Here is a 55,074-nt window from a genome sequence, read left to right on the forward strand (position 1 = left end):
ATGTCTTTGTCAGTGGGCAAACTTACAAAATCAGCAAGGGATCAAATACTTATTTCCCCCACTGTATTTATTTGGTTCACTTGTATCCCACATTTTCCCAGCTTGTGCAGGCTCAAAGTGGCTAACAAAGTTACAAGAAAATTACATAGTACAGCAGGATATAATAGTTTTAAAAGGTAACAAATACAATAACAAAGCAGCTAAATAGGAGAATACTAAGGGAAATACAGAAGCAACAAAAGAGAAGCAGACATATGGAAAAAGCGGGTAATCTAACAAAACGGAAATAGAGGATTAAAGAGTATTGTGGACTTTGGGATAGGCTTTACTAAACAAAAACGTTTTTAGTAATTTTTTTAATGTTAGGTGATCCGTTGTTTCTTTCACTGAAGAAACTAATCCCCCTGTTTAATAAGCTGCACTAGCGGCTGCCGTGCGGTAATGCCGACATAACCCATTTAAGTGGACTGTGTTGGCATTAGCGCAGGGCAGCCGCTAGCACGGCTTAGTAAACAGAGGGGTAAGTAAATCTGTTAGTTCGGAATACCATTCTTGGAGTGGTCTGCCTTTCTGACTTTGTGGAGAGAACAATGTGTTTGGAACAACTGTTTATGGTCTCCTGGCATTGTCGGTCCCGGCCCTGGTCCCAAACCATTAAATCTGTTATGTAAGCATATAGTATCTGAGCATATACAAAGGACTCCCTTACAGTAGCATAAAGAAATGTTATAATCTGAATATTCACTTTTATTGATTTTCATACAAACATAACAATTATTTAATTTTTATTTATTAATTTACCTATTGACAAATCTTGTGCGCTACACCTCCAATATAATTTATCAAAGTAGCAAAACACTTAATGCACATACAAAAACTATTTGTGTCTCAGAAATTAAGATCATACCATAACAAAAATCAAATGGTTAATTTTGTTTGGTCTAAGTCAGGGGTGTAGAACCTCAGCCCTTGAAAGGTCTAGTTTTCAGTATTTCTCTGAAGAATACGCACAGTGACGATCCTAGCCTGGCTGACACCCGGGGCAGATCGCCGATGCGCCCGCCCCCTGGTGCAGCGCGACCCCCCCCCCCCAGGTGTATTTTTACCTGCTGGGGGGTTCCGCGCGCCTGTCGGCTCCGAGTCCGCTTGTTCCCTGCTGCTTCCTCTGCCCTGGAACAGAAAGTAACCTGTTCTGCACAGAGGGAGCAGCAGGGAGGGAACGAGCGGACTCGGCCAACAGGCGCGCGGAACCCCCCCAGCAGCATGCACCTGGGGTGGACCGCCCCCACCGCCCACCCCCTTGGTACGCCACTGAATACGCATGAGATCTAATTGAATACAATGGAGGCAGTGCATGCAAATAGAAGTCTTGCATACTCACTGGGGAAATCCTGAAAACCTGACTGGACTGCAGCCCTCAAGGACGGAGGTTAGACAACCCTGCTCTAAGTGATGATTACAGTACAAAAAAATGAAAACATTGCTGCAAGAAACTAATAGCACATTCACCCTCTATAACATTGGTTTGTGAGGGGAATTGCACAGCACCTCTTCCATAGAAATTTCTGCCATACCTCCCATGTGGCAGAAAGTGGCTGTGACAGAGACAGACATGTAATTCAACTTTTTGAAATGATCAGGAATGCTACAGTCAACAAAACATTACCCCTGCCAGAACGTAGTGAAGGCTTTTTCTCAATGCTGGGATTGATAAGCATCAACCACACCCACAATGGAGTGCGGAGATACCTGGAAATGATTTATACAAATCCCCTTAGGTGCTGCATTCAGTAATTTATCGGGTGCAGCTGCCAATCTTGTTTCATATCATAGCTAAAAGATTTTTGCCCTTCTCAATTGTTTGAGTAAAAACAACAATACAGAAAGAAAGCTGAGAGTTGGGTATTTCTTCTGATGTTATCAAGGTATAACAAATAGTCTTTCTCATGCAGAGCATTTGGAGAAATTGATGTGTTCAACACTACAGGCTAGTTTGTTCAGATATTATCACTCAGGGGTTCATTAAACCAAAAGCTTCAAACTCAAATCAATCCAAGGTTATTTATCATCTGCCTTTCCATTTAAAATGTTTAAAGAGAGATCCACTCTACACCTTCTACACCTTTCTCTCACACCTCGATATAATACATTGTGTCTGTATTCAGAGAGCTTGTGATCCAGGGTACAGGGAAGCAAAGGGAGAGACTGGCATATTATTAATCCATAGCTCAGAAGTTGACGTGGTCACTGAGGTCAAAAGTAGTTGATGTATGAGTTGGTGCTGTTTTTAGCATTGGAAAAAAAATTACTTTGGCGAGGTCCAAAAGATAGGTCAAGAGACCAAGAGATGAAGTGAAAGAGATGTGGGAACCCCAGTATGGAAGATCGATAGCCTCTTCTAAGATATCTGGTTGATGCTGCAGAACTGATTTTTGTAAAGGGCGATCAAATTGTTTCATTGTTCTTATATATAGATGTTATCTTCTATTTGATTTCTAACTTGCAACGCAGATATATCTCCAGATTCTCTCCTTGAGCTGAACAGGAAACTGTGGAGAGATTAATGGTTAGTATTAAAAAATAGCATGCTTGTTAAGCGCCAACAGTTGAGTATAACTTTGAAGAAAACCATCTTAAGTATATCCAACATGCAAAATCCAGCACTACTTATGATTTTTATAGCAATGTAACAATAGTGCATTTCTGTGGCATAATTAAAATTTCAAATGTGACATAAGCCAAAATGTCAGAGACAAGTGACAGCCTGAGAGAAGTATGTGGTACTGATCTCAAAAACATGTGGACATTAAAGCCCAGACATAAGGACTGGGCCACATAAGAACAAAGACTAACGCCAGCATTAAAAGCAGTTGGCGCCTGATTTGCGTGCACGTTATTATGCGCAGAATGCTCAAAGGGCTTGAGCGCGGGCATTAACGTGTGCTAAACATTGCCACAAATTGTATTGAAATGCATTTAAATGGATGTTAATTAGGTCAGTAAGTATTCCTTCCCAATGCACAAACGAAAGTGCTGTAATGCACAGAAGGAATGGCCCAAAGCGTCAAAACTTTACTAGCCAGCTCAGGGGCAGCATAGAAAGTTTTCAGGAGATTTCTCAACAGGTTTTCACATTGCACCATGGTTTTTGTCTTCTTTTGCAAGCGGAAATCTGTGCAAATTTGAGCGCTGCTAATGAGAACCATGCAATGTGCAGAAGTCCGAGGAAAACCGAAAATAAAAGCAAACATCAGCATCTGTTTTTCTGCACTTAAACACAACTATTGCCAAAAAATGTAAGTACAAACAATTTTTGAAAGACTCAGATTTAAAAGTGCAGAAGAACAGCATCAGGGTGTGCTTGCACTTCCGAGTTTGTCCGGCCATGCGCACGAGAACTGTGCTTACCGCAAACCCTTTCTGCACATGTGCCAGGCACGGTCCTTCCCTTGCTTTCAGTTTGCTAGCATCAATTAAAAATGCACATCATTTGCATATGATATTTTGAGCATGACTTCACTATTTCTTTGCCTTCCTTTCTGCGTTATGGGCTTTGCGTTATGTTCTTCTGCACCTGGCTTTGAGCATCGGGAAATTCTAGAAAGGGGCACCTTTATTGAGACACCTAGAGGGTACCTATGGGGAGTTAATTCTATAACATTTTAACTTGCTACAGCTTTCCTTTTTTTCTGATCTGAAGAAGAAGGGTTACCTTCGAAAGCTAATTAAAAAATGTATTTAGTCCAATAAAAAAGGTATCATCTTATTTTCTTTTCTATGTTTTGACTTATTTCTATTTATTACCTTCAAAAGTGGACTAACACGGCTACCAAACCACTTTATTTTAAGCAATCTCAGATCAAAAGAAAAGAAAATCCCTTGAAACGACTATTCTCTGAGACCTTTGGATAATCTGCTTTTACCACTGTAACTGCCTATTGCTCATGTTTGATTTATTCTTACTGCCTTGAGTGAATTCCTTCAAAAAGGCGGTAAATAAATCCTAATACATAAACAAATAAATTCTGTTGTCATCCCTCCCTCTTGTCTCCTCCACATTTCTTTTGTATTAGTACATGCTGGACCTCATGCAGTATATCAAGCCTCTGGAAATAAATAAATTAAGGGGTCCTTTTACAAAGGCACACTAGAGTTTTTAGTGCGCGCTAAACTCTAGACACAGCCATAGGAATATATGGGCGTCTCTAGCATTTAGCACACACTTATTTTTAGTTAAGCTAGCATGCCTCTGTAAAAGGACCCCTACATAAATAAATAAATGCAAAACCCAAGGGAATGATCAATGTCTATTACCTGCCCGCAAACACTTAGGCAGAAAGGGACCAAGTTATTGCATAGCACTAAATAAGGAAGTAGAAACACAGAATGTGGTGCGAGCAGTTGGAAATAGGTCTAGAGTGGTCTCTACAAGATACAAGATAGAAGATGCAGACATACAAGGAACAGAAACCCAGCATCTTTTAACTTTTAAACCACAAGAAGTGAACAAAGTGGCTTGTTGGAAGCTAAGCTGCTTATGCAAAAGTTATGTGAACGCTTGCTGAGCTCATAAGATGCAAGAAAGTATTTGTAAGCACCACTCAAAATGATAGAAAAGGGTGAATCATCTATTTCAACATGTTTAAAGACAACACAAGTTGTAAAATGGAGCATGACTCTTCCAAAATCATTTTGGGGTCCTTTTACAAAGGCGTGCTGAAAAATGGCCTGCGGTAGTGCAGGTGCGGGTTTTGGGCGCGTACAGAATCACTTTTCAGCGCACCTGTAAAAAAGGCCCTTTTCTTTGCCAAAAATGGACGTGCTGTAGGCAAAATCAAAATTGCCGCACATCCATTTTGGGTCTGAGAACTTAGTGCCAGACATAGACCTAGCGGTAAAGAATTTGGACGGTAATGACCTATGCGCGCCAGATGCCACATGGTGCGCATCTGATACGCGTGTCTGAAAATAAAAAATATTTTGCGGACACGTGCCAAAATTGAAATTACCATAAGAGCCACGTGGTAACCAGGCGGTAACTCCAATTTGGCGTGCGTAGGGCCCTTTGTTATTTTGTTCAGTATTAGCTCTGCTTTTTAGCACACAAAACAAACACACAGCTTTGACATTTCAGTATAAACAATAATAAATGGGTTAAAAACTGGTTGAGTGGGAAGGAGGCATGACTTCTGGGTACTGCAGTTTGGGTGCCTGTGACTTTTGAGTGCCACAAAGTGTAATCATTTGGGAGCTGCAGAAGCTGAAATGTTATATAGTGATGACCCAGTTAGTTTTATGTTGTTTGTTCTGTTTACTTTTATTGTGTATATTGTTTTGTACCCTGCCTAGAATTTTATATAGTGCAGGATTATAAATGTTAAAATTAAATTAAATGTCAACACAGTATATAATAAAACAGGAGGTGTGTGCTGTTGCTTTTTTTGCACAGAAATGTGCACAAAACTAGCTGCCCTTAACACACAACCTTGTGCACGTATGTCTGTTGGCGCACAAGTTCAGCACACGTCAAATTTGCATATAATTAGCTTATTGCATTGGTGAGCAAAAACTCAGAATTAAGGGCTCCTTTTACAAAGCTGTGGTAAAAAGTGTCTTACAAAGCTGCGGTAGTGTGGGCATGTCGTTTTGGCGCACGCTGGGCCACTTTTTACCGCAGCTGGGACAAGGCCATTTTTTAATGGGCCAGGAAATAGGCGTGCTCAAAAATTAAACTAGCGTGTGCCTATTTATGGCCTGAGCCCTTACCATCAGCCATTGACCTAGCAGTAAGGCCTCACGCATACCCACACGGTAACCATGCAGAACGTGCCAACGTGACCGCGCTGCCCATTACCATCAGGAACGCCCCCGCGTAGAAAATAGAAAAATATTTCCTACCATGGGATTCAGCGTGCACAAAACTCGGAATTACCACTGGGGACATGCGCTACCCCAGCAGCTGTGCTGATTTGGCGCATACTACCTGCGCATTAGCCCTCCTGCAGCTTTGTAAAATGGACCCTAAATTTGTGTTCAAAGCCATGCATTCAGCATCAGCACCAGCTCTAACACACGCTTTCTGCACCAGCCCTGCTCACTCTGAAGAAAATGCTATATCGGCTGACCTGGTGCCGTCAACAGCCCATTGCATGAACCCCAGCTCACATACCTGCTTTTCCCTTGGGTCTTCACTCTCTTTTTGTAACATCCTGAGGATTATGCAAACAGAAAGTACATTTGTCAAATCATGGAAAACAGAACTGTTATAAAAACCATCAACAATGGGGAAATGATAGACTGCTCAAGATAGGATTAGTATAAAACCTTACCCTTGTTTGATTACTCAGTCTTTAATCCCATCCCCTTTGAGTTATCTGGTCTCTGATCTTGCTCTGTTACTCAGAGGTTAACCCCATAGGCCATCTTCTGTGAGCAATTCAAAGATTCAGCTGTGATCCTGTGTGCTCTAAATTAATCTTTAACCACTCATTTCTTTAGGCAAGCTCTGTCTTCTCTGTTATTCATTGCTAGACTTCAATGGTCATTTCTGGGACCAACATTCAGGAGAAGGTGCTGACCTGGTTAATTGATCATCACAGTTTTCCCCTTGCTGCTCAGTCTAGACAGAAACAGCACCTGAATCTCATCAGACTATTGTAAATTATGTTTAAAATTGTGCTGTAAAACCATTGATGTTGGCTTTAAGTAATGTTTTTATGATCCTGTTTTAATATTATGATGCTCTTTCATTTTCCTGCTGCGCGGTCAGCTCTAAGCCACTGTTCTTCCTATGAAGAGAGGCTGAGAAGGCTAGGGCTTTTCAGCTTGGAGAAGAGACGGCTGAGGGGAGATATGATAGAAGTGTATAAAATAATGAGTGGAATGGATCGGGTGGATGTGAAGCGACTGTTCACGCTATCCAAAAATACTAGGACTAGAGGGCATGAGTTGAAGCTACAGTGTGGTAAATTTAAAACGAATCGGAGAAAATTTTTCTTCACCCAACGTGTAATTAGACTCTGGAATTCGTTGCCGGAGAACGTGGTACGGGCGGTTAGCTTGACGGAGTTTAAAAAGGGGTTAGATAGATTCCTAAAGGACAAGTCCATAGACCGCTATTAAATGGACTTGGAAAAATTCCGCATTTTTAGGTATAACTTGTCTGGAATGTTTTTACGTTTGGGGAGCGTGCCAGGTGCCCTTGACCTGGATTGGCCACTGTCGGTGACAAGATGCTGGGCTAGATGGACCTTTGGTCTTTCCCAGTATGGCACTACTTATGTATTTATGTACTTATGTACTTATGATTAAAATAGAAAATAATTCTATTTTTATAAAATAATGTTCTTAGTACTAGTAAGGTAAAGAATTGTTAGTATAATTATTGTAATCACCCTGGCAGTTGATGAGGGTCTTCACAGTAAATATTGCCAAGATTCTGTCCAGATATTATAGACCGAACTCTATTTGAGTGGGGAAGAATAAAGCGCTACAAAAAAAAATCTTCTCCAGCCCCCCCCCCCCCAAAAAAAAAAACCTTTTTCACAGGCCTGCTGGAAAATGGACCTGTGCGCATCCAAAACAAGCGCCTACACCAGTGCAGGCCATTTTTCAGAGCACCTTAGTAAAAGGACCCCAGAGTAGGGAAGAATAAAGCACTACAGAAAAAAAACAAAATCTCCTTTCTACTGGATATAACTAATCAAAGTCTCCTTAGTTTATAGAGAAAATTGGAGAAAAGGGACCTCAGCGTAACAAAGACCCCACTCAACTCGAAGCCTCCAATCAAAGCACCATCATAGGTCCAAAAAAACTCCATTCATCCCTATAGCTTTATATTTAATTGCTGTAGAACATTATCACTGATTTTCACTTATTTTTAATTATTTTCTATTTTTATACACTTTAATTTTTCATCAATCACAAAATAATAAAAATTTTATTTTTCTTCTAAGGAGTCTGTAGTATCCAAACGGTAATATCCATCTCTGCAATACTGTTATATAAGCCGATGAATTGTAAGTCTTATAAAGCCGCTTCAGCAATCTGCTATCTACCGCTGTATTTCAATACATCATAATAACATTCTACTGCAATTAAATATAAAGCTATGTAGATGAATGGAATTTTCTAAGGACCTATCATGGTGCTTTGATTAGAGGCCTCAAGTTTATTTATTTAAAAACTGTATACACCGCTCTATCCTACAATTTTAGGCGGTTTCCAAAGCAGCATACATAATAAAAACATTCAAACATAAAAATATTTTAACAAAAACTAATAAAATGTATCATATACCTGCAGCAGTTAAGTAAAACAATTCTCCGTCATAGCAGCTGTCTTAAATATCAGCAAATGCTTGAGCGAATATATATGCCTTTAGTTGTTTTCTAAACTGCATAATAGAACAAATCTTATGCAGTACTTCAGGTAGTGCATTCCACAAAAAAGGCCCCTCGTTACACTGAGGTCCTTTTTCTCCAGTTTTCTCTACAAACTAAGGAGACATTAATTAGTTATACACAGTGCAAAGGAGGAGATTTTGTTTTTAGGTTTTTTTGTTTGATTTTTTTTTTTTTTTGCAGATATTATAGAGCTGATAAACACTGTGTGGTTCCTCGGTCTTAGTTTAAAAGGTATTTGAGGATTTTTTTCCTGATAGTCCAACTTATCTGTCCAGACTGGGGCTCATTGGAGTTTAGCCAGCACACTCTGGCATGTTCTGTCATCGGGGCAAATTTGGTGGTTGCCAAGAGCATGACAATTTGAGGGGACAGCAGCCACAGGACTTCCACTAGTCTTGCTTCAGCCTGTGCTGCAACCTTTCTCGCTCTTGGTCGGACTTTAACTGACAGACTTGCATAGTTCATATTGCAAAGACTGGTCCTGTGCTGGAAGGAAGCAGGTATTCTATTACACACTGTTTCTTCTATCTGTCAGAGAAAAACTGCAAACAACAATGAGAAAAGTGGTATCAGGGTTGCTAGGGAGGAGAGAAGCTGCAGTGCAGGGTGATATCAGGAAAGAGGGCCTACGAGCTGGAAAGCACAAGCCAATAAAACTAATATGGGCGTGGGTGGGAGCACTGTGAAAGCTGGGGAGGGAGTGTTGAGAACAATGAGAGCGGGGTGGGGGGGAAGGCTGCATGACTGAAGGTTTACTTCGAGCACCTAATACCTTTACATCTGCCCTGTCTTTCACTGCAAACTGGCTCAAAGTTGCTTGGATCTTGGTGTGGGATGGAGGAGGTCAGAAGATATTTTTGCAGTCTTGGCACCTTCCCCTGGGTTACCATATGGCTCCAGAAAAAGGAGGACGGATTGAGCCAGCCGGGTTTTATTTCCATTGCTTTCAATGGAAGTAATTGAGCCAGCCGGGTTTTACTTCCATTGCTTTCAATGGAAAGCAATGGAAGTAAAACCCGGCTGGCTCAATCCGTCCTCCTTTTTCTGGAGCCATATCCTTCCCACCTTGCAGTACAAGTGATCTCATGCAGCAATCTCAAACAGTTGGTATCCAGTTCATCAGCTGCCCTTTGGTTAATGGGGAGACCAGGCCTAGATTTACCCATGAACCTGCTAGGTTTATTCTAAAGCAGCAAAAATTATTGAAGGGGAGGATAGGAATCATAGCCAAGAACAACTGTGAGTCATGGCTGGGAGCTGCTGTCATGAGTCACTATCCTGAGACATATAGACTGGTGCTGGGTTTCCTGATACCCAAAGAAGCCTTGTTATGCTGCATCTCCCCATCCTTGAACCTCCCCATTTCTTTCCACTTTTACTCTTCTGAAATCCTTTGGACTCCTGGAAAAAGCACCTTTTTCTCCTCTCTTTTTTTACATGGTAGATGGTGCCCAACACATACTTCTCACTACTCCTGCAAAGATCTTTGTTCATATTTAGAGACCAGATCATGGTCCTTTTTTCCCATGAAAGACAGCCCGAGACTGAGAGGTTTGTGGCCCCAATGATCAAATTTCCCGCGCTATTCCAAACAGCGCTGGAAAATTAGCACCGGAACAGTGCGGAGGATTAAAGCCCTCATAATCAAAACTAATAGCATACAAATTTATACCAGCTATTAGTTTTGATCATCGGCAGACGTCTGTGGGAGGACTAAGCCTGGGCATGCACCCAAGGCACAATATTTCTGCAGAAGTTTTTTGGCAGGTCTGGCCCCCCGACCCCACCCCTGACACAAGTGCAAAGGGGTGCTGGAGGTCCAGTGGACCTCTAGCCCCCTAACACCCCAAAACCAAAAGACTGACCTTGGTGGCCCAGTTGGCAACCCTACCCACACCCCCACCCCCATTCAGGAAGTTATATCAGAGTGGCAGGCCACAGTAAAGAGAAGAGGCTGGTTCCAGCAGCAGGGCAGAATATAGGAATTGTTGCTGCCTTTTGAAAAATGGACAAAGAAGGTAAACTTGGAGAAAAGGGTGGAGGAAGGATGGGGGAAATGCTGCTACAGGAAGAGTGCCGCCTGAAGCCCCCGCCTCAGGTGGCCTAATGGTAGGGCCACCACTGATTAGCAGCTGCACACATAACTGCTCTTAATCGGGATTCTGCAAATTGCTCAGGCAAAATCCATAGCCCACAACTGCAAGGGGGCAGGACCTGGAAGGGACATGTCTAACACTTACATGCCTGGGTTAGAGAATACTAGTAGTTACAAGCCTCACTGCCTACATTTAGGCACAAGCATTTACACGGTCCTTTGAGCTAGAATAAAGTTAGCCATGTAACTGCAGACTTATCCCAGTATTCTGTAATGCCAATTGTGCTCACAAGTGCCTTTATAGAAGTTGCACTTACCATGCAGCATCCCAGTCAGGGGTGTAGCTAGGTGGGGCCATGGGGGCATGGGCCCCTGCAGATTTAGCCCTGGCCCCCCTGCTTTCACCCCCTGCAGCCGACCCTCCCCCACCACATTTGACCTCCTCCCCCCTCCCGCCGCCGTCAGGTACCTTCGCCAAAGTCTTCTTCAGTGCCGGTCTCCGGCACATTGCTGATCTGGATTCTGTTTCTGTGAGTCCTGACATCCTGCACGTAGCAACGTGCAGGACGTCAGGACTCACAGAAACAGAATCCAGATCAGCGAACGCGCCGGACTCGGATACCGGCACTGAAGGGGACTTCGGCTGATGGGGGTTGGGGACCCCCACCAGCAAAGGTACCTGGTGGTAGCGGGGGAGGATTGGTGGCAGTGGGAGTGGGGGGTCGAAAGGGACGGGGGAGGGGCGGTGGCACCGGGTGGGGGTCAAAAGTGGCAGAGGGGGTCGGCGGTGCCAGGGGGCTAACATGTGCCCTTTCACCTCAGGCTCTGGCTCCCCCCCCCCACCAAAATCTGGCTACGCCCCATTCCCAGTGCCTAACTTTAAGAACCTTCAGGAAATTAGTCCCAATATTCTCTCACTGGGAGGAGTATAGACCCAGTGCAACTGTCTGTAGGCCTGTTTCAGGGGTGGACTGACAATGCTCTGGGCCCCCGGACAGTAAGAGTCATTGGGCCCTGCCTATCCCCCCATCCGCACACTGCCACCCCCCCCCCCCCCACACACACACACACACTAATGTGCCCTCCTTGATCCTACCTTGAAAGACCCTTGTGGTCTCTTCGGGAGCAGGAAAGATCCCCACTCTTTCCTGCCCACTGCCCTGACCGACGATGCCGTGTTTTCACAATGGCTGCCAAGACTTCCTGCAGTAGCCTTGTGGGTCTTGGCAGTCTCAGCAGCCATTTTCAAAATGCAGCAGCGCCGGGCAGAGTAGCAGGAAAGTGTGGCTACTAGACCACCAGGGCTCTTTAAGGTGGGACCAAGGAGAGATGTAGTTTGCAGAGGTGTGGGGAAGAGAGTCTCTGGGCCTTCAGGCACTTGCCCAGTTGCCCATATGATCAGTCCGCCCCTGGCCTGTTTGCATGTTCAGGATTATTTTTTATAGTAGTGGGCTCAATATTCTAAAAACGAAATTAATCAGACAAATTTGCTGGTTTTGAAAAATTCTCTTTCTTCCCTGTTTTATCATGTTCTGACTATCAGTTGCCTTCTCGTAGGATAGAGAGCTTTGGTTATGGGTATTCAGAGAAATTACAGAAGTTGAGGCAATGGGCCAACCTGGAGTTTCTTTCCCAGGCAGCCAGTGAAGCTGCAGACAGTATTCACCAAGGAGGTTTGATTGACAGGAGATTACATCACATGACAAGGCTGAAGCCGTCTACACCCAAGGAGGTTTAATTGTTTTCCTATGCAGCAGTTGCCATCTTGATGCACTCAAAATACATTACTTTATATGGTGGCAAGCTCCGCCTACTGGCTTCAGGCCAGATAATGGGTCAAGCACACTCCCACCATCTCTTGTCAATTAAACCTCCTTAGTGTTCACAGGCCTTGGGGATAAGAGGGTCACTGTGCAATGGTGACACCTAGTGGCTGGATTTAGAGTATGTGATTGCAAGAATCCAGAAGAAGCCCTGCTGCATAACCCTCATCTAGGGTTACCATATTTTGTCCCCCCAAAAGGAGGACACATGTCCCGCCCCCTTTCACACCCCACTAAGCCCCTTTCATACCCCACCCCTGTCACACTCTCGCCCCGCCCCGTGACACCCTCACTCCGCCCCCTGTCACATTTTCCCCTCCCCCCCTGTCACATACCCCCGTCACCCCCCTCCCCTTACCTTTCTACTGCCCTGGTGGTATAGTGACCTCTTCGGGGCAGGAAAGAGCCCCCTCTTTCCTGCCCGGAGCGCTGCCCTGCATGCATCCTTCCTGTTGCTGATCCTCGGCGCCAAGTCAAAATGGCTACCGACAGTTGAAGTCTCGCGAGGTCACTTCAACTCTCGGCGGCCATTTTGAATCAGCTCCAAGGATCAGCAACAGAAAGGATGCATGCAGGGCAGCCCTCCGGGCAGGAAAGAGGGGGCTCTTTCCTGTCCCGGAGGCGGAAGAGGTCACTAGACCACCAGGGCACTAGTAACTAAGGGGAGGGGAGGCTAGCAATCTGCCCATTTGTCCGGACTTCTGGACGGCCCGCCCACCAGCCTGCCCATTTGTCCAGAAATCCGGACAAACGGACAGATTGGCAAAACCTGTCCGGTTGCCCAGACATGCCCTCAAAAAGAGGACATGTCCGGGTAAATCCGGACATATGGTAACCTTACCCTCAACCAAGGTCTGTGGCTGCAATAACTGGACTAAGTTAGCTGGACAGGATATAAAATAAGAGAAAATCCACAGGTAGTTGCAAATGAAGGCTCATGGCACCAAATCCCAACCCTAGTTCTGAATGAGCTGGAAGTACAAAGGAGCAGCTGGAAACTGTTGGGCCCTTTTCAAATTAAAAATAAAAACAATAACAACAATGAAATGAAAGAAAGAGAGAGAGAGATCAATGAACATTTAGAGCATCCCAAAATCCCTGGAGATGTTGTTCAGTGAGCAATATACAAAGCAAACGGAGCAATATACAAAGCAAAGGGAGAGGAATTGCCCCACTCTGTTATTGCTTCTACAGGATACTCACTTCGGAAGAAAAGCACAATCAGAAGAAGGAGAACAACAAATCCAGCCAGGGGAATACATATGCTTACAGCCAAACTCGTGGTCTGGGGAACTGCTGAAGAGGACACCAAGGTATCAGAGCTCTTGCTGGTCACATGCTACAACAACACAAAGAGGAATGTGATTAGAATCAGACAGAAACGAGACCTAACTGCTTAACTTGACAGTGCTCACTCTGAAAAGGTTTCCAAGTGACAGAAAGAACATCACACTAGTAACATAGTAGATGACGGCAGAAAAAGACCTGCACCGTCCATCCAGTCTGCCCAACAAGATAACTCATATGTGCTAATTTTTGTGTATACCCTACTTTGATTTGTACCTGTGTTCTTCAGGGCACAGACCGTATAAGTCTGCCCAGCACTTTCCCCGCCTCCCAACCACCAGCCCCGCCTCCCAACCACCGGCTCTGGCACAGACCGTATAAGTCTGCCCAGCACTATCCCCACCTCCCAACCACCAGCCCCGCCTCTCACCACCAGCTCTGGCACAGACTGTATAAGTCTGCCCAGCACTATCCCTGCCTCCTACCACTGGCTCTGGCACAGACCGTATAAGTCTGCCCAGCACTTTCCCCACCTCCCAACCACCAGCCCCGCCTCCCAACCACCGACTCTGGCACAGACCGTATGTCTGCCCAGCACTATCCCCACCTCCCAACCACCAGCCCCGCCTCTCACCACCGGCTCTGGTACAGACCGTATAAGTCTGCCCAGCACTATCCCTGCCTCCCACCACCGGCTCTGGCACAGACCGTATAAGTCTGCCCAGCACTATCCCTGCCTCCCAACCACCAGTCCCGCTTCCCACCACCGGCTCTGGCATAGACCGTATAAGTCTGCCCAGCACTATCAGGGCAGAGCTCACACCATGCACTCCCGGATGTATCTGGGGCTTTTTCAAAGGCGGCCGGGGGGGGGGGGGGTGACATTTTTTTTTAACTTTATGCATGTGGATTGTAGGAAAATATCAAGCTGGGGAGATTTTTTTTTTTCATACCAGCTCATGAGGGATCAAATTACACAGAAATCAAAGCAAAATGTACACTAACCCCCTTTTTAAGGAACCAGCATTTAATACAGAAATACAGAAAAACAGATCCTGATATTCAATTTCTGTCGTTAGCGCATGCTAATTTTTAGCGCACACCAGCATTGTAGCCAGACCTCATGGTGGGAGGTGCCAGAGCCCGAGGTTGGGGGCACATTTTGAGTGTTGCCTCACCTTACGGCCTCGCCTCACAAACAAATACCTTTGCTGACAGGGGTCCCCAACCCCCGCCAGCCGAAGCCTTCTTCAGCACCGGTCTCCGGCACAGCCACATTCGCTCCTTGCCCCCTGCTCTTCTTTCTTCTTGCTCCTCCTGTGCACACTGACGGAGCATCAGAGTGCACAGGAGGAGCAAGAAGAAAGAAGAGCAGGGGGCAGGCAGCGAATGGCAGACCCATACATGTAAGTTGCCAAGGTCCCTCCGCTCAACATCTATGGAGAACATATTTAAGGAAGAAGAATGTTTATAGTGACTTTCTAAAGGTCTTATAATTATGTAAAGATTTTAAACTAGCTGGTCATTCATTCCAAGCTTTAGCTGCTTGAAAAGCAAAGGAAGGGTACAAAAAGGCTTCTTGGATTTCCTTCCCCTAGAGTTTGGAAAATATGGACGGCACCAGATCCTTTTCTAAAATGCAGTACTATTGGAATCTGGATGTATCAATTTTGATTTCTACATTCTGCCTAAAATGTGGCTGCAACATGTAACAAATGGAATCCACTAAAATAGCTAGAAAATGGGCGTGGAATAGTATCTTCGTAAGAATAATATAACAACATAATAATATACCAGGCACTGGGAGTTAGACGTGCTGTTAATGCGCAGTAGCCCTGATTACCAGGACCCTGAAGCAGCAAAGCATAAAGCTGGCTATCATCGGCCTGGGGGGCGAGTGGAGAACGAGCAGCACAAGTTCTCTAAGTGCCTAAAAAGATAAGTGTTCAGTAGAATAAGTGTATATATTTTTGCTTTCATGATAAGCTGAAAAATATTTTTAAAGTACTAAAAAAATATTTAAAAAGTGTTAAGCTAAAAGGGATAATTTTAAAGGTGAAGGTTTTTTGCCAATGATGAAGAGACCATCATTTGATCCTGTCAGCTCTGTAAATCTATAAGATTTTGAGCTCTCTGAGGCATTTTCCTTCACTTTAATAATATTTATAAGTAAAACAAATTTCACCAGCAGTTCTCTACTATTATCATTTTCAAGCTATGGAGCCTTTTTCTTATATTATTCTTGCAACATGTAACAAAGCCATTCTTGACACAAACAAGCATAGAAGCCAGCTCTGTGGGTGTTATGGCTGCTTGAGCACCCCTAATATGTAGCAAACTCCTTGACTGTATCCAGGGATGGGATACTTTCCATTGGGTTTAGCACCCCCAATCAATAAAAAAGTGCAATAAATTCTACATATTATTACCCCTATTATTATACTCCATGGGCTTCAATTTTATTACTTGAATTTTACTGTGATACAGGAGTCTCTGTTACATGGCTGGTCACTAATTGTTAAATTATTTCATTAGCCCAGGATAAACTACAGAGAACAGGAAAAAAATGTTATTTTATATTACAGGCCAACAAATCCTCAAACAATTAGGTTTTAACATTATTTAAGGCTGTGGTAACAATGACATTCTCACCTTTCCTTAACATTAGCATCAATTAACTTTACAGAAAGTGGAATATTTTCACAGTGCTACAGCCTCTGTGATAGCACTGATATCCATGACTCTAGAAAAGAAACACCGAGGAACAGTTCCATGAAGGTAGAGAGAAAGAGATACTCACGGTGTTATGCGATTCTTGGCCAGAAACTGAAATCTTCCATGAAGAAACAGGGGCAGAGGTCAAGCTGAAATCCCCACCACCTGTTTAAAGAGAATATTGTAACATAAGGGATTTAGAGCAGTAAAACAGGAATGCAGGATTAGTGTTTAGTCTCTGGTACGTATACAGCAATCTGAAAATGGATATCCATATTGCGCAAGCCATTTCTCACTTAACAAAAAGTATAGAGTTTGAAGACAATTTATTTATTGGATGGACTTATGACTCGCCTAGTCACCACAGTTCACGGCAAGGTACAATGAACACACATAGTATAGACAAACAATATGGACATAATTAGGACACAAAAATGCACATAACAGAATTATCGGCATCCAAAGTGCATCCAGACAGTTAAACAAATGCCTATCTAAACAGATAGGTCTTCAGTCCTTTCCTAAAAGCACAAACATTCACCATAGCTCAAAGTTCATTAGGTAACATATCTTATAATCTGGATGCATAGATTGAAAATGCCCTACCTCCAGTGCTGCTCCCAACTACATTTAATGGCAGATTAATAAATGTGTTTTGTGAATTCAATCTAGTCAAGGAATCAAAATGAGGACACACCGTGGGAGAAGAGATTATGTGCAATTGTAAATATCATAAGTATACCCTTGTAATTTACTCTAAACGCCATTGGAAACCAGTGAACCTTTGCAGCTGCTCCTTTCAGCTTTTTTTTTAAACCATTTTCCTCATTTTATACTTCCCTTTCGAAAGTTAAATGCTGTTGCAGTAGATTTCTTGAGTGTCTTCACTCAAGTTATTTTCTGAAATGTGATCATGTTATAATCACTATTGCCAAGCAGCCCCAAAACTGTTACGTTTCTCAGCAAGTTCTGCGTTCCACTAAAGACTAGATCCTGTGAGCCTGAAGAACATCAGCTGCAGGGGCTGGACAACAGACATGTTGGGCCAGGTTTGCCCTTGAAACCAGTGCCCCCCACACACACCAAGGCAGCCATAGTGATGACCATGAGGCTCCTGAGCCATGGTGATTGCATAATGTCCAGCAGCAGTTTGATTCTCTAAGTCCATAGACCATTATTAAATGGACTTGGGGAAAAGACACTATTTCTGGGATAAGTGGTATAAAATGTTTTGTATATTTTTGGGATCTTGCCAGGTATCTGTGACCTGGATTGGCCACTGTTGGAAACAGGATGCTGGGCTCGATGGACCTTTGGTCTTTCCCAGTATGGCAATACTTATGTACTTATATACTTATATACTTAGGACCTGCTGCCAGCCTTCATACATATGCACCCAGGGGCGTAGCCAGACCTCGGCGGGAGGGGGGTCCAGAGCCCAAGGTGGGGGGCACATTTTAGCATGCCTCCCCAGCCGCCGACCTCCCCCCCGCCGCCGATCCTCCCCCACCACTTTCGACCCCCCTCCCCCCCACCACCGATGACCCTGCCCCGCAGCCGACACCAACACCTACGCAGGGGTCCCCAACCCCCTCAGCCTTAGTCTTCTTCAGCACCGGTCTCCGGTGCATTCACTGATCTGTGCTGTGAGTCCTGACTGACGTCCTGCATGCACATCCTGCACATTCCCATGCAGGAAGTGCATGCAGGACATCAGTCAGAATTCACAGCACAAATCAGCAAATGCGCCAGAGACCGGCGCTGAAGAAGACTAAGGCTGGCGGGGGTTGGGGACCCCCGCCAGGAAAGGTACCTGGCGGTCGCGGCTGGAAAGGGAGTTGAAAGCGGCATGGGGGTCGAAAGTAGAGGGAGCCAGGGCTAAATCTGTGAGGGCCCATGCCCCCGTGGCCCCACCTAGCTACACCCCTGTATGCACCGCATCATGGGTCTCGTCACCACCATGGAGGGAATGTGGGCTGAGAACAAACCCCACAGAGGCCATGAGGCAGCTTGGGGCATTGTATCTCTGGGCCCCTCATCCCAGCCCCCACATCCACAGTTTTAAGGGCACCATTACAGTTGGCTGTCAAGTCCACAAGGTTCCCCCTCCCCAAAGAAAGAATCAGGTATGCAGCCACCACCTTTTGATCTCCAATTATCAATGTATTTATTTATTTATTTATTTATTTACTTTATTACATTTGTATCCCACATTTTCCCACCCATTGATAGGTTCAATGTGGCTTACATGTTACAAGGGGAGAAGTTACAGAGTTTCAAATTTATTGACCTTTAGTGCTAATACAAATGGTTAGTCAAAACGTAGACTGTGTTTACAGGTACTGTGGAGGAATGGGTAGAAGTCTGTGAAAGTGAGGCATGCTTCGTTGTTTCCAATTCTGAGGTTCACGTTGGCAAGTTTCGGTAGTTTGAAATTAGTCAGAGGTAGTGGGGAAGAACTTCTTAAACAGATGTGTTTTTAAGTGTTTTCTGAAGTTTAGGTAGTTGTTCTTGAGTTTACATGTACATGTTTAGAGGCCCTATCTGTAATCTGTTAGAGGCAAGTAAACAAATAACGTGGACTCCAGTATGTCAGGCATGACATGTACAGTTTTTATGGTGTAAATTTTGTTTTGGAATGGGACCAATACAAGTTCATTGTCACTACCAATACACTAACCCCACACCTATGTGCCACACCATGTACTCCATATCTGCCCCTCCATCCATCCCTAAAGACACATGCAGCAGTTGTCCTATCAGCAGACAGCAAAACTATGTACAAGGTGATGTAAACATCCCCTCCCCTTATATACATATCCTACCTGCATTGATAACCCCCTCGCCCAATCAGACTAAAACGATTTACATGGTGATAAAATGTCCTCTCTCCCTTTATACATAGCCACACCTGTATTCCTTAAAACCACATATATAGACAGATAAAAAACATTTACAAAGGCAAAAACACTAGCCTCCCCCCAACTCTTCCCATGCCCCTCCCCTCCCCAACCAAGAAGCAAACAGGATGCTGACACTGGCAAGCTTTCTGTTGCTTCAATCAGATGTGTTTCCAGAGACCCTCTGCTGCACTCCCTCTGACTGATATTTAGCCAACGGTAGTCAGCATTTTTATGTCCACTGCCGTTGTAGTCCCAGGTATTCAATGCCAAGCCATGTCCAGACTTCAATATCTAGTTGCATGTTGGCTGCTAAAACTTATGCAGTTGAATGCAATCAGTGGTGTTCCTTGGTTGACTGCCACCCGGGACGGATCACCACTGCGCACCCCACCCCCTGGGTGCAGCATCGTCTCCCCCCCCCCCCCCCAAGGTGCAGCACGACACACCCCGGGTGCAGCGTCGTTGTCATCCCCTGGTGCATCACCCATAGCCGCCGAGAGAGGGGGGCAAGGGGGACAAAATTTTCCGGGCCCGGCGCCACAGTCCCACCCGCCCTCCATTGTCAACCATCTGCCACCGGGCCGGGCCCCCTGCATTGAAATCACAGCACCTCACACCTCCGTGTGAAAGCGCTGCAGGCAGCAGGGCAACAGATCGCCTCCCTTTGGGCCTCATTCCCTCCCTGTGTCCCGCCCTCATCTAACGTAACATCCGCGAGGGCGGGACACAAGTAGGGAAGGAGTGCTGAAGGGAGGTGATCTGCTGCCCTGCTGCCTGCAGCGCTTTCACATGGAGGTGAGAGGCGCTGTGATTTCAATGCAGGGGGCCCAGCCCGGTGGCGGACAGAGGGGGGCAGGTGGAGGGGGGGAGCGGCAGCGACCTCGGGGGGGGGGGGGCAGCGGGGACAGGGGCAGCGGTGGTGGGGCCCCGGGCCTGGCCCAGTCTCTCGACGGCCCTGGCATCACCTCCAAGCCCCCCCCCCCCCCTGCTGGGGTGCTGGGAGCAACCACATGGCTGTCAGCTCCACGGGTTCCCTGCTCCCTCTGTCCTGAAACAGGAAGTAATGGCAGAGGGAGCAGAGAACTGGCAAAGCCGACAGCCACGTGGCTGCTCCCTGGCCTGCACCCCTCCTGCAGCATGCAGACGGGGTGGACTGCCCCTACCACTCCGCCCTTGGTACACCGCTGAAGGCAATATTCAGCACTTAACTGCATAAGATGAAGCACATAAAATAGAACTGCTTTTTATCCAGCCCAATTTTTGCGGTTATCCTATACGGTTAATGGCTGAATATCAGTACTTAACTGCATAAGTGCCAGCTCCGTAAGTTAGCCGGTTTCGGCTCAGGTGCTAAGGTGCTGAATATTCATGGTTAGCCAAATACAAGTGATTTAAATAGTCAGGAGTTTCTCTGGGCGCTTTGAATATCGGATGGCCTGTTGTTAAGTCTGGGGAACATAGAAATTATGATCATGAAAAGTACAGCCCCATCTCTGGACAATGCCTGGATTAGAAAAAATCATTCCCCCTAGGCTGCCTTCGAAAGTAAATTCCTGCTATTAGGGTGCACAGCCTACATATGTACTGAATGTTGTTGACAGTGCTAACTTGTCCAGCCAATTGCTGGTGTGAGTCTATTGGTGGAGCTAAGAAAGCCAGGGCTCAAAACATCCAAATAAAATAGCAAAATTAATGCTAAACATGTACATTTCATCTAGCATTTATACACCATTTGTAAAATAGCATCCACGTTTTGGGGCTTCAAACATTCACAGTTGCCGGCAATTTCAGAAACATCCACATGTTGATTATCAATGTTTTCAACCCTTCCACCTTGACGTTTTTTTTTTTATAAACATGCAGCTCGCCATTTTACAATCTCTGAAATTTGTGCCCAAGGGAACATTATAACGACCCCTAAGCAACAGGTTTTGACCTGAAAGGGTAACTTTACCTGAGAGGAGGTGGAGATGCTGGTCAGGGAGGTTCTCAAACACCAAAGCAATCTCTTTGGTGTGGCAAGACAATACCTCGGCACCTATACAAAACAAAAAGCATGAATTGGGATCTGTCACTGGCTGAATGCTGTATTTCCCAATAACAGGAATGCGCAGGACCTAAAATGTAAGGGCAGGGAACTTCGTAGGAATGCCACAGAGAAGGTTAATGGCAGCTTCCAACCTGGCAATGAAATGCTGATTGCCGTAGAGCAGCAGGTCCTTCAGACACTAGATGAGGAGGAAGTGTGGGGGAATGGTGATCTGGACACATCTCGTCAGCTAGGAGCAAGAGGTTAAGTGTTACCTGTCATACCTTGCTGAAAGGCATCCACGCTCCTGTCCTCTCTGCTCTGTCCATCATAACCTTGAGGCTACAGGTGTAGGAAATCATGAAAATGAGACCTGTTCCATGCATCTTGGTTATTGTGTAGGAGGGGGCTAACGGTGTGGGTTGCCAGTGTCATCTAACAGGGAGAGATGCCACCCTCACCTAAGTGAATTTCAGTCACTGCCCTCACACCAAAACCCACTGTGAAAGGGAAGCCACCCATTGGCCGTCCAGGGGTAGTGCAACTTCCTACAAGCCTAATTCTTTGAGGCCCCAATGCACAGAAGCAAATGCAGGTGCTAAAGAACATAAGCGCCAGACTAGCGTCCGCATTTGCCTGTGCCACATACTCAGAAGCAGCGAGTGCATGAAACGAGCTTAATGGTTCTGAGTGTAATGAGCATGCAAATATATGCTAAAAAGGTCATTCAATATCCCCCCCCCCCCCCAATGTTCAGTGGGCAGCGCATCAGACAAGGGCACTCCTCCTGCGGCAAACCATGCACCAGCTTGAAGCTGGCATTAGGGTTGTGCTGAGTTGTGGGGAGGAATAGGAAGACCAGAGGAAACACTTTACCGCTGGAGTCTACAAACCTTTGGTACTCTGCCTTGCAGTTTGGTGGAGGAAACTTACCAGACTGAGGGAAGCAGCTGGGATCAGGGGGATAGGAACAGTAACTCTTCGGCTATCAATGAAACCTGTGTCCTAAACAAGGTCAAAATAGAAAAACCCTGATATAACTCAAGACATATGGAAATAAATGATATTGCTTCTAACCGGGGGGAAATGCCTCGTAAATGGAAATCAGATGACGTTTCTCTCTTCTAGGCATGCCCAGGCTCAATATTCCTGCAGAAGTCCTAATGCTCAACACTAACAAACGCACCTAAATTTGCATGTTATTAGCGTCGAGCATTAGGGAGTTCTTTCCCCATGCTGTTGTGGCGGTATTTTTCTGGCGCTGTTCAGTACAGTGCTGAAGTTTTGAGAATCTCCTCCTTAATGCCTGCACTAATGCCAGCCCATGGCTCTTGTTACCACTCATCAGCTAATATGCCCTGGCATGCCATACTCATTGCACTAGTGATACTTAAGGAGGGGAAGGAAAGGGATGTGCACAGGTGGCGATGATGCTGTGTGTGTCATAAAGGATAGGTAGGTTCCAGGGAAGACCCACAAGCAAAATATGTCCCTGAAAGATCGAAAAATGGTGCGCATAATGTCCATTGGTGGGTAAAGCCCATTGGACACTAATGTAATATTTTTTTCTCTTATCAATAGCTGAAAACCTGTACATGGATCCTAAGAAAGTAGGGAGCTCATGTATCCATGCAGTAAACCTTGCAGGCAGATGTGCTAGAAATTGTCTCCGTATCCTGTGTCTCCAGGTTCACTATGACAATGAAGCCACCCATGGCCAGTTTGAAGGAACTTGAGGACATTCAGTTGCCCATGCCATCATCCTTCATGGATCAGGAACTGGATATAGAGGCAGCAGCTGTGGCTGGTGGTCGGGCCCAAAAATGCCCATCAAGAAACCAGCAGGAACTGGTGACTTGTGCCCATGATCGTCTTGCTCAAAATCGAGACATCATGGCACACAGAGAGCACAAGTTGACCCTACAGGAGCGCATGTTGGTGATGATGGAGCAACAGTTGGCAAAGGTTGATGAGTAGATGCAGCTGAACCAGGCGATGGTACTGGCAATGCATGCACTGACCTACAGAATGGATATGCTTTGTGAAAGGATGGAGCATATTACACCGGCCTGGGAGAGACAGCCCTATAGCTATCCCACTGCGAACACCAGTGAGGCCCCACTGCCAGTCAGACCCATAGGTGCAAGGGAAGCAACAGGTGACAAGAACTGTGCCCAAGAGGTCGGTAAGGGCCAACTGCTCAGGGCCTGTGCAAAGGGTTCCAGAAGATAGGCATGCCACATTGTCCAATACACAGCAGTAAATGACACAGTGTTAGGCCCCACTATCAGCCTTGGTGTTCCCAGCATTTGCTGCAGCAGCCAGAGAGGCAGGAATGGACACCGGGGACTCATCCTCAAGCTCTGAGAGCAGTGACAGCTCCTCCCAGAATCTAGAACATGCTGAGGACCAGTAAGTGTCCAAGAGGGAGGAAGGTGCACCCCAGAAGAGAAGGGAGAGGGAGGAGGAAAGTAATTGGGAGTCAGGAAAGTGGGGAAGGGAAGGAATGGTTGGGTGGCATGGGAAGGGAGAGGGAGAGGGAGGAGGAAAGTAATTAGGAGTCAGGAAAGTGGTGGAGGGAAGGAATGGTTGGGTGGCGTGGGAAGGGAGAGGGAGGAGGAAAGTAGCTGGGAGTCAGGAAAATGGGGGAGGGAAGGAATGGTTGGGTGGTGTGGGAAGGGAGAGGGAGGAGGAAAGTAATTGGGAGTCAGGAAAGTGGGGGAGGGAAGGAATGGTTGGGTGGCATGGGAAGGGAGAGGGAGGAGGAAAGTAGCTGGGAGTCAGGAAAGTGGGGGAGGGAAGGAATGGTTGGGTGGCGTGGGAAGGGAGAGGGAGGAGGAAAGTAGCTGGGAGTCAGGAAAGTGGGAGAGGGAAGGAATGGTTGGATGGCATGGGAAGGGAAAGGTGGAGTTAGGGGAGTGGGGAGGATGAGAGGGAGAGGTTGGGCTTTGGGGGCGAGACGGGATACTTTTGTGCAGGTGAGGGTGGAGGAGCACTTGTGGGGGTACCGGGGGAGGCAGAAGGGGAGGTGATTGTGAAGTGGTCATGGTTAGCATGAACGGGTAGTGGTAGGACTAGCACTGAAGCGATGGGAAATGGGATAGGCTTATGTGATGTGGGATATTGTTTGTACACATGCCTGGCTTGCTGAGAGATGGCAAATATACCTGCACAGAAATGATCAGTACATGAGTTCATTTGTTGCTGCAATGCCTTGCCAGTATGGATCAGCTTGCTGCTGAGCTGGCGGTACCTTTTCCTCCTCCTCCTCTGTGTCCCCATCCTGTGGCTGCAGTCCTTCAGGGAATGGTATTCTGTGCTGTAGTGCCAGGTTGTACAGGATACACCAGGCCACTAGATTCTGGGAGCTTGAAGGACATTAGTTGCAGGGGCTGGACAACAGACATGTTGGGCCAGGCTTGCCCTTACAACCAGTGCCCCCTCCCCACACACACACACCCAGACAGCCGTAGTGATGACCATGAGGCTCCTGAGCCATGGCGACTGCATAATGTCCAGCAGCAGTTTGATTCTCTAAGAGAGGACCTGCTGCCAGCCTTCATACATATGCAGCGCATCATGGGCCTCGTAGTCACCACCATGGTGGGGATGTGGGCTGAGAAACAACCGTTGCAGATATGGTTTGTAAAGCAGGGCCAATCTAGGCACCTGAAGCATGTCTTGAGCAGTATAAAGGTACGTTCGATGAAGGCTCTGGTTTGCTGGTGTGCACTGTCTATTGCTGGGTCTGATGAAGGGACTCTTTAGCCACCTCCTCTGTTGGTAGCCCTGATCGCCCTTGTGAGTTGGGGAGAGTGAAAGCATGGAGCTGGGGTGAGTGGGAGAACTGGGTATGTGGTGGGGAACTGCCCCCATTGCCTGCATATTGGCGATGTGAGCTAAGCTCTGGCACAGAACATTTGGGGTTGTGGTGGTAGTGTGTGCTGCCAGTGATCTTTCCACTCTCAAAGTACTCATGTATCCCCAAGTGTCAGTGATCTCTACCTGTTTGTTGCACACCTCTTGAAAATTGAGAGAATGGAATGCTGCTCCATTGTGGTAGGTGGGCTCCCTCCCTTTGAGGGGCCTGAGGGCCACAGGGGTGCAGTCAATGACACCGAGGACAGAGGGGAAATGGGCAACCTCATATAATTGGGTCATTGTGTGTTGTCTCTACTGCTTTGTCTGGGGGAATGCAATGTAGTCAGCGGTATGTATGAAAAGAGCTATGAGGAACTGTACGATGAACTAGGACATGGCTGACTGGCTGAGGCCTTCAGTGGCTGCCTGAACAGTCTGAAAACTGCCAGTTTCAAGAAAGGCTAATGCAGATATGACTTTTAGGTAGATGGGCATGGGTTGTCCTCTGGGAGTGATAGTGCGGAGGAAGGGGCTCCAACTGTTACAGACATGATAAATAGTTGCCTTATCGAAGTGGAAACACTCTACACTGCTCATCAGTGAGGTTAAGGAACTGTGCCTTCGGCTTATATAACCTGTGTTGAGGAAGTGGCCTGTTGGCCCTCCTTTCCTCCTTCTGTGCCTTGTGTAGCATGCACTAAAGAGTAATATGATTATGTGGTGTGGATAAAGATCAAAATTTGTGCGTGGATTTTTTTTATTTGGTTTGAACCTTGTGTAGCATGGCCACAACAGCTCAGATGTTCTGGCAGCTCATGGCCAGCAGCTCCCACCCCTGACAACCAGAATACTCCCAACCCACCAACACCCAGACTGAGACATAGTGCAGCAGCACAGACATTCACAGACAACAGGACACTATTCATAGACATCATCTCATTTGCATGCACACACTGGCACAGACAGACATGGTGATAGTGAATGAGAGGTAGCTGGGCAGATGCAGACAGAAAGGGATTCAGTTGGGGCAGGGGCAGGGGCAGGGATGGATGTGGAGGGGGCATATAGGTGGGTATGAGAATAGGTAGATGAGGAGAGGTTTGTGGGAACAGGCAGGGCAGAGGGAGTGAAAGCCGGACTCTCTAGAGTTAGTGGTACATGTGGGATTGTGAGGTGTTGCAGACACAGGCCTGAATGGAGAGAAATGGCAATTAGGCTCACAGTCTCTCGTATCAGCTCTTCTCCAGTCAGCATCAACACAAGCAGTCATAAATACATGCTGCAGTGCCACTTATTTGCCTTTTATAGCATTTTCTTGTCGACATAAGAATAACCATACTGGGTCAAGCCAATGGTCCATCTAGCCCAGTATCCCGTTTCCAACAATGGCCAAGCCAGGTCACAAGTACCTGGCAGAAACCCAATTAGTAGCAACATTCTATGCTAACAATCCCGGGGCAAGCAGTGGCTTCCCCCATGTCCATCTCAATAACAGACTATGGACGTTTCCTCCAGGAACTTGTCCAAACATTTTTTAAGCCCAAATAACCTAACAGCTGTTACCACATCCTCCGGCAGTGAGTTCCAGAGCTTGACTATTCTTTGAGTGAAAACATATTTCCTCCTATTTGTTTTTAAAGTATTTCCATGTAATTTCATTTGAGTGTTCCCTAGTCTTTGTACTTTTTGCAAGAGTGAACAATCGATTCACTTCTACCCCATTCTACACCATTCAGGATTTTATAGAACTCAATCATATCCCCCCTCAGCCATCTCTTTTTCAAGCTGAGGAGCCCTAACCTCTTTAGCCTTTCCTCATACGAGAGGAGTTCCATCCCCTTTATCATTTTGGTCGCTCTTCTTTGAACCTTTTCTAATTCCGCTACATCTTTTTTGAGATACAGTGACCAAAACTGAACACAATACTCAAGGTGAGGTCGCACCATGGAGCGATACAGAGGCATCCTTTTCCTAATAATTCCTAGCATCCTGTTTGCTTTATTGGCTGCCACCACACACTGGGCAGAAGATTTCAGCATACTGTCTACAATGACACCTGGATCTTTTTCTTGAGTGCTGACTCCTAAGGTGGACCCTAGCATCAGGTAACTATGATTCAGATTATTCTTCCCAATGTACATCACTTTGCATTTGTCCACATTAAATTTCATCTGCCATTTGGATGTCAAGTCTTCCAGTTTCTTAAGGCCTTCCTGCAATTTTTCACAATCCTCATGTGTTTTGACAACTCTGAATAGTTTTGTGACATCTGCAAAAAATCACCTCTCTTGACGTTCTGTTTTCCAGATCATTTATTAATATGTTAACTAGCACCAGTTCCAGTACAGATCCCTGTGGCACTCCACTATTCACCCTCCTCCACTGACAAAATGGCCATTTAACCCTACCCTCTGTTTTCTGTCCAATAACCAATTCCTAATCCACAGAAGGACATTGCCTCCTAGCTCATGACTTTTTAATTTTCTCAGGAGTCTCTCATGAGGAACTTTGTCAAAGGCTTTCTGAAAATCCAGATACACTACATCAATCGGCATACCTTTATCCGCATGTTTATTTATTTACTCCAAAGAAACTAAACAAATTGATGAGGCAAGACTTTCCCTTGGCTGAACCTATGCTGACTCTGTCCCATTAACCCATGTTTGTCTCTGAGTTCTGTAATTTTATTCTTTATAATAGTTTCCACTATTTTCCCCAGCACTGAGTTCAGGCTTACTACTCTGTAATTTCCCAGATCACCCCTGGAACCCTTTTTAAAAATTAGCACTACATTGGCCACCCTCCATTCTTCAGGTAATATGTATGATTTTAACGACAGGCTACAGATCATTAACAATATCAGCAATTTCATGTCTGAGTTCTTTCAGGACGTGTATAATAGCACTGCCACTAGACTATCTGAGCAGACCAAAGGTAGCCTTTTAGATCTTCCCAAGAACCACAGTCAGTTTTAAACAGACCAGTAAAAAAATGGGGGCCCCTATTACTAAACTGCTTTAAGCACAACACAATTTGAAAACACAAAATTTTGTGATTGTGTTTTTTAAACCCTTGTGGACTGGACTTTTTTTTTATTGCTAAGTGATGTTGTTATGTATATTGTTGTTGTTTTTTTTATTATGAATGTTTTCTTGGAAACCACCTAGTTATCGGTGGTATATAAAATAAATAATAAACACGTGCCCCATTTCAAAGACTTGTGGTAATTTAGGAATTACCGCGTACATGTTAAATGCTTTTTATGTCAGGGGCATGGCATGGGCGGAGAGTGGGCATGAAAGGTTTTTGGTAGTTGGCACTCTGCACATCATATGCTATCCAACTAATGCAGTGTTAACACAGGTCCACCTACCATCTCCTAAACATGAGGTGCTAAGTGCTTCTATGTTAACTGGGAGCAGATACCGCCTGTTAATATGAATGTTAATACATGACCTGCTATAGAAAATACTTGGAAAAACCCCAATTAGTGCTATGTTAAATTTTCAGCTACTGTGCGGTAAAATCCCACATTAAGTCGCAGTAACTGCAAATTTTACCATGATTTAGTAAAAGGGTCCCTTGTATTGTTAAGATGATTTTTTAGGTGATTATCTTTTGAGCACTGAGTTAAGGTTCAGGTTGTACTACTCTACAGCATCATTACCTGTATAATGTTCAGACATCTGATTTCCAGGAGCCAAGGTGGAAATCTTGTTTAGGGCTAGAATCAAAGCAGAAGGAAAAAAAACTGAAATAAGGACAGGTTGTACATCTGCAAGTGTTGACATACTCTAGCTAACGTTCTGTATGAAATATTAATCGAAAACAGTTAACATATATGTAGCTGATCCCTGGTGAACTGTGTGTTGCATCTCCAAGGGTGTATAAATTTTGCAGGGAGAAATCTTTCCTTACTCTGTTTTTTTGGGGTGGAAGTTCACTAATTCACTGGAGACTCATTGAGCACTTTCTGCCTTTACTGTATGGTTCTAGTGGGTTGCATCAGAGGGGCACAGTGCTCACTTCAGCCCCCCAGGCCACAATGGAAGAAGGGTGGCAACTGCTGGGAGACTAGACTCTGTGTTCTACATGCTGCCCCTAGATTTTTGCACCCTATGCTTACTGAAAAATCCTAACTTTGTATTAATGCTTCTGTTTCTCCACATCGTATTCAGGGTTGATCTAACCATTAGACAGATAAGGAAGTCACTGAGGGTTCTTTTACCAAGCTACGTATGCAAGCAGCCTTTGTTGCAAGCTGTGGTTGATTCAAGGAGAAGCAGCCTGCTCTTCAGTGACTGTGCATTGGTTTGTTGTCATGAGACAGCTAATTTTCCTGAAGGGTACCTGCAGGTTTGTATTCAGTCCCTGATGCAGCCCAGCCCCTATGTGGGCGAAACATGGCCATGTAGGGTATATAGGGAGTCTTTTATATCTTTTATCCATTTTATGAATAAATTTTGTTAAAACTCCATCACACTGGTCTGCTCTATTTCTTCGCTAATCATGTATTTCTACAGGATTGTTCTGGAAAGGGTGGTGTTGGGGTGATGAACACTGTTGAGTTTAATTACAAAAATCTTAACGGCACAAGGCTACAGTTCACACATGGCATGCAATACCCCTGGTACCAGCCCTGATTGTATTTCAATTAAAGGGAAAGGGAAAGAGGATGAGATTTGATATACCACCTTTCTATGGTTACAATCAAAGCAGTTTACATATTATATACAGGTACTAATTTTCTACCTGGGGCAATAGAGTCACAAGGAGCTGCAATGCAAATAAATATTTTTTACAGACACTAATATTAATCATGAGGCTTTCACACCACACTTAAGAGAGAAGGATAAAATGGTGGGTCTGCTCACCTTTCTCTATCGTCAAATCAAAATGTTCTTTTAGATCATTAAATATGCCAGTGATCTCCACTCGACAGCAGTACACACCACTGTCTGCTTCAGTTACATTTTCTATTGTCAGGGATACGTTCCCTTCTGAGAGATTCCCATATAACTGGTACCGGCTAGATTTTGACTTCTTTATCTTCAACCCATCTGTTGAGAGAATCATATCTGTACATTGGCTAGTAGGGCAGATACCCCGCCCCCAGCACATTGCAATAACACCATATTTTCCAGTGGAATAATTACAGGGTAAAGTGACGGACTGGCCTACAACCCCTCTCATCTTTAATCCAAATACTGAGGAACCTGCAGAGAAAGAAGAAATCATGGGTTAGAATGACAGATTTAGACATCATCCTTGTTTTATGAAGCAGGGCAGAAATACATATATATAGAAACATAAGATGTGCCATGTTGAGGAAGAGGAGCAAAAACAAAAACCCTACATAGTCTAAAGTAGAGAATGACACGGGGACAAAGTTTGTCCCCATCCCCATGGGTTCTGTCTCCGTCCACATCCATCCCAGCAGATTCTGTCTCTATCCCCGCCCCATCCCCACAGGCCCTGTCTCCATCCCCACCCCGTCCCCACAGGTTCTGTCCCCGTCCCCACCCCATCCCCACAGGCTCTGTCCTCATCTACAGAAGCCTTCAACACTTATGATTTTATATTTAAATCTTTGTATTAAAGTATAAAAAGGAACAATATGCAGTGCAACTGTTGTGTATAAATTACAAATAGAAAACAATAATAACAGTGAGCAGCTATAATAACCCTCCTTCCCACCACCACCACCTTTCCAACTAGAAAATGACACAGGGACAAAGTTTGTCCTCGTCCCTGTGGGCTCTGTCCCCATCCCCGCCCCGTCCCCGTGGGATCTGTCCCCGTCCCCGTGAGATTTGTCCCCGTACTCACCCCGCAAACTCTGTCCCCGTCCCCATCTCCACGGTTACTACGGTTCCCCATCCCTGTGTCATTCTCTAGTCTGAAGCTTGCTTGTTTCTACTCTTCTGTGTGTGTGATTTCGATTCGTTCACCCCATGAGGAGGCAGGCCATAGATTCACAGAGCCAAGTGCCCCGTGTCCGACAGTGACCTCCTTGCATGTTCACATATTGTAGTTTTCCAGGATTTACTACAGCAGACCAATGATCCACTGAGCCCATTTCACAAAGATCAACATGTGTAACTGTATAATCTGTAAAACTTTTAGAACTGTCTTAAAATGTCTTTTGCTTTAACACCATCATGTATTTCACCACCATGTAACACAAACCCTCTGTAAACCTAATGTATATTCACTTCTATTTTCCAGTACCCATGATGAATTGTAAGCCACATTGAGCCTGCAAAGAGGTGGGATAATGTGGGATACAAATGCAATAAATAAATAAATAAATTTCTGCTTTCCACATATAAAGCATCAATAGAAATCAAACAAAATAAAACATGGAAAAGAAAATAAGATGATACCTTTTTTATCTTATTTTCTTTTCCATGTTTTATTTTGTTTGATTTCTATTGATAACCTTAAGAGTGGACTAACACGGCTACCACACTCCTCCACATTTAAAGCAGAAATCTGCCTGAGGTCTCTTCACTGTAAATGTTCAGTTCTCTGAAATATAAAGCCTCATCAGGAATTTATATTGAACTTCATGCAACAATATACTCCTGTTGGTATTCTGGTATGTGTGAAACGATGTGTGAATTGTTTTACTGTTAAACAAATATGAATTTCCTCTTTTCATTTGTTTGACAAAGTTTCGGCACTGCACTTGAAGTCTCTGTCTTTAATGCCGCATAAATGAAAGAAACTGGAGCTTTCTCTGCATCCTTAGCAAAAATTGTTGCAATTATTTTAGTCTGACCACGCTTAAATTGTCTTTGCCTAAATACATCGTTAACAGGAATAATTACAAAAAGATTATGAAAGTTAGTCACCAAAACCTATGCCTCGGGTTCCCCCTCCAGGGACAGGGAAAGATCTTCTAAACCTGAATTTAACTTGCTTTGAACTACCAATGATAAAACCTGAGCTAAATCCAAATAAATAACATGTAGGTAAAATATCTATTGCAAACAGATGAATGTACAATTTATTGCATCTCCCCCAGCCCTCATTCCTCTTTCCTACTGTCTTGGTGTTTACCTGGTAGCAGCAGCACTGTGGCACAGAGCTGGACAAAGCAAGATTTTGACATGGTTTCTGCCTGTGTGAAGATGGGATGTAAACTTAACAGCAAAGAGTGGCACATTCATTTAGCAATAAAGACCCCGTTTCTGTTTTGCAGTACGTAAGGTCCAGATGCAACATGAGACAGTTCAAGAAAGGGAAGGCGTAGAGTCTTCTGAGTCATAGGAGGCTTGACTTTTCCTGTGAAGGGCTGACAACTTCTGTTTATTACCTCTTTGTCAGCAGTTCCACCACAGCAAACATGAAGCAAAATCTAAACATCAAAGCAGCAATGCTAAAGGCTCTACGGTTTTCTCCTAGGTTGAGAGCCAGATTTAAGGTAAGAGCAAAAGTGGAGTCATAGGCGGTCGGTGGCCCAACTGTTTGGGGAGGCTAAAGGGGGTGGGGCTTACATCCATAATTATCTGACAACACAGAAAAAAAAAATAAGTAAAATAGTAACAAGTAATACCTTTTATTAAATTTAGATATTAGATATGTATCATATGTCAAAGAATAACATGGTTGCTCAAACTGTCTGAGAGCTTGATGGCTGAACAGTATAGTTGGAAGGAAAGTGCATTTCTATAGAATAGGCAGTCAGAACTTTTGGATGACACAAAAGCACCAGTACTAAGGTCCAATTTCCAGAGTGCACAGATACCAAGGGTGTCCCATCCCAAACGTGAAAAGTACCATCCCAATTAGTGAAATTCAATGTTAGCAAGTGAAAGTTGAGCTACTACTGAGAAAGCTATGAGCTAAATTAAGTCCAAATTCTAATATTAGGCATATTGAAAAGTAATGCAAAACCTTAAAAAAGTCACTCAGGACCTATAAAGCAAATTTAACTAATTTAATACATTTTTTGACTAGCTTTTTGGAGTTTACTAACCTGAGGAAGGAGATTTAGACCTCTGAAAGCAAGTCAAAAATGTATTTAGTCCAATAAAAAGCTGTCATCTTATTTTACATGTTTTGTTTTATTTTTATTTATTATTAACCTGTAAAGTGGACTAACATGGCTACTTCATTCTACATTAAAAATAATTTTACCTTTGCTATCTGGCATCTAATTTTTCTAATTGTGCAGGTTGCAGTCTCTGGTTACTGCCTTTCTGTCTTTTAACTCTTTCCATATCTCTTGTCCATTTATAATTTTTCTCGCTTCGTATGTCTTCTTCACATCTTCTACTACATCCATCTCCGACACTGATATTTTCTTTTCTGCTTTCTTCCATTTTTCTGCCTCTCTGACCACTCAGACTTATCCATGCTTCATTTTCCCTGTTTTCCATCTTTTTCCCTCACCCAGGGTGTGTGCGTGTCCGTCTGAACTCCCCCTCAGCCATATCGGATCTGTTTCTCTCTCTCTCCCACCCCACCATCCAGGATCTTGTGTGTGTGTGTGTGTGTGTCTCTCTCCCTGCCTGCCATAATTTCCTCTCTGTTTCTCTCCCTCCATATTTCTTCCCTCTCCCTGCCATATCTCTTCTCTCTCTTCCCCTACCCCAGGCACTCAGGATCTCCTCTCTCTCTCCCACCTCACATACCATACAGATCTCTTCTCTGTCTCTCTCCCCCACCTTCCAGCATTGCTCCTCCCTCTCTCTCTTCACTTTACACCTCAGCCTCTCTTCTTCCACTGCCTGTTTTTCTTTTCACTATCCAGCTTTGCTCCTCTCTCTCTTCCCCCCCCCCTCAATATCCAGCTTTTTGCTCCTGTTTCTTCTCTCCCCCTAATATCCAGCTTTGCCCATCTGCCTCTTCTCCCCCAAAACATCTAGCCTTGCTTCTGTCTGCCTCCCCCCCAAATATCCAACATCTAGCCTTGCTTCTGTCTTCCCCCCCCCCTCCAGTATCCAACATTGTGCCTCTTCCTCTTCCCTCCCCATCCTCTGTTTCCTCCCATTTCCTGCCTCCAGCATTCTCTCCTCTTTTTTCTTCCCCCTGGCCTAGCTGCAAAAAGAAAAAGAAGCTGGAACTTCCCCTTCCATGCTGCCCTGCCGCCAAACCCGCTGCCTCTCTGATTCAGTGGCGATCGGCAAACAAACACTGTGCACGGAGCCATAGAGCTCAGCATGGCATCGCTGACAGCTCTTCCGGTCCCACCCTCTATGATGCAACCGTTGCATCATAGAGGGTGGGACCGGAAGAGCTGTCAGCGATGCCATGCTGAGCTCTATGGCTCCGTGCACAGTGTTTGTTTGCCGATTGCCACTGAATCGGAGAGGCAGCGGGTTTGGTGGCAGGGCAGCATGGAAGGGAAGTGCCAGCTTCTTTCGGGCAGGAACCGGCAATCTGCCAGGCAGCGACGTGCAGAGCCCATGTTGTATTTGGGCTGGGGAGGCTTAGCCTCCCCAAGCCTCTTATACGGGGCGCCTATGAGTGGAGTGATAAGATGCAAACTGTCTTAAAACTGGGCACTCAGACGGATTTGCAGAGGGCAGGAGCGTAGCCAGACACCCAATTTTGGGTGGGTCTGGGCCCAAGATTGGTGGGCAGAAGTCCGCCTTGTCCCACAAGTGATTTGGTCTCTCCCTCTCTTGCCTGCATGTTATATGGTCTCTCCAATATCCACCCACCACCACCACCAAACACAAATACCTTTTAAATAGCAGATTTTCACCGTCAGCGAGCAGCAACTAATACATGCTGCTCATGTTGGCCCCACAGCCTTCCCTCTGATGCAACTTCCTGTTTCCGCATAGGCGGGAATACATCAGAGGAAAGGCTGTGGGGTCAGTGCAAGTACTATGTATCAGTCACTGCTCACTGCAGATGAAAATCTGCTATTTACAAGGTATGCAGGAGGGACAGTTGTTAGTTTTCGGCTGGTGGGGCTTGGGGATCCTTCACAGGTATGCTGTTACTGGGTGGGCCTGAGCCCAAAGTGGGTGGGCCTGGGCCCACCCTTGGCTACGCCACTGGCAGATGGCATCTTCTGTCCAAGCAGGATTTATATTTTGGCAGCATTTGGAAAAGAGCAATTCATCAGAAAACAAACTGTGCAAGCAAGACTTGTGTGATCATATTTTTCTGATTCTTAAGTTTGGTGCTCTGGGTGCAAGGCTGGCCATATAGGGATAACTGTGTCCTGTGTGAACTTTGCATCTGATATCCTCCTTTGAAGCTATTTTTTTTAATGTATGCATTTACCATCCTCCCAGATTCTCTGCTTCCTACCTTTTTTACCTTGGTCTTGATTCTGTTCAATATATTTGTGAGTGACATTGCCGAAGGGTTAGAAGGTAAAGTTTGCCTATTTGCGGATGATACTAAGATCTGTAACAGAGTGGACACCCAGGAGGGAGTGGAAAACATGAAAAAGGATCTGAGGAAGCTAGAAGAATGGACTAAGGTTTGGCAATTAAAATTCAATGCGAAGAAATGCAAAGTGATTCACTTAGGGAATAGAAATCCACGGGAGACGTATGTGTTAGGCGGGGAGAGTCTGATAGGTATGGGCAGAGAGAGGGATCTTGGGGTGATAGTATCTGAGGATTTGAAGCAGTGGCGTAGCCAAGGGTGGGCTTGGGTGGGCTCAGGCCCGCCTACTTTGGGCTCAGGCCCACCCAGTAGCAGCACACCTATGATGTGGCTGGCAGAGATCCCCAAACCCCATCAGCCGAAAACTCCCAACAACTGTTCCTCCATTCGTTGTAAATAGCAGATCTTTGCCTGCAGCGAGCAGCGACTGTTACATACTGCTCGCACCGGCCCCACAGCCTTCCCTCTGATGTATTCCCGCCTATGCGGAAACAGGAAGTTGTATCGGAGGGAAGGCTGTGGGGCCAACATGAGCAGTGTGTATTTGTTGCTGCTCGCTGAAAGTGAAAATCTGCTATTTAAAAGGTATACAGGGGAGGGGGGATGTTTGAGAGACCATATGGCATGCAGGCGAGAGAGGGAGAGACCAAATCATTTGTGGGACAAGGTGGAGTTCTGCCCACCCATCTTGGGCCCAGGCCCACCCAAAATTGGGTGTCTGGCTACGCCCCTGATTTGAAGACAACAAAACAGTGTGACAAGGCGGTGGCCGTAGCTAGAAGGTTGTTAGGCTGTATAGAGAGAGGTGTGACCAGTAGAAGAAAGGGGGTGTTGATGCCCCTGTATAAGTCGTTGGTGAGGCCCCACCTGGAGTATTGTGTTCAGTTTTGGAGGCCATATCTTGTTAAGGATGTAAAAAGAATTGAAGCGGTGCAAAGAAAAGCTACGAGAATGGTATGGGATTTGCGTTACAAGACGTATGAGGAGAGACTTGCTGAACTAAACATGTATACTCTGGAGGAAAGGAGAAACAGGGGTGATATGATACAGACGTTCAAATATTTGAAAGGTATTAATCCGCAAACTAACCTTTTCCGGAGATGGGAAGATGGTAGAACGAGAGGACATGAAATGAGATTGAAGGGGGGCAGACTCAAGAAAAATGTCAGGAAGTATTTTTTCACGGAGAGAGTAGTGGATGCTTGGAATGCCCTCCCGCGGGAGGTGGTGGAAATGAAAACGGGAACGGAATTCAAACATGCGTGGGATAAGCATAAAGGAATCCTGTGCCGAAGGAATGGATCCTCAGGAGCTTAGTCAAGATCGGGAGGCGGGGCTGGTGGTTGGGAGGCGAGGATAGTGCTGGCCAGACTTATACGGTCTGTGCCAGAGCTGGTGGTTGGGAGGCGGGGCTGGTGGTTGGGAGGCGGGGCTAGTGCTGGGCAGACTTATACGGTCTGTGCCCTGAAGAGCACAGGTACAAATTAAAGTAGGGTATACACAAAAAGTAGCAAATATGAGTTATCTTGTTGGGCAGACTGGATGGACCGTGCAGGTCTTTTTCTGCCGTCATCTACTATGTTACTATGTCTCTTCCCAGGAGCCACCTCCCACATTGCCCCTTCCAGAGCTTGGCCCTTGTTCACTACATAAGAATATAAGCTGTGCAATCCTGGGTCAGAACAAACCTTCATCAAGCGCAGCATCCTGTCTTTCATAGTGGCAAATCCATAAGAATAACCATGTTGAGTCAGACCAAGGTCCATGAAGCCCAGCATTCTGTGTCTGACAGTGGCCAGTCCCAGGTCACAAGTACCCAACAGATCCCAAAAAGATGATCTATTTCTCAAGGCTCATTTCTGCGATGGCTTTCCCAAGTCTACCTGGATAATAAATGCTATGGACTTTTTCTCCAGCAACTTGTCTAAACCATTTTTGAATCCTGTTGTGTTAATCTTATGAAACAGATTCCAGACTGTAATTATGCCCTGCTGCTATGTGAGAAAAAACAAAACATTTCTATGATTTGTTTTCAATCAATTTCATAAATCCAGGTCACAAATAAACTGCCAGATCCCAAAAGATGAGTCCATTCCTTGTTGGTTGGTCTCAGGAATAAGCAGTAGCTTTGCCAAGTCTTCCTGTCTAATAATAGTGGTTTATCAACTTATCTGCCAGGAAGGTGTCCAATCCCCTTTTAAATCCATCTATGCTAGACCATATCTTGCCAACAAATTCCATAGATTGACTGTGCATTCAGTAAAAAATACTCCTATAGTTTGTTTTAAGCATGCCGCCTGTTGATGCATGGGGTGTCCTAACTCTCTCTCTCTCGTTTCCCCCAACAATTCCACTTGCCTCAGCTGAGCTTGCATTCATCATGGTGCCCTCTTTCCAATGCTAACAACCTTTCTGCACTAATTGCAGAGATCAATAGAAGTGCATCTTATTTCTAAGCACAACGGACACAAGACAGCAGGAACACTATATGCAGTAGCTATTCCGTGGCATAATAACTTATTTATATATTTTACTAGCAATTATTTCGTCATTCTTGCTGTGATGGCCGAGTGGTTAAGGCGTTGGACTTGAAATCCAATGGGGTCTCCCCGCGCAGGTTCGAACCCTGCTCGCAGCGATATATTTTATACAATTTTCTAATTTTCTAAAATAATACCTTCACCCTCCAAGGAGACAAACATTTGCAGCAAAACCAGAAACCCTGGTATTTTTAAAGCTCTTCGCCGCAGTGCAAGGGAGACTTGCTGTGCCCGTACGTAACTCAGTCCACTTGCAAAAGCTATATCCAAGCACAATTTAATTTCTGCTGAGATTTGCTACCCTCTACTGTCGGAAAAAGAACATACTTTTTAAAAACAAATTATGATGATCTATTTCCATTGGTGGTTAGGTGCGCATGACTACTAACATAATCAATATGTAAAGAAGCAAGCAGCGAGCGAGCGAGGCTGTTGGATTCCAATTCTGAAAGTGTTATTTTGGGTACATTCATTCATAAGTGCCTTAAAATAACAGATTGGGTCTGCGAATGTTGTGTTTGATTTGGGGGGGGGGGGTGCAGCTTTTATTTTATGCCAATCTACACGAAGCAACAAGGCAGATGGACGGCGCATGTGCTCGCTCTCTCTTCGTAGCTTGCGGGAGGGTGCATGTAATCACTTTGCACTTCCTTGCCATTGATGCTGCGGTTGTGCTCTGTTGGCTCCTTTTTCTTTTTCAGACATACGCGCTGATTGTTAAGTGACTCCTCGTCGCGGTTGTGCTTCTGTTACCCGGCTAGCCGGCGAACAGAGACAAGCTGCCATGGTCCTGGTCTCCCGATTACAGTCAGCCATTTTTGTTTGTAATAAATTTTGGTGTTTGAATTTTGTAGTAAAGTATAACAGAATATTGATAAAATCGTAATATCCAAAGACAAGTGATTATAAGTACAATTGTACAATCCTATGTATATCTTAGTTCATATGTTTTTGCATATGAAAACTGATCGGAAAGCGTTGCGCACTAATGTGTTCTTTGTAAAACTTATTTCCACACCAATTTATCACTGCTGTGATGGCCGAGTGGTTAAGGCGTTGGACTTGAAATCCAATGGGGTCTCCCCGCGCAGGTTCGAACCCTGCTCGCAGCGATATAATTTTTTTTTTTTTTTTAATTAACATTTTCTCGTTTTATTGGAAAAAAAAATCTGAAAGAGCAATCATTTAAAAACCAATAATATCCTTTTGACAAAATAAAAGAATGATGATACAAAGAAAAGTCAGGAAAGTTGACTCCCCCTTTCTGCTTTGGTAACTTCAAAGTGCGAAGTGAGATTCGGGGGGGGGGGGGGGGGGGGGGGGACATTTCCATAGAAATTGAGAAAAAATCTGGTCTATTTTGTAGAAAAAACTATTGGGGAATGGGGCTGGGCTGGGAGCATACTCAACACATAGTTAATTCTTGGGTTCAAAGTCATTTTAATGGTTTCCAGCCTGCCCTACCAACTGAGAAACAGGGGAGACCATTTGGTTATTGCAGCTTTAGTGGAATTCATAACTGATTCAGCATTTCTAGTAATGGTCTCTTGCAGGGACCTTCCCAAATATAGGCCTAGGTATTTTATAAATGATATTTGTGTTTTAAATGGGAATAAACTCAGTTCTTGAGTCATGATATCATCTTGTAGCAGGAGACACTCTGATTTATCCCAATTGATCTGATGTTGGCAGACATGGTGAAGGAGTGGAACGCCGGATACTGCTCGAATACTATGAATACTACTGAGCAACAGGACAACCTCATGTTTTTGTGCCTACTGATGGACTTATACTTATGCACTCTACCTCTGCTTTTGGCTGTTTAGCCACACCTTATCACTGCACTGGACATTTGTGCCTTATCCAGTTTTACTGTTTGCTAACGAAAGAAGTTTGCTGTTTACTAATGTAAAGATAGAATGCAGGGCTATTAGACATATAGCTTGTAACAGTAGTTTGCAAGGCCTATACAAGACCAGCTTGCATGTAGCAGCGCCATCTGAATAGACGACCTTGGTGGGTGCTGACACCCCGCCCTGCATTCCTGAGCCGAACGAACCTTATCTCCTGTGCTAGAAAGGAGCATTGTGTGTGTGTGAAGAATAAGCTGCTAAGTTTCGTTTTTCTTGCCAGTATCATTTCAGTGTTATGACGTGTGTACGTACTGGGACTACAATTTTGTACTGTAAGAACTACAAATGTTTACTGCGCATGTCGGTTGTGGCGTGTAAGGGGCCAAATGCGCAGGCCCAGGAGGGGAGTATAAATGTAAGTGTCAGATGATTTATGACACACAGTGTCCCGAGACTACTCGGTGCTGTTCACTTGCTAGCAATAAAGTTGCCTTGTTTGGAACCAAAATTTGCCTTTCGTCTCCTGATTCCCCACCTGTTTCAATGGGGCCTAAAAGCTGCAAAAGCTTACTTCCAATCAATAGAGCGGTTATTCATACCACAATCACCGCTTTTGCAGCTTTAACACAGTCACTTCCTCAATCAGAGGAATTGTTGTGTAATCTGGTCTTGTGGAACAATAAACATTTAATGATTGGTAGGGAAACCATTAACTGGCTTATTTGGCAACAATGTGATATTTGGTTCTTGAGTCAACTGATATCTGACGGTAATCTCAAAACCTTTGCTCAGTTACAAGCTGAGTTTCAAATTCCTAGTTCTCAATTGTTGCACTGGTATCAGTTACGTAGCGTTATTCATTCAAAAAAAATGGCAACCAAGTGGTGTAGCGAATAATACGTCTCTCTCTGGCTTTGTTGACAATCATTGCAAACAACAACATTCAGCCTCATTGTTTTACAAGGCTATGAGGTCCAATATTGCTACACCACGTAGTTCTACGCAGCATGTGTGGGAACTGGATCTCAATGATTCATTGTCTGACACTCAATGGTCTCGTGTTTGGTCGACTAGCCCAAGTGCCTCCTTGTCATCTGCAATAACACAATCGCTTTTCTTTATGTATCACAGGGCTCTTTGGACGCCTAGAAAGAGTAAATTGTCTAGGTCCTCTGGGAGTGATTTGTGTTGGTCATGTAAAAATAAAACAGGAACTGTTGTACATCTATTGTTGGAACATCCTCATCTACTATAATAAAACTCATCCTCAACGTTCTGAGGACACTGACGTCAGTGAAGCCAAGCCCTGACTTCCTTCAAAAAGGTTCGAAGGTTCGTGGTGGTGAAGCCACCAAAATCGCTCCGGGCCCCGCCCTCGAGGGCGGAGCAATGGCAGAACAACGAAGGGGTTGGCCAGGGAGGGAGGGGGGGGGGGGTGTTGGCGACGAAAACCTTGCTAGCGCCCGTTTCATTTGCTCTGAAACGGGCCTCTTTTACTAGTCTTGTAATGTTTTGGTCAGATGTCTGGGGAAAATTGAAAGAGATTTTTAGTTTCCACAAATCTTTTTCACCCAAATATGTAATATGGAAATCTATTTGCATCTCATTTCTCTTTTCAGAAAATGATAAGTTATTGTTTGACTTCTTGGTCTCAGTTGCTTTGACACTGATCATCTCGCACTGGAAGGACAATTCTCCAGTAAACGTAGTGGTTTGGTGGAACTGGATTCTACTGTACAAAAAATACGAACAGTCAGCCATAAATTCTATTCTAGGACATAAAACTGGTCTTCAAAAATGGGAATCTTTAGACCTTTTTCTTTCAACTACGGCCTGCCATTAGGTCTTGGACTCAGCTTTGTGTACTTTATTCTGTTCTACTATTTTTCTGTTTTTGCTATATTTTTAAAATCTAAAAAAAAATAATAATAAAAAGATCTAGTAATGACATCCTCAGTCTTCAAGCAGACAGTCGATTGCAAAAAGAAACAACCAACATTTTTAAAGCTCCTGGGTCACTTTCACTGCTACACACGACTTTTATACATGCATACAGGCAATAATGTGTGTGTATGAAATGCCCTCTGTAACTTTTTTGCTTTTTTAAACTACATGCTTTTTTGTTCCAAGACAACTTTGGGCGACAATATTGATCGTGGCTGGTTTACCCTTACAAGTTGCTTTCACTTTTCCATATTTGTCTACATCAATGAGTGTGCTCTCATTTAAAAAGAAATCACTTGTGTTAGATGAGTTCATGAAATACTGGAAATGAAAATACTTACAGCAGACTGCTCCACCAAGAAGCCACCATATGCTAACGACAGCTCCTGACCTCCCTTAATAATTTCCTTGTAAAAGTAGGGCTGCATTCTGTTCATTGCTTGGAAACAGCTATGCATCGCTCAGAATGCACATTTAATCAGCTTGTTTTAATGTATTCGCATATGATTCCCATTAACTGATACCTAAAACAGTAAAAAGCACACAAAGCCCCTTTGTGCATTTCACACTGAATACCATGCTTGCTAAACTGGCAAGAACCAGTCAAAAGCATATGTTGCGAGCACAGAAACATTTGTGCAGCCTCTCTTGAATTGGGTTTGCAAGTGCTTTTTGTTTCAAGGTCCTGAGTTGCTTGTTACCGGTTTTCCATCGCTTCATGTGCAGCTGGCCATCCTGTCCACTAGCACCTATTTTAATTTTTTTTCAGCTCGCTTAGTATTGAACTAAAGGCAATGGGTTTATCATATTACAGCTATGCTATGCAGATGATATTCATATAGTATTAACATTGCTTGAAGATACTTTTGCCCTCATTAGAGGTACTTTCAGCCAAATTTCAGGATGAATGACCTCCCATCAGCTTAAATATTGAAAAAAAAACCAGCTTTATTGTGGTTGGGAGAGAAATCAAACCCGTTACCAACTACTCTAAATTTAGAAGGTAATAATGCCAACGCCCTCCAAACAACTGTCCATAGTAACATAGTAGATGACAACAGAGAAAGACCTGTACAGTCCATCCAGTCTGCCCAACAAGATAAACTCATATGATCTACTTTATATGTATACCTGACCTTGATTTGTATCTATCATTTTCAGGGCACAGACCGTAGAAGTCTGCCCAGTACTAGCCACACCTCCCAACCACCGGTGCTGCCAGAGTCTAGGGGTTTGGATAGACTGTACTTGAGAAGAAAAATCTCAGGTGAATCATGTTGAATCCTCTCTTTTTCATAAATTACATTTTTGGCATCAAATTAGAGCCTTTTTGTCTTTGGATGACCTACAGCAACTGGTTCATGGTGTAATATTTTTCACATTTGGATTACTGTAATTCATTACATTCAGGTATTTTGAAAACCTTACCATCTTGACTTCAATTGTTGCAAAATCCAGCATTAAAGATGATTCTGTTTTAAGTTTTAATCTGGTAAGAGTGACCCTTTTGCTGCAAGAACTCCATTGGTTGCCAAGTTGGAGCTCAAATTGATTTTAAAATTGTGTGTTTTGCTTTTAAATTGATTTAGGGAAACTGCACGCACCAACTTCAGAACTATTGTCAGGCTCCCATACTACCCCAGCAGTAAGGCTAATTTGGCACATCCTACAGTGCCTTTGTAAAAGGGCTGCTAAGTGCTTTGAAAATACGCCTCATGGAGACATATTTTCAAACCACTTAGACTTACGTTACGTGACAAGGCGTATTTTCAAAGACAACGTTACAGAGTAACCTATGGAACTTTGTAAGTCTAAGTGCTTTGAAAATGAGCCGCTTAGTCTACCTGAATGTAATTCACCTTGAGCTACTACTAAAAAAAGTGTGAGTAAAATCCAAATAAATAAAATAGTTAGGAATAGATTAATGTTGATCTGGTCTTTTTCTGATGTATTGCTCTATTGGAACTTACCAGTTTCCTTGCTTGTGAACTGTCTACAGTTCAAAACTTTTATTCTACTATTAGACATGTATGAAGTGTCTTACAGAGATATAGAAGACAATCCCTGCTCAGTACAGCTTACAGTCTAGTTGGCAGATGAACAGTGAGGAGACTGAACAAAATGCATATTCAGCTATTGTGGGGAGCACTCAGATGAGTCTGTATAGACTGACCTGGTGATCATCAAGTGCTATGCTTGGAAGCAAGAAGGGAAGGGTGTTGCTTTGGGAGGCAACTAAGTCCGCGTGGGCTGGAGGACTAGCATAGGGTACAGCCTATTTCTGTTATTTTTGACAGGCCTATTTCACTAGCACAACAAATTCACCAGTTTGGCCCCTGTTGGGTCCAATGTATTTGCTTTGATATATTCTACATTTTCAGAAGCATTTATTTCAAATTTCTTTAGAAATAAGGATCAGCCTAGACTCCTTGGCAAGAAATCATAGATGCTGCCGCTTCTTCTTATAACTGTCTCTTCCTATGTTTTTAAAATAAAAATAAAGACAGCTCCCCTTTCATTCTCACAAGTGTTCCTCATAACAGCTTTTAGAATATTAGTAATTGTGTGCCTTCCTATAGTGCATTTCAGGCCAGTGTTAGAAATATGGGAGAGCCCCAAAGCCCAGTAGCACTTCCCTTGGAATTGGCACAGGGGAACAGGGACTTACTGGATCAAACAGGCAAAGCTTGGTGACATTACCCCCCCCCCCCCCCCCCCCCCCATGCCATGCTATACTACAGGTGATAGGGGTGGAGAGCTGCACTGTATTTACCTGTGTTCCCATCTCTCCCCCACCCCCATACAGTATGCAGTCACTAAATAAGAACCCAACCAGACCAGCTATAATTAAAATTCCCCTATACTATTTAGGTGTGTCTGCCAAAACAATCAAGGAGGGAAATGCTATGAGCTTTGATTGCTTAACAGAACTCACCATTTCATAATAAACCCCATTAACGTAAGCTGGATTTTTCCTAGTCAGACCATCATCTCCAGAAGTCTGTATCATACCTCGAGTAGTGTTATATAAGTTCTCTCTTAAGCACAATGAGTATTTCTATGTAATTTTATATAATAATAAACTGCTGGACAGCAATTTCTTCTTACTTAAAGCCCATTTTTAATTAAAAACCAACTAAAAATTAGTTTCAGATTCAGAAAGCAGACTACAAACTCTCCCATTATGAAGTAGCTAAGACCAGAGGAAAGAGAGAACTAATATTGTCTGTTCTTTAACTGATTGAATTTATCATTTCCTTTCCCTCAAGCATTAGCTGCCTTAAGGACTTATATAATCAACTGCACTATGCTTTGTTTCCAAGGACTAAAATTACTTCTGAAACAGTTTTTTAGCTCACAAAAATCTAAACTACATGGGAAGTAAAACTGTGAGTTATTTTTAGTGCATTCTCCTTATTAATGTATACAAATTCTATGGTCTGTGTTCCCTATATGGCAAGATCTATTGCTCATGTTTGATTGATTCTTACTGTACATCGCCTTGAGTGAATTCCTTCAAAAAGGCAGTAAATAAATCCTAATAAATAAGATAGATCAGGATGGGATGGAGCAGGCTTTGATGGCACCTCCAGTAGTTGGGACATAAAGCCAGTGTTGGGCGGACTTTTATGGTCCGAGTCCTGAAAAAGGCAAGAACAGATCAGGAACAAGTATATGTTTTTCATACCCACCCCCATTGTTGGTTTAATCATAATTTTTTTTTATTTAATTTAATTTCATATATACCTCCTACAAGCTCAAAACAATCAAATACAGTAGGTATTTGAATGTAAACGTTGGGCAGACTGAATAGACTGTTCAGGTCCTTAGTCTACTGTGTAATCATGTAAATGGTTCTACCTGTCCTGCACGTTCTTACTTCCTCTTTAGTGTTGAATCTTTACGTCCTCCAGCTATAAAATAAATGGATAAAAAGCAGCTTAACCCCCACACTTCAGTCCCTCTAAACCAGTGCTTCTCAGCCCAGTCCCCGGGGCACACCCGCTAGTCAGTTTTCAGGATATCCACAAAGAATAGGCATGAGATAAATTTGCATACCAAGTAGGCAGTGAATACAAATCTCCCTCATGTCTATTCATTGTGGATATCCTGTAAAACTGACTGGCTGGGTGTGCCCCCGGGATTAGCTCGAGAACCACTGCTCTGAACATCCCCATCCCGCCAGTAAGTATTCCTACCTCCTCTCAGCACCAGGGGGAATTATTAGTATTTTACAACTGCAATTCCAAAGGACAGACCAAGCTCTTTTCATCATTTAGTTCAATCACTAGTTTTAAGCCAACTTGATTACTGCAATGGAATATACTGAGGGTGTAAAGAAATGCTTCAAATAAAGTTATAAACTGCCCAGAATACAGCTGCTAGTCTGATCTATAGAAAATCGAGATTCGAAAGTTCAAGACCACTTCATGAAAAACTGCACTGGCTTCCTGTCAAGGACCGAATAACTTTTAAGGTTTGCACCCTGGTGCATAAAATCCTCTATGGTGAAGCTCCTGCTTATATGGATACCCTTATTAACTTGCCACCAAGGAATTCTCACAAATCATCTCGTTCATACAATCTCCATTACCCAGCATGCTGTGGCCTCAAATATAAGACCACTTATGCATCCACCTTTCCCTATATTAGCGCACATTTGTGGAATGGATTACCTAAATCTGTAAAAACTACTCACGATCATCCAACTTTCAGAAAATCTCTCAAGACAAATTTATTTGGAAAAGCTTACGCCAAAGTCCCTCCTTGTATCCATAACTCCTGAACTGTAGCTGTCATAACAACTTATTGAACCTTGTTGCCCTTCTCCTTCTCTTCTCTGTAATTACTCCCTAACCTCTTCAACTTCAATGTACTTGATTGTTTATTGCCTGTTTGATGTATGTCTTTCAGACTGATGTCAGCCACATTGAGCCTGCCCATGGGTGGGAAAATGTGGAATATAAATGTTATACATAAATAAATAAATAAAATAAAATTTGCCGCTAAACAAGGGCTGGTCTCTTCTAAATGTAAACTGCTTTGGTTGTACTGCAGAAAGACAGTATATCAAATCCCATTATCCTTTTAATGTGCAGAGAAAATGTTGAAAATTATGCTAGGGTAGCCCCACTATCTTCAACTGCAAAAACACTCCCTGGGAGTCTACAGCATGCCAAATCATGGTGTTGGAGCTAGGAAAACAGCTGTTTCAGCAGCTGCAGCAAGGGGAGGGGAACGAGCGGCAAAGTGGAATCTGGAATGGAGATGAGGGTGGGGAGGCACATGAAAAGTGAGTACTTCCACTATGATCTGGATCCCCACCAAATAGGCAATTGCCTCTTTGCTTTCCCTATCAAAGGGATGCTATCATACTATCGATAAAATGTTTTGGAAAGAGAGACGACTACTGGCACATTAAGGGCTTGATTCTGCCAATAATGCCGAAAATTAGGCACCAGAAAGATCTGTGCTGAAATTGAATTCTATAAAGGGTGTTCCACACCAACCAACCTTTATAGAACAATGTTTAGCACCAATTTCTGCGACCAACTTTGGGTGCATATCCTGACAAACAACCCCAGAATTCTCTAACATCACAACTAAATAATGGAACACCCCAGACCCATCCATGCCCCTCCCATAGTCACACCCCCTTTTTGGTTGCCACAAGAATTTCAATGCACAACTTTACAGAATAGCACATAGGCAGAAGCATGCATAAATCCAAATAATTATTTATTTGGATTTTGCTCACTCCTTTTTCAGAAGTAGCTCAAGGTGAGTTACACTTAGGTACACTGGATATTTCTCTGTCCCAGGAAGGCTCACAATCTAAGTTTGTCCCTAAGGCAATGGAGGGTTAAGTGACTTGTCAGAGAAGATCCACCAAACTTGGAGAACTCAAAACGCCCCACAGGAGAACACAGAGGTAGGAAAAAAGTGGGAGGTTGACCACGAATACCAAAGACTGGAGAGGTGTATACTTAAAATCAAATGTTTATTAGATAGAAGAGACTCGACACAACGTTGTGTTTCGGCCGTTAGGCCTGCATCAGGAGTCTACAATAAAAATGTGTACATACAAATGAAAAAAACAGATAAAACTTTGCAATGTACAAGGGTGAGACAACAAATAAAAACAAATTAAAAATTCAATTATATAAACAAAGTGAAAAGAATATAGAAATAATAGGAGTGTACTATGATACATAAAAAGGCACAATAAAAAAACAATAAAAATGGTGGTATGCATGCTAATATATAAACAAATAAAGTAATACTTTAAGGCATATATATCTCACATACACATATAAGTAAGATATTTATATGACAAATCATTACAAGGACAATTTTTTGAAATACCAGTAAAATAGTTAATATATAATTAAAAATATGTATATATATAAAAAAACCAAATATAAACAAATAATTTCTTACATCGATCCGTCATCTGAAATCTCTGAGATTGATATCAGTAAATGAATAAGAACTTGATATTTTGGTCTAATAATATGGCCAAAAAAGGAGGTACATTAATGATAACGTCTACTGAAGGTGTAAAAAAAAAATAACGAAGCACTTGAAAATTAAAAAATATATATAAAAAATAAAAAAACAATTAAAAATATAATAAGGGTATTGAAACCAATGAGCATAATGGTTATGGTGCTGCACATGCAGATATGTAAACAAACGAGGCCCTGAAAAGAATCTTTACATCATGTGCAAGTATATGAAACTAGGGAATGGACATTCAGTGAATGAATAATCACAGAAAAATACAGAAAAAAATGCACCTACATATCATTTAAAACACAGGGATGAATGTGTTTCAATGAAAAAAAAGCTGAAAAGCTGTAATTTAACTTGGCGTGATATACATAAGGTTGGTTCTGAGCTATCGAAGCTTAAGTCAGTGCTGAAGCGTGGGAGCACTGTGCATATAGGAAATGTAACACTTGGAGGGGCATAATCGAACGGAAACGTCTATCTCCATGAGCGTTTATCTCCGAGAACGGGTCCATGAAGGGGCGGACCAAACCGTATTTTCGAAAAACATGGACATTTATCTTTTTTTGAGCTGGGCGTTTTTGTTTTTCAGCGATAATGGAAACCGAAAGTGCCCAGCTCAAAAACGAATAACTCCAAGACATTTATTCGTGGGAGGGGCCAGGATTCGTAGTGCACTGGTCCCCCTCACATGCCAGGACACCAACCGGGCACCCTAGGAGGCACTTTTACAAAAAAAAAAGAAAAGGTAAAACAGCTCCCAGGTGCTTAGCACCCTTCCCTTGGGTGTTGAGCCCCCCAAATCCCCCTCAAAACCCACTGCCCACAAGTCTACACCATTACTATAGCCCTAAGGGGTGAAGGGGGCACCTACATGTGGGTACAGTGGGTTTGGGGGGCGGTTTGGAGGGCTCCCATTTACCAGCACAAGTGTAACAGGTGGGGGGGGATGGGCCTGGGTCCACCTGCCTGAAGTCCACTGCACCCCCTAATAACTGCTCCAGTGACCTGCATACTGCTGCCAGGGAGGTGGGTATGACATTTGAGGGTGAAAATTAAAAGTTGTGAAACGGCATATTTTGTTGTGGGAGGAGGTTTGTGACCACTGGGGGAGTCAGGGGAGGTCATCCCCGATTCCCTCCAGTGGTCATCTGGTCATTTAGGGCACTTTTTGGGGCCTTATTCGTGGAAAAACAGGGTCCAGGAAAAGTGCCCTAAATTCTTGCTAAAAACGCATATTTTTGTTCTATTATCGGCGAAAGGCGCCCATCTCTGATCGGCCGATAACCACGCCCCAGTTCCGCCTTCACCACGCCCCCGATACGCCCCCATCAACTTTGTCCGCATCCGCGACGGAGTGCAGTTGAAAACGTCCAAATTCGGCTTTCGATTATACCGCTTTATTCGTTTTTGTGAGATAAATGTCTATCTCCCGATTTGGGTCACAATATAGGCGTTTTTCTATTTCGATTATAAGCAGGTTGGTGAAGTATTGTTGACCTAAAAACAGTTGAGGACACCACTAACCTGTATGAGCAGAAACTTCTGAGAAGATGATGATATACAGTATAGCGAAGATACATACCTGTAGCAGGTATTCTCCGAGGACAGCAGGCTGATTGTTCTCACAATTGGGTCATCGTCATCCATGGCGGCCCAGGAACCGGAAATAAAGTTTTGAAGATCTTCGGGAACGTTCCACCGCACGAGCAGGTTGGACTGCGCATGCGCGAACGGCTTCCCACCCACCACACGAGCGTGTGTACTTAGTTTAATCAAAAAGCATAAAATAAGAACAATCATAATAACAACTCCAAAGGGGAAAAGGGCGGGTTTGTGAGAACAATCAGCCTGCTGTCCTCGGAGAATACCTGCTACAGGTATGTATCTTCGTTTTCTCCGAGAACACGCAGGCTGCTTTTTTCTCACAATTGAGTTATCCCTAGCATCCAGGCTCACCCAAAACAATGAACATTGGTCAACTGGGCCTCGCAACGGCGAGGACATAACAAAGATTGACCTGAAACCAAAATGAACTGAGAGTGCAGCCTGGAACAGAATCAAAATAGGCCTAGGGGGTGGAGTTGAATTCTAAACCCCAAACAGATTCTGCAGTACCGCCTGCCCAAACCGACTGTCGCGTCAGGTATCCTGCTGAAGGCAGTAATGAGATATGAATGTGTGGACTGATGACCACGTCACAGCCTTGCAAATCTCTTCAATGGAGGCCGACTTCAAGTGGGCCACTGACGCAGCTATGGCTCTAACATTATGAGCCGTGACATAAAGCGAATGCTACATACCTGTAGAAGGTATTCTCCGAGGACAGCAGGCTGATTGTTCCCACTGATCGGTTGACGTCCTCGGCAGCCCCCTCCATCGGAAAGTTTACTAGCAAAGGCCTTTGCTAGTCCTCGCGCGCCCATGCGCACCGCGCATGCGCGGCCGTCTTCCCGCCCGAAACCGGCTCGAGCCGGCCAGTCCAGTATGTAGCAAAACAATACACTTCAAGGGAAGACTCAACTCCAAAGGGGAGGCGGGCGGGTTTGTGAGAACAATCAGCCTGCTGTCCTCGGAGAATACCTTCTACAGGTATGTAGCATTTTGCTTTCTCCGAGGACAAGCAGGCTGCTTGTTCTCACTGATGGGGTATCCCTAGCCCCCAGGCTCACTCAAAACAACAACCATGGTCAATTGGGCCTCGCAACGGCGAGGACATAACTGAGATTGACCTAAAAAATTTACCAACTAACTGAGAGTGCAGCCTGGAACAGAACAAACAGGGCCCTCGGGGGGTGGAGTTGGATCCTAAAGCCCAAACAGGTTCTGAAGAACTGACTGCCCGAACCGACTGTCGCGTCGGGTATCCTGCTGCAGGCAGTAATGAGATGTGAATGTGTGGACAGATGACCACGTCGCAGCTTTGCAAATTTCTTCAATGGAGGCTGACTTCAAGTGGGCTACCGACGCAGCCATGGCTCTAACATTATGAGCCGTGACATGACCCTCAAGAGCCAGCCCCGCCTGGGCGTAAGTGAAGGAAATGCAATCTGCTAGCCAATTGGATATGGTGCGTTTCCCTACAGCCACTCCCCTCCTATTGGGATCAAAAGAAACAAACAATTGGGCGGACTGTCTGTGGGGCTGTGTCCGCTCCCGGTAGAAGGCCAATGCTCTCTTGCAGTCCAATGTGTGCAGCTGACGTTCAGCAGGGCAGGAATGAGGACGGGGAAAGAATGTTGGCAAGACAATTGACTGGTTCAGATGGAACTCCGACCCGACCTTTGGCAAGAACTTAGGGTGAGTGCGGAGGACTACTCTGTTATGATGAAATTTGGTGTAAGGGGCCTGGGCTACCAGGGCCTGAAGCTCACTGACTCTACGAGCTGAAGTAACTGCCACCAAGAAAATGACCTTCCAGGTCAAGTACTTCAGATGGCAGGAATTCAGTGGCTCAAAAGGAGGTTTCATCAGCTGGGTGAGAACGACATTGAGATCCCATGACACTGTAGGAGGCTTGACAGGGGGCTTTGACAAAAGCAAACCTCTCATGAAGCGAACAACTAAAGGCTGTCCTGAGATCGGCTTACCTTCCACACGGTAATGGTATGCACTGATTGCGCTAAGGTGAACCCTTACAGAGTTGGTCTTGAGACCAGACTCAGACAAGTGCAGAAGGTATTCAAGCAGGGTCTGTGTAGGACAAGAGCGAGGATCTAGGGCCTTGCTGTCACACCAGACGGCAAACCTCCTCCAATGGAAGAAGTAACTTCTCTTAGTGGAGTCTTTCCTGGAAGCAAGCAAGATGCGGGAGACACCCTCTGACAGACCCAAAGAGGCAAAGTCTACGCCCTCAACATCCAGGCCGTGAGAGCCAGAGACTGGAGGTTGGGATGCAGAAGCGCCCCCTCGTCCTGTGTGATGAGGGTCGGAAAACACTCCAATCTCCACGGTTCTTCGGAGGATAACTCCAGAAGAAGGGGGAACCAGATCTGACGCGGCCAAAAAGGAGCAATCAGAATCATGGTGCCTCGGTCTTGCTTGAGTTTCAACAAAGTCTTCCCCACCAGAGGGATGGGAGGATAAGCATACAGCAGGCCCTCCCCCCAATCCAGGAGGAAGGCATCCGATGCTAGTCTGCCGGAGGCCTGAAGCCTGGAACAGAACTGAGGGACTTTGTGGTTCGCTCGAGATGCGAAGAGATCCACCAAGGGGGTGCCCCACGCTTGGAAGATCTGTCGCACTACCCTGGAACTGAGCGACCACTCGTGAGGTTGCATAATCCTGCTCAACCTGTCGGCCAGACTGTTGTTTACGCCTGCCAGATATGTGGCTTGGAGCACCATGCCGAGACGGCGAGCCCAGAGCCACATGCTGACGGCTTCCTGACACAGGGGGCGAGATCCGGTGCCCCCCTGCTTGTTGACATAGTACATGGCAACCTGGTTGTCTGTCTGAATTTGGATAATTTGGTGGGACAGCCGATCTCTGAAAGCCTTCAGAGCGTTCCAGATCGCTCGCAACTCCAGAAGATTGATCTGTAGATCGCGTTCTTGGAGGGACCAACTTCCTTGGGTGTGAAGCCCATCGACATGAGCTCCCCATCCCAGGAGAGACGCATCCGTGGTCAGCACTTTTTGCGGCTGAGGAATTTGGAAGGGACGTCCCAGAGTCAAATTGGAGCAAATCGTCCACCAATACAGGGATTTGAGAAAACTCGTGGACAGGTGGATCACGTCCTCTAGTCCCCCAGCGGCCTGATACCACTGGGAGGCTAGGGTCCATTGAGCAGATCGCATGTGAAGGCGGGCCATGGGAGTCACATGAACTGTGGAGGCCATGTGGCCCAGCAATCTCAACATCTGCCGAGCTGTGATCTGCTGGGACGCACGCACCCGCGAGACGAGGGACAACAAGTTGTTGGCTCTCGCCTCTGGGAGATAGGCGCGAGCAGTCCGAGAATCCAGCAGGGCTCCTATGAATTCGAGTTTCTGTACTGGGAGAAGATGGGACTTTGGGTAATTTATCACAAACCCCAGTAGCTCCAGGAGGCGAATAGTCATCTGCATGGACTGCAGGGCTCCTGCCTCGGATGTGTTCTTCACCAGCCAATCGTCGAGATATGGGAACACGTGCACCCCCAGCCTGCGAAGTGCCGCTGCTACCACAGCTAGGCACTTCGTGAACACCCTGGGAGCAGAGGCGAGCCCAAAGGGTAGCACACAGTACTGGAAGTGGCGTGTGCCCAACTGAAATCGCAGATACTGTCTGTGAGCTGGCAGTATCGGGATGTGTGTGTAGGCATCCTTCAAGTCCAGAGAGCATAGCCAATCGTTTTGCTGAATCATGGGGAGAAGGGTGCCCAGGGAAAGCATCCTGAACTTTTCTTTTACGAGATATTTGTTCAGGGCCCTTAGGTCTAGGATGGGACGCATCCCCCCTGTTTTCTTTTCCACAAGGAAGTACCTGGAATAGAATCCCAGCCCTTCTTGCCCGGATGGCACGGGCTCGACCGCATTGGCGCTGAGAAGGGCGGAGAGTTCCTCTGCAAGTACCTGCTTGTGCTGGAAGCTGTAAGACTGAGCTCCCGGTGGACAATTTGGAGGTTTTGAGGCCAAATTGAGGGTGTATCCTTGCCGGACTATTTGCAGAACCCACTGGTCGGAGGTTATGAGAGGCCACCTTTGGTGAAAAGCTTTCAACCTCCCCCCGACCGGCAGGTCGCCCGGCACTGACACTTGGATGTCGGCTATGCTCTGCTGGAGCCAGTCAAAAGCTCGCCCCTTGCTTTTGCTGGGGAGCCGCGGGGCCTTGCTGAGGCGCACGCTGCTGACGAGAGCGAGCGCGCTGGGGCTTAGCCTGGGCCGCAGGCTGTCGAGAAGGAGGATTGTACCTACGCTTACCAGAAGCATAGGGACCAGTCTTCCTTCCCCCGAAAAATCTTCTACCTGTAGAGGTAGAGGCTGAAGGCTGCCGGCGGGAGAACTTGTCGAATGCGGTGTCCCGCTGGTGGAGAGACTCTACCACCTGCTCGACTTTTTCTCCAAAAATGTTGTCCGCACGGCAAGGCGAGTCCGCAATCCGCTGCTGGAGTCTATTCTCCAGGTCGGCGGCACGCAGCCATGAGAGCCTGCGCATCACCACACCTTGAGCAGCGGCCCTGGACGCAACATCAAAAGTGTCATAAACTCCTCTGGCCAGGAATTTTCTGCACGCCTTCAGCTGCCTGACCACCTCCTGAAAAGGCTTGGCTTGCTCAGGGGGAAGAGCATCAACCAAGCCCGCCAACTGCCGCACATTGTTCCGCATGTGTATGCTCGTGTAGAGCTGGTAAGACTGGATCTTGGCCACGAGCATAGAAGAATGGTAGGCCTTCCTCCCAAAGGAGTCTAAGGTTCTAGGGTCTTTGCCCGGGGGCGCCGAAGCATGCTCCCTAGAACTCTTAGCCTTCTTTAGGGCCAAATCCACAACTCCAGAGTCATGAGGCAACTGGGTGCGCATCAGCTCTGGGTCCCCATGGATCCGGTACTGGGACTCGATCTTCTTGGGAATGTGGGGATTACTTAGTGGCTTGGTCCAGTTCGCAAGCAATGTCTTTTTCAGGACATGGTGCAAGGGAACAGTGGACGCTTCCTTAGGTGGAGAAGGATAGTCCAGGAGCTCAAACATTTCAGCCCTGGGCTCGTCCTCCACAACCACCGGGAAGGGGATGGCCGTAGACATCTCCCGGACAAAGGAAGCAAAAGA

At 45.0% G+C, this 55,074-nt stretch overlaps 1 protein-coding gene and 2 non-coding genes across 3 annotated transcripts; 2 read left to right on the forward strand and 1 right to left on the reverse strand.

Moving 5' to 3' along the window:
• Nucleotides 1–1,349: 1,349 nt before the first annotated feature.
• HAVCR2 (hepatitis A virus cellular receptor 2) lies at nt 1,350–32,326 on the reverse strand. Its single transcript, XM_030212139.1, has 7 exons — nt 32,184–32,326; nt 29,993–30,334; nt 28,786–28,842; nt 16,411–16,490; nt 13,527–13,662; nt 6,170–6,209; nt 1,350–2,549 (listed from the first exon to the last, which is right to left on the reverse strand). Exons 1-7 carry the CDS (start codon nt 32,287–32,289, stop codon nt 2,465–2,467), a joined length of 846 nt encoding a protein of 281 aa, XP_030067999.1. The 5' UTR covers nt 32,290–32,326; the 3' UTR covers nt 1,350–2,464.
• Nucleotides 32,327–38,033: 5,707 nt separating this feature from the next.
• Nucleotides 38,034–38,115, forward strand: TRNAS-UGA. Its single transcript has one exon. It is a non-coding gene; the product is annotated as a tRNA-Ser (tRNA).
• A 932-nt stretch (nt 38,116–39,047) lies between these two features.
• TRNAS-UGA lies at nt 39,048–39,129 on the forward strand. Its single transcript has one exon. It is a non-coding gene; the product is annotated as a tRNA-Ser (tRNA).
• Nucleotides 39,130–55,074: the final 15,945 nt, after the last annotated feature.

This window comes from Microcaecilia unicolor, chromosome 8 (genome assembly GCF_901765095.1).
Source record: "Microcaecilia unicolor chromosome 8, aMicUni1.1, whole genome shotgun sequence".
NCBI classification, from domain to species: Eukaryota; Metazoa; Chordata; class Amphibia; order Gymnophiona; family Siphonopidae; genus Microcaecilia; species Microcaecilia unicolor.

Excerpts from the sequence above, each read along its gene's own strand:
- HAVCR2 (XM_030212139.1), bottom strand. The coding sequence starts at position 32,289 with ATGTGCCACTCTTTGCTGTTAAGTTTACATCCCATCTTCACACAGGCA. Across the intron at positions 16,491-28,785 it reads GATGTCTGAACATTATACAG|GTGGTGGGGATTTCAGCTTG; the intron begins GTAATGATGCTG and ends CTCTTTAAACAG. Across the intron at positions 6,210-13,526 it reads GATTGTGCTTTTCTTCCGAA|GATGTTACAAAAAGAGAGTG; the intron begins GTGAGTATCCTG and ends CATAATCCTCAG.